This window comes from Xylocopa sonorina, chromosome 1 (assembly GCF_050948175.1).
Source record: "Xylocopa sonorina isolate GNS202 chromosome 1, iyXylSono1_principal, whole genome shotgun sequence".
Taxonomy (NCBI): domain Eukaryota; kingdom Metazoa; phylum Arthropoda; class Insecta; order Hymenoptera; family Apidae; genus Xylocopa; species Xylocopa sonorina.
In genome coordinates this window covers 7,426,528-7,498,425 of record NC_135193.1, presented here as the reverse complement: position 1 = coordinate 7,498,425, position 71,898 = coordinate 7,426,528, and the positions used below count along the sequence as shown (strand labels likewise).

Here is a 71,898-nt window from a genome sequence, read left to right as displayed (position 1 = left end):
AGATCAAAAATTCCAACGGCATTTTAAAGAGCGTTCCAAGGCGCATCTTTTAGCATAGAAATTAGAGAAAAAAAAATTCCCAAATTTTTCCGAAAATCACCAAATACCCCCCCATTGGGGTGTTTTTGAAACTTCAAACTTAAAAAAAAGTAACTTCCCGTGCAGCTAGATCAAAAATTCCAACGGCATTTTAAAGAGCGTTCCAAGGCGCATATTTTAGCACAGAAATTAGAGAAAAAAAAATTCCCAAATTTTTCCGAAAATCACCCAATACCCCCCCATTGGGGTGTTTTTGAAACTTCAAACTTAAAAAAAAGTATCTTCCCGTGCAGCTAGATCAAAAACTCCAACGGCATTTTAAAGAGCGTTCCAAGGCGCATCTTTTAGCATAGAAATTAGAGAAAAAAAAATTCCCAAATTTTTCCGAAAGTCACCAAATACCCCCCCATTGGGGTGTTTTTGAAACTTCAAACTTAAAAAAAAGTAACTTCCCGTGCAGCTAGATCAAAAATTCCAACGGCATTTTAAAGAGCGTTCCAAGGCGCATCTTTTAGCATAGAAATTAGAGAAAAAAAAATTCCCAAATTTTTCCGAAAATCACCAAATACCCCCCCATTGGGGTGTTTTTGAAACTTCAAACTTAAAAAACAATATCTTCCCGTGCAGCTAGATCAAAAATTCCAACGGCATTTTAAAGAGCGTTCCAAGGCGCATCTTTTAGCATAGAAATTAGAGAAAAAAAAATTCCCAAATTTTTCCGAAAATCACCAAATACCCCCCCATTGGGATGTTTTTGAAACTTCAAACTTAAAAAAAAGTAACTTCCCGTGCAGCTAGATCAAAAATTCCAACGGCATTTTAAAGAGCGTTCCAAGGCGCATCTTTTAGCATAGAAATTAGAGAAAAAAAAATTCGCAAATTTTTCCGAAAATCACCCAATACCCCCCCATTGGGGTGTTTTTGAAACTTCAAACTTAAAAAAAAGTAACTTCCCGTGCAGCTAGATCAAAAATTCCAACGGCATTTTAAAGAGCGTTCCAAGGCGCATCTTTTAGCATAGAAATTAGAGAAAAAAAAATTCCCAAATTTTTCCGAAAATCACCCAATACCCCCCCATTGGGGTGTTTTTGAAACTTCAAACTTAAAAAAAAGTAAATTCCCGTGCAGCTAGATCAAAAATTCCAACGGCATTTTAAAGAGCGTTCCAAGGCGCATCTTTTAGCATAGAAATTAGAGAAAAAAAAATTCCCAAATTTTTCCGAAAATCACCCAATACCCCCCCATTGGGGTGTTTTTGAAACTTCAAACTTAAAAAAAAGTATCTTCCCGTGCAGCTAGATCAAAAACTCCAACGGCATTTTAAAGAGCGTTCCAAGGCGCATCTTTTAGCATAGAAATTAGAGAAAAAAAAATTCCCAAATTTTTCCGAAAATCACCCAATACCCCCCCATTGGGGTGTTTTTGAAACTTCAAACTTAAAAAAAAGTATCTTCCCGTGCAGCTAGATCAAAAACTCCAACGGCATTTTAAAGAGCGTTCCAAGGCGCATCTTTTAGCATAGAAATTAGAGAAAAAAAAATTCCCAAATTTTTCCGAAAATCACCCAATACCCCCCCATTGGGGTGTTTTTGAAACTTCAAACTTAAAAAAAAGTAACTTCCCGTGCAGCTAGATCAAAAATTCCAACGGCATTTTAAAGAGCGTTCCAAGGCGCATCTTTTAGCATAGAAATTAGAGAAAAAAAAATTCCCAAATTTTTCCGAAAATCACCCAATACCCCCCCATTGGGGTGTTTTTGAAACTTCAAACTTAAAAAAAAGTAACTTCCCGTGCAGCTAGATCAAAAATTCCAACGGCATTTTAAAGAGCGTTCCAAGGCGCATCTTTTAGCATAGAAATTAGAGAAAAAAAAATTCCCAAATTTTTCCGAAAATCACCCAATACCCCCCCATTGGGGTGTTTTTGAAACTTCAAACTTAAAAAAAAGTAACTTCCCGTGCAGCTAGATCAAAAATTCCAACGGCATTTTAAAGAGCGCTCCAAGGCGCATCTTTTAGCATAGAAATTAGAGAAAAAAAAATTCCCAAATTTTTCCGAAAATCACCCAATACCCCCCCATTGGGGTGTTTTTGAAACTTCAAACTTAAAAAAAAGTAACTTCCCGTGCAGCTAGATCAAAAATTCCAACGGCATTTTAAAGAGCGCTCCAAGGCGCATCTTTTAGCATAGAAATTAGAGAAAAAAAAATTCCCAAATTTTTCCGAAAATCACCAAATACCCCCCCATTGGGGTGTTTTTGAAACTTCAAACTTAAAAAAAAGTAACTTCCCGTGCAGCTAGATCTAAAATTCCAACGGCATTTTAAAGAGCGTTCCAAGGCGCATCTTTTAGCATAGAAATTAGAGAAAAAAAAATTCCCAAATTTTTCCGAAAATCACCAAATACCCCCCCATTGGGGTGTTTTTGAAACTTCAAACTTAAAAAAATGTAACTTCCCGTGCAGCTAGATCAAAAATTCCAACGGCATTTTAAAGAGCGTTCCAAGGCGCATCTTTTAGCATAGAAATTAGAGAAAAAAAAATTCGCAAATTTTTCCGAAAATCACCAAATACCCCACCATTGGGGTGTTTTTGAATCTTCAAACTTAAAAAAAAGTATCTTCCCGTGCAGCTAGATCAAAAACTCCAACGGCATTTTAAAGAGCGTTCCAAGGCGCATCTTTTAGCATAGAAATTAGAGAAAAAAAAATTCCCAAATTTTTCCGAAAATCACCAAATACCCCACCATTGGGGTGTTTTTGAAACTTCAAACTTAAAAAAAAGTAACTTCCCGTGCAGCTAGATCAAAAATTCCAACGGCATTTTAAAGAGCGTTCCAAGGCGCATCTTTTAGCACAGAAATTAGAGAAAAAAAAATTCCCAAATTTTTCCGAAAATCACCCAATACCCCCCCATTGGGGTGTTTTTGAAACTTCAAACTTAAAAAAAAGTAACTTCCCGTGCAGCTAGATCAAAAATTCCAACGGCATTTTAAAGAGCGTTCCAAGGCGCATCTTTTAGCATAGAAATTAGAGAAAAAAAAATTCCCAAATTTTTCCGAAAATCACCAAATACCCCCCCATTGGGGTGTTTTTGAAACTTCAAACTTAAAAAAAAGTAACTTCCCGTGCAGCTAGATCTAAAATTCCAACGGCATTTTAAAGAGCGTTCCAAGGCGCATCTTTTAGCATAGAAATTAGAGAAAAAAAAATTCCCAAATTTTTCCGAAAATCACCAAATACCCCCCCATTGGGGTGTTTTTGAAACTTCAAACTTAAAAAAAAGTATCTTCCCGTGCAGCTAGATCAAAAACTCCAACGGCATTTTAAAGAGCGTTCCAAGGCGCATCTTTTAGCATAGAAATTAGAGAAAAAAAAATTCCCAAATTTTTCCGAAAATCACCCAATACCCCCCCATTGGGGTGTTTTTGAAACTTCAAACTTAAAAAAAAGTAACTTCCCGTGCAGCTAGATCAAAAATTCCAACGGCATTTTAAAGAGCGTTCCAAGGCGCATCTTTTAGCATAGAAATTAGAGAAAAAAAAATTTGCAAATTTTTCCGAAAATCACCAAATACCCCACCATTGGGGTGTTTTTGAAACTTCAAACTTAAAAAAAAGTAACTTCCCGTGCAGCTAGATCAAAAATTCCAACGGCATTTTAAAGAGCGTTCCAAGGCGCATCTTTTAGCACAGAAATTAGAGAAAAAAAAATTCCCAAATTTTTCCGAAAATCACCCAATACCCCCCCATTGGGGTGTTTTTGAAACTTCAAACTTAAAAAAAAGTATCTTCCCGTGCAGCTAGATCAAAAACTCCAACGGCATTTTAAAGAGCGTTCCAAGGCGCATCTTTTAGCATAGAAATTAGAGAAAAAAAAATTCGCAAATTTTTCCGAAAATCACCAAATACCCCCCCATTGGGGTGTTTTTGAAACTTCAAACTTAAAAAAAAGTAACTTCCCGTGCAGCTAGATCAAAAATTCCAACGGCATTTTAAAGAGCGTTCCAAGGCGCATCTTTTAGCACAGAAATTAGAGAAAAAAAAATTCCCAAATTTTTCCGAAAATCACCCAATACCCCCCCATTGGGGTGTTTTTGAAACTTCAAACTTAAAAAAAAGTAACTTCCCGTGCAGCTAGATCAAAAATTCCAACGGCATTTTAAAGAGCGTTCCAAGGCGCATCTTTTAGCATAGAAATTAGAGAAAAAAAAATTCGCAAATTTTTCCGAAAATCACCCAATACCCCCCCATTGGGGTGTTTTTGAAACTTCAAACTTAAAAAAAAGTAACTTCCCGTGCAGCTAGATCAAAAATTCCAACGGCATTTTAAAGAGCGTTCCAAGGCGCATCTTTTAGCATAGAAATTAGAGAAAAAAAAATTCCCAAATTTTTCCGAAAATCACCCAATACCCCCCCATTGGGGTGTTTTTGAAACTTCAAACTTAAAAAAAAGTAACTTCCCGTGCAGCTAGATCAAAAATTCCAACGGCATTTTAAAGAGCGTTCCAAGGCGCATCTTTTAGCATAGAAATTAGAGAAAAAAAAATTCCCAAATTTTTCCGAAAATCACCCAATACCCCCCCATTGGGGTGTTTTTGAAACTTCAAACTTAAAAAAAAGTATCTTCCCGTGCAGCTAGATCAAAAACTCCAACGGCATTTTAAAGAGCGTTCCAAGGCGCATCTTTTAGCATAGAAATTAGAGAAAAAAAAATTCCCAAATTTTTCCGAAAATCACCCAATACCCCCCCATTGGGGTGTTTTTGAAACTTCAAACTTAAAAAAAAGTAACTTCCCGTGCAGCTAGATCAAAAATTCCAACGGCATTTTAAAGAGCGTTCCAAGGCGCATCTTTTAGCATAGAAATTAGAGAAAAAAAAATTCCCAAATTTTTCCGAAAATCACCCAATACCCCCCCATTGGGGTGTTTTTGAAACTTCAAACTTAAAAAAAAGTATCTTCCCGTGCAGCTAGATCAAAAACTCCAACGGCATTTTAAAGAGCGTTCCAAGGCGCATCTTTTAGCATAGAAATTAGAGAAAAAAAAATTCCCAAATTTTTCCGAAAATCACCCAATACCCCCCCATTGGGGTGTTTTTGAAACTTCAAACTTAAAAAAAAGTAACTTCCCGTGCAGCTAGATCAAAAATTCCAACGGCATTTTAAAGAGCGTTCCAAGGCGCATCTTTTAGCATAGAAATTAGAGAAAAAAAAATTCCCAAATTTTTCCGAAAATCACCCAATACCCCCCCATTGGGGTGTTTTTGAAACTTCAAACTTAAAAAAAAGTAACTTCCCGTGCAGCTAGATCAAAAATTCCAACGGCATTTTAAAGAGCGTTCCAAGGCGCATCTTTTAGCATAGAAATTAGAGAAAAAAAAATTCCCAAATTTTTCCGAAAATCACCCAATACCCCCCCATTGGGGTGTTTTTGAAACTTCAAACTTAAAAAAAAGTATCTTCCCGTGCAGCTAGATCAAAAACTCCAACGGCATTTTAAAGAGCGTTCCAAGGCGCATCTTTTAGCATAGAAATTAGAGAAAAAAAAATTCCCAAATTTTTCCGAAAATCACCCAATACCCCCCCATTGGGGTGTTTTTGAAACTTCAAACTTAAAAAAAAGTAACTTCCCGTGCAGCTAGATCAAAAATTCCAACGGCATTTTAAAGAGCGCTCCAAGGCGCATCCTTTAGCATAGAAATTAGAGAAAAAAAAATTCCCAAATTTTTCCGAAAATCACCCAATACCCCCCCATTGGGGTGTTTTTGAAACTTCAAACTTAAAAAAAAGTAACTTCCCGTGCAGCTAGATCAAAAATTCCAACGGCATTTTAAAGAGCGTTCCAAGGCGCATCTTTTAGCATAGAAATTAGAGAAAAAAAAATTCCCAAATTTTTCCGAAAATCACCAAATACCCCCCCATTGGGGTGTTTTTGAAACTTCAAACTTAAAAAAAAGTAACTTCCCGTGCAGCTAGATCTAAAATTCCAACGGCATTTTAAAGAGCGTTCCAAGGCGCATCTTTTAGCATAGAAATTAGAGAAAAAAAAATTCCCAAATTTTTCCGAAAATCACCAAATACCCCCCCATTGGGGTGTTTTTGAAACTTCAAACTTAAAAAAATGTAACTTCCCGTGCAGCTAGATCAAAAATTCCAACGGCATTTTAAAGAGCGTTCCAAGGCGCATCTTTTAGCATAGAAATTAGAGAAAAAAAAATTCGCAAATTTTTCCGAAAATCACCAAATACCCCACCATTGGGGTGTTTTTGAATCTTCAAACTTAAAAAAAAGTATCTTCCCGTGCAGCTAGATCAAAAACTCCAACGGCATTTTAAAGAGCGTTCCAAGGCGCATCTTTTAGCATAGAAATTAGAGAAAAAAAAATTCCCAAATTTTTCCGAAAATCACCAAATACCCCACCATTGGGGTGTTTTTGAAACTTCAAACTTAAAAAAAAGTAACTTCCCGTGCAGCTAGATCAAAAATTCCAACGGCATTTTAAAGAGCGTTCCAAGGCGCATCTTTTAGCACAGAAATTAGAGAAAAAAAAATTCCCAAATTTTTCCGAAAATCACCCAATACCCCCCCATTGGGGTGTTTTTGAAACTTCAAACTTAAAAAAAAGTAACTTCCCGTGCAGCTAGATCAAAAATTCCAACGGCATTTTAAAGAGCGTTCCAAGGCGCATCTTTTAGCATAGAAATTAGAGAAAAAAAAATTCCCAAATTTTTCCGAAAATCACCAAATACCCCCCCATTGGGGTGTTTTTGAAACTTCAAACTTAAAAAAAAGTAACTTCCCGTGCAGCTAGATCTAAAATTCCAACGGCATTTTAAAGAGCGTTCCAAGGCGCATCTTTTAGCATAGAAATTAGAGAAAAAAAAATTCCCAAATTTTTCCGAAAATCACCAAATACCCCCCCATTGGGGTGTTTTTGAAACTTCAAACTTAAAAAAAAGTATCTTCCCGTGCAGCTAGATCAAAAACTCCAACGGCATTTTAAAGAGCGTTCCAAGGCGCATCTTTTAGCATAGAAATTAGAGAAAAAAAAATTCCCAAATTTTTCCGAAAATCACCCAATACCCCCCCATTGGGGTGTTTTTGAAACTTCAAACTTAAAAAAAAGTAACTTCCCGTGCAGCTAGATCAAAAATTCCAACGGCATTTTAAAGAGCGTTCCAAGGCGCATCTTTTAGCATAGAAATTAGAGAAAAAAAAATTTGCAAATTTTTCCGAAAATCACCAAATACCCCACCATTGGGGTGTTTTTGAAACTTCAAACTTAAAAAAAAGTAACTTCCCGTGCAGCTAGATCAAAAATTCCAACGGCATTTTAAAGAGCGTTCCAAGGCGCATCTTTTAGCACAGAAATTAGAGAAAAAAAAATTCCCAAATTTTTCCGAAAATCACCCAATACCCCCCCATTGGGGTGTTTTTGAAACTTCAAACTTAAAAAAAAGTATCTTCCCGTGCAGCTAGATCAAAAACTCCAACGGCATTTTAAAGAGCGTTCCAAGGCGCATCTTTTAGCATAGAAATTAGAGAAAAAAAAATTCCCAAATTTTTCCGAAAATCACCCAATACCCCCCCATTGGGGTGTTTTTGAAACTTCAAACTTAAAAAAAAGTAACTTCCCGTGCAGCTAGATCAAAAATTCCAACGGCATTTTAAAGAGCGTTCCAAGGCGCATCTTTTAGCATAGAAATTAGAGAAAAAAAAATTCCCAAATTTTTCCGAAAATCACCCAATACCCCCCCATTGGGGTGTTTTTGAAACTTCAAACTTAAAAAAAAGTATCTTCCCGTGCAGCTAGATCAAAAACTCCAACGGCATTTTAAAGAGCGTTCCAAGGCGCATCTTTTAGCATAGAAATTAGAGAAAAAAAAATTCCCAAATTTTTCCGAAAATCACCCAATACCCCCCCATTGGGGTGTTTTTGAAACTTCAAACTTAAAAAAAAGTAACTTCCCGTGCAGCTAGATCAAAAATTCCAACGGCATTTTAAAGAGCGTTCCAAGGCGCATCTTTTAGCATAGAAATTAGAGAAAAAAAAATTCCCAAATTTTTCCGAAAATCACCCAATACCCCCCCATTGGGGTGTTTTTGAAACTTCAAACTTAAAAAAAAGTAACTTCCCGTGCAGCTAGATCAAAAATTCCAACGGCATTTTAAAGAGCGTTCCAAGGCGCATCTTTTAGCATAGAAATTAGAGAAAAAAAAATTCCCAAATTTTTCCGAAAATCACCCAATACCCCCCCATTGGGGTGTTTTTGAAACTTCAAACTTAAAAAAAAGTAACTTCCCGTGCAGCTAGATCAAAAATTCCAACGGCATTTTAAAGAGCGTTCCAAGGCGCATCTTTTAGCATAGAAATTAGAGAAAAAAAAATTCCCAAATTTTTCCGAAAATCACCCAATACCCCCCCATTGGGGTGTTTTTGAAACTTCAAACTTAAAAAAAAGTATCTTCCCGTGCAGCTAGATCAAAAACTCCAACGGCATTTTAAAGAGCGTTCCAAGGCGCATCTTTTAGCATAGAAATTAGAGAAAAAAAAATTCCCAAATTTTTCCGAAAATCACCCAATACCCCCCCATTGGGGTGTTTTTGAAACTTCAAACTTAAAAAAAAGTAACTTCCCGTGCAGCTAGATCAAAAATTCCAACGGCATTTTAAAGAGCGTTCCAAGGCGCATCTTTTAGCATAGAAATTAGAGAAAAAAAAATTCGCAAATTTTTCCGAAAATCACCAAATACCCCACCATTGGGGTGTTTTTGAAACTTCAAACTTAAAAAAAAGTAACTTCCCGTGCAGCTAGATCAAAAATTCCAACGGCATTTTAAAGAGCGTTCCAAGGCGCATCTTTTAGCACAGAAATTAGAGAAAAAAAAATTCCCAAATTTTTCCGAAAATCACCCAATACCCCCCCATTGGGGTGTTTTTGAAACTTCAAACTTAAAAAAAAGTATCTTCCCGTGCAGCTAGATCAAAAACTCCAACGGCATTTTAAAGAGCGTTCCAAGGCGCATCTTTTAGCATAGAAATTAGAGAAAAAAAAATTCCCAAATTTTTCCGAAAATCACCCAATACCCCCCCATTGGGGTGTTTTTGAAACTTCAAACTTAAAAAAAAGTAACTTCCCGTGCAGCTAGATCAAAAATTCCAACGGCATTTTAAAGAGCGTTCCAAGGCGCATCTTTTAGCATAGAAATTAGAGAAAAAAAAATTCCCAAATTTTTCCGAAAATCACCAAATACCCCACCATTGGGGTGTTTTTGAAACTTCAAACTTAAAAAAAAGTATCTTCCCGTGCAGCTAGATCAAAAACTCCAACGGCATTTTAAAGAGCGTTCCAAGGCGCATCTTTTAGCATAGAAATTAGAGAAAAAAAAATTCCCAAATTTTTCCGAAAATCACCCAATACCCCCCCATTGGGGTGTTTTTGAAACTTCAAACTTAAAAAAAAGTAACTTCCCGTGCAGCTAGATCAAAAATTCCAACGGCATTTTAAAGAGCGTTCCAAGGCGCATCTTTTAGCATAGAAATTAGAGAAAAAAAAATTCCCAAATTTTTCCGAAAATCACCAAATACCCCACCATTGGGGTGTTTTTGAAACTTCAAACTTAAAAAAAAGTATCTTCCCGTGCAGCTAGATCAAAAACTCCAAGGGCATTTTAAAGAGCGTTCCAAGGCGCATCCTTTAGCATAGAAATTAGAGAAAAAAAAATTCCCAAATTTTTCCGAAAATCACCCAATACCCCCCCATTGGGGTGTTTTTGAAACTTCAAACTTAAAAAAAAGTAACTTCCCGTGCAGCTAGATCAAAAATTCCAACGGCATTTTAAAGAGCGTTCCAAGGCGCATCTTTTAGCATAGAAATTAGAGAAAAAAAAATTTGCAAATTTTTCCGAAAATCACCAAATACCCCACCATTGGGGTGTTTTTGAAACTTCAAACTTAAAAAAAAGTAACTTCCCGTGCAGCTAGATCAAAAATTCCAACGGCATTTTAAAGAGCGTTCCAAGGCGCATCTTTTAGCATAGAAATTAGAGAAAAAAAAATTCCCAAATTTTTCCGAAAATCACCCAATACCCCCCCATTGGGGTGTTTTTGAAACTTCAAACTTAAAAAAAAGTATCTTCCCGTGCAGCTAGATCAAAAACTCCAACGGCATTTTAAAGAGCGTTCCAAGGCGCATCTTTTAGCATAGAAATTAGAGAAAAAAAAATTCCCAAATTTTTCCGAAAATCACCCAATACCCCCCCATTGGGGTGTTTTTGAAACTTCAAACTTAAAAAAAAGTAACTTCCCGTGCAGCTAGATCAAAAATTCCAACGGCATTTTAAAGAGCGTTCCAAGGCGCATCTTTTAGCATAGAAATTAGAGAAAAAAAAATTCCCAAATTTTTCCGAAAATCACCCAATACCCCCCCATTGGGGTGTTTTTGAAACTTCAAACTTAAAAAAAAGTAACTTCCCGTGCAGCTAGATCAAAAATTCCAACGGCATTTTAAAGAGCGTTCCAAGGCGCATCTTTTAGCATAGAAATTAGAGAAAAAAAAATTCCCAAATTTTTCCGAAAATCACCCAATACCCCCCCATTGGGGTGTTTTTGAAACTTCAAACTTAAAAAAAAGTATCTTCCCGTGCAGCTAGATCAAAAACTCCAACGGCATTTTAAAGAGCGTTCCAAGGCGCATCTTTTAGCATAGAAATTAGAGAAAAAAAAATTCCCAAATTTTTCCGAAAATCACCCAATACCCCCCCATTGGGGTGTTTTTGAAACTTCAAACTTAAAAAAAAGTAACTTCCCGTGCAGCTAGATCAAAAATTCCAACGGCATTTTAAAGAGCGTTCCAAGGCGCATCTTTTAGCATAGAAATTAGAGAAAAAAAAATTCGCAAATTTTTCCGAAAATCACCAAATACCCCACCATTGGGGTGTTTTTGAAACTTCAAACTTAAAAAAAAGTAACTTCCCGTGCAGCTAGATCAAAAATTCCAACGGCATTTTAAAGAGCGTTCCAAGGCGCATCTTTTAGCACAGAAATTAGAGAAAAAAAAATTCCCAAATTTTTCCGAAAATCACCCAATACCCCCCCATTGGGGTGTTTTTGAAACTTCAAACTTAAAAAAAAGTATCTTCCCGTGCAGCTAGATCAAAAACTCCAACGGCATTTTAAAGAGCGTTCCAAGGCGCATCTTTTAGCATAGAAATTAGAGAAAAAAAAATTCCCAAATTTTTCCGAAAATCACCCAATACCCCCCCATTGGGGTGTTTTTGAAACTTCAAACTTAAAAAAAAGTAACTTCCCGTGCAGCTAGATCAAAAATTCCAACGGCATTTTAAAGAGCGTTCCAAGGCGCATCTTTTAGCATAGAAATTAGAGAAAAAAAAATTTGCAAATTTTTCCGAAAATCACCAAATACCCCACCATTGGGGTGTTTTTGAAACTTCAAACTTAAAAAAAAGTATCTTCCCGTGCAGCTAGATCAAAAACTCCAACGGCATTTTAAAGAGCGTTCCAAGGCGCATCTTTTAGCATAGAAATTAGAGAAAAAAAAATTCCCAAATTTTTCCGAAAATCACCCAATACCCCCCCATTGGGGTGTTTTTGAAACTTCAAACTTAAAAAAAAGTAACTTCCCGTGCAGCTAGATCAAAAATTCCAACGGCATTTTAAAGAGCGTTCCAAGGCGCATCTTTTAGCATAGAAATTAGAGAAAAAAAAATTCCCAAATTTTTCCGAAAATCACCAAATACCCCACCATTGGGGTGTTTTTGAAACTTCAAACTTAAAAAAAAGTATCTTCCCGTGCAGCTAGATCAAAAACTCCAAGGGCATTTTAAAGAGCGTTCCAAGGCGCATCTTTTAGCATAGAAATTAGAGAAAAAAAAATTCCCAAATTTTTCCGAAAATCACCCAATACCCCCCCATTGGGGTGTTTTTGAAACTTCAAACTTAAAAAAAAGTAACTTCCCGTGCAGCTAGATCAAAAATTCCAACGGCATTTTAAAGAGCGTTCCAAGGCGCATCTTTTAGCATAGAAATTAGAGAAAAAAAAATTTGCAAATTTTTCCGAAAATCACCAAATACCCCACCATTGGGGTGTTTTTGAAACTTCAAACTTAAAAAAAAGTAACTTCCCGTGCAGCTAGATCAAAAATTCCAACGGCATTTTAAAGAGCGTTCCAAGGCGCATCTTTTAGCACAGAAATTAGAGAAAAAAAAATTCCCAAATTTTTCCGAAAATCACCCAATACCCCCCCATTGGGGTGTTTTTGAAACTTCAAACTTAAAAAAAAGTATCTTCCCGTGCAGCTAGATCAAAAACTCCAACGGCATTTTAAAGAGCGTTCCAAGGCGCATCTTTTAGCATAGAAATTAGAGAAAAAAAAATTCCCAAATTTTTCCGAAAATCACCCAATACCCCCCCATTGGGGTGTTTTTGAAACTTCAAACTTAAAAAAAAGTAACTTCCCGTGCAGCTAGATCAAAAATTCCAACGGCATTTTAAAGAGCGTTCCAAGGCGCATCTTTTAGCATAGAAATTAGAGAAAAAAAAATTCCCAAATTTTTCCGAAAATCACCAAATACCCCACCATTGGGGTGTTTTTGAAACTTCAAACTTAAAAAAAAGTAACTTCCCGTGCAGCTAGATCAAAAATTCCAACGGCATTTTAAAGAGCGTTCCAAGGCGCATCTTTTAGCACAGAAATTAGAGAAAAAAAAATTCCCAAATTTTTCCGAAAATCACCCAATACCCCCCCATTGGGGTGTTTTTGAAACTTCAAACTTAAAAAAAAGTATCTTCCCGTGCAGCTAGATCAAAAACTCCAACGGCATTTTAAAGAGCGTTCCAAGGCGCATCTTTTAGCATAGAAATTAGAGAAAAAAAAATTCCCAAATTTTTCCGAAAATCACCCAATACCCCCCCATTGGGGTGTTTTTGAAACTTCAAACTTAAAAAAAAGTAACTTCCCGTGCAGCTAGATCAAAAATTCCAACGGCATTTTAAAGAGCGTTCCAAGGCGCATCTTTTAGCATAGAAATTAGAGAAAAAAAAATTCCCAAATTTTTCCGAAAATCACCCAATACCCCCCCATTGGGGTGTTTTTGAAACTTCAAACTTAAAAAAAAGTAACTTCCCGTGCAGCTAGATCAAAAATTCCAACGGCATTTTAAAGAGCGTTCCAAGGCGCATCTTTTAGCATAGAAATTAGAGAAAAAAAAATTCCCAAATTTTTCCGAAAATCACCCAATACCCCCCCATTGGGGTGTTTTTGAAACTTCAAACTTAAAAAAAAGTATCTTCCCGTGCAGCTAGATCAAAAACTCCAACGGCATTTTAAAGAGCGTTCCAAGGCGCATCTTTTAGCATAGAAATTAGTGAAAAAAAAATTCGCAAATTTTTCCGAAAATCACCAAATACCCCACCATTGGGGTGTTTTTGAAACTTCAAACTTAAAAAAAAGTAACTTCCCGTGCAGCTAGATCAAAAATTCCAACGGCATTTTAAAGAGCGTTCCAAGGCGCATCTTTTAGCACAGAAATTAGAGAAAAAAAAATTCCCAAATTTTTCCGAAAATCACCCAATACCCCCCCATTGGGGTGTTTTTGAAACTTCAAACTTAAAAAAAAGTATCTTCCCGTGCAGCTAGATCAAAAACTCCAACGGCATTTTAAAGAGCGTTCCAAGGCGCATCTTTTAGCATAGAAATTAGAGAAAAAAAAATTCGCAAATTTTTCCGAAAATCACCAAATACCCCACCATTGGGGTGTTTTTGAAACTTCAAACTTAAAAAAAAGTAACTTCCCGTGCAGCTAGATCAAAAATTCCAACGGCATTTTAAAGAGCGTTCCAAGGCGCATCTTTTAGCACAGAAATTAGAGAAAAAAAAATTCCCAAATTTTTCCGAAAATCACCCAATACCCCCCCATTGGGGTGTTTTTGAAACTTCAAACTTAAAAAAAAGTATCTTCCCGTGCAGCTAGATCAAAAACTCCAACGGCATTTTAAAGAGCGTTCCAAGGCGCATCTTTTAGCATAGAAATTAGAGAAAAAAAAATTCCCAAATTTTTCCGAAAATCACCAAATACCCCACCATTGGGGTGTTTTTGAAACTTCAAACTTAAAAAAAAGTATCTTCCCGTGCAGCTAGATCAAAAACTCCAACGGCATTTTAAAGAGCGTTCCAAGGCGCATCTTTTAGCATAGAAATTAGAGAAAAAAAAATTCCCAAATTTTTCCGAAAATCACCCAATACCCCCCCATTGGGGTGTTTTTGAAACTTCAAACTTAAAAAAAAGTAACTTCCCGTGCAGCTAGATCAAAAATTCCAACGGCATTTTAAAGAGCGTTCCAAGGCGCATCTTTTAGCATAGAAATTAGAGAAAAAAAAATTCGCAAATTTTTCCGAAAATCACCAAATACCCCCCCATTGGGGTGTTTTTGAAACTTCAAACTTAAAAAAAAGTAACTTCCCGTGCAGCTAGATCAAAAATTCCAACGGCATTTTAAAGAGCGTTCCAAGGCGCATCTTTTAGCATAGAAATTAGAGAAAAAAAAATTCCCAAATTTTTCCGAAAATCACCCAATACCCCCCCATTGGGGTGTTTTTGAAACTTCAAACTTAAAAAAAAGTAACTTCCCGTGCAGCTAGATCAAAAATTCCAACGGCATTTTAAAGAGCGTTCCAAGGCGCATCTTTTAGCATAGAAATTAGAGAAAAAAAAATTCGCAAATTTTTCCGAAAATCACCAAATACCCCACCATTGGGGTGTTTTTGAAACTTCAAACTTAAAAAAAAGTAACTTCCCGTGCAGCTAGATCAAAAATTCCAACGGCATTTTAAAGAGCGTTCCAAGGCGCATCTTTTAGCACAGAAATTAGAGAAAAAAAAATTCCCAAATTTTTCCGAAAATCACCCAATACCCCCCCATTGGGGTGTTTTTGAAACTTCAAACTTAAAAAAAAGTATCTTCCCGTGCAGCTAGATCAAAAACTCCAACGGCATTTTAAAGAGCGTTCCAAGGCGCATCTTTTAGCATAGAAATTAGAGAAAAAAAAATTCCCAAATTTTTCCGAAAATCACCCAATACCCCCCCATTGGGGTGTTTTTGAAACTTCAAACTTAAAAAAAAGTAACTTCCCGTGCAGCTAGATCAAAAATTCCAACGGCATTTTAAAGAGCGTTCCAAGGCGCATCTTTTAGCATAGAAATTAGAGAAAAAAAAATTTGCAAATTTTTCCGAAAATCACCAAATACCCCACCATTGGGGTGTTTTTGAAACTTCAAACTTAAAAAAAAGTAACTTCCCGTGCAGCTAGATCAAAAATTCCAACGGCATTTTAAAGAGCGTTCCAAGGCGCATCTTTTAGCACAGAAATTAGAGAAAAAAAAATTCCCAAATTTTTCCGAAAATCACCCAATACCCCCCCATTGGGGTGTTTTTGAAACTTCAAACTTAAAAAAAAGTATCTTCCCGTGCAGCTAGATCAAAAACTCCAACGGCATTTTAAAGAGCGTTCCAAGGCGCATCTTTTAGCATAGAAATTAGAGAAAAAAAAATTCCCAAATTTTTCCGAAAATCACCCAATACCCCCCCATTGGGGTGTTTTTGAAACTTCAAACTTAAAAAAAAGTATCTTCCCGTGCAGCTAGATCAAAAACTCCAACGGCATTTTAAAGAGCGTTCCAAGGCGCATCTTTTAGCATAGAAATTAGAGAAAAAAAAATTCCCAAATTTTTCCGAAAATCACCCAATACCCCCCCATTGGGGTGTTTTTGAAACTTCAAACTTAAAAAAAAGTAACTTCCCGTGCAGCTAGATCAAAAATTCCAACGGCATTTTAAAGAGCGTTCCAAGGCGCATCTTTTAGCATAGAAATTAGAGAAAAAAAAATTTGCAAATTTTTCCGAAAATCACCAAATACCCCACCATTGGGGTGTTTTTGAAACTTCAAACTTAAAAAAAAGTAACTTCCCGTGCAGCTAGATCAAAAATTCCAACGGCATTTTAAAGAGCGTTCCAAGGCGCATCTTTTAGCACAGAAATTAGAGAAAAAAAAATTCCCAAATTTTTCCGAAAATCACCCAATACCCCCCCATTGGGGTGTTTTTGAAACTTCAAACTTAAAAAAAAGTATCTTCCCGTGCAGCTAGATCAAAAACTCCAACGGCATTTTAAAGAGCGTTCCAAGGCGCATCTTTTAGCATAGAAATTAGAGAAAAAAAAATTCCCAAATTTTTCCGAAAATCACCCAATACCCCCCCATTGGGGTGTTTTTGAAACTTCAAACTTAAAAAAAAGTATCTTCCCGTGCAGCTAGATCAAAAACTCCAACGGCATTTTAAAGAGCGTTCCAAGGCGCATCTTTTAGCATAGAAATTAGAGAAAAAAAAATTCCCAAATTTTTCCGAAAATCACCCAATACCCCCCCATTGGGGTGTTTTTGAAACTTCAAACTTAAAAAAAAGTAACTTCCCGTGCAGCTAGATCAAAAATTCCAACGGCATTTTAAAGAGCGTTCCAAGGCGCATCTTTTAGCATAGAAATTAGAGAAAAAAAAATTCGCAAATTTTTCCGAAAATCACCAAATACCCCACCATTGGGGTGTTTTTGAAACTTCAAACTTAAAAAAAAGTAACTTCCCGTGCAGCTAGATCAAAAATTCCAACGGCATTTTAAAGAGCGTTCCAAGGCGCATCTTTTAGCACAGAAATTAGAGAAAAAAAAATTCCCAAATTTTTCCGAAAATCACCCAATACCCCCCCATTGGGGTGTTTTTGAAACTTCAAACTTAAAAAAAAGTATCTTCCCGTGCAGCTAGATCAAAAACTCCAACGGCATTTTAAAGAGCGTTCCAAGGCGCATCTTTTAGCATAGAAATTAGAGAAAAAAAAATTTGCAAATTTTTCCGAAAATCACCAAATACCCCACCATTGGGGTGTTTTTGAAACTTCAAACTTAAAAAAAAGTATCTTCCCGTGCAGCTAGATCAAAAACTCCAACGGCATTTTAAAGAGCGTTCCAAGGCGCATCTTTTAGCATAGAAATTAGAGAAAAAAAAATTCCCAAATTTTTCCGAAAATCACCCAATACCCCCCCATTGGGGTGTTTTTGAAACTTCAAACTTAAAAAAAAGTAACTTCCCGTGCAGCTAGATCAAAAATTCCAACGGCATTTTAAAGAGCGTTCCAAGGCGCATCTTTTAGCATAGAAATTAGAGAAAAAAAAATTTGCAAATTTTTCCGAAAATCACCAAATACCCCACCATTGGGGTGTTTTTGAAACTTCAAACTTAAAAAAAAGTAACTTCCCGTGCAGCTAGATCAAAAATTCCAACGGCATTTTAAAGAGCGTTCCAAGGCGCATCTTTTAGCACAGAAATTAGAGAAAAAAAAATTCCCAAATTTTTCCGAAAATCACCCAATACCCCCCCATTGGGGTGTTTTTGAAACTTCAAACTTAAAAAAAAGTATCTTCCCGTGCAGCTAGATCAAAAACTCCAACGGCATTTTAAAGAGCGTTCCAAGGCGCATCTTTTAGCATAGAAATTAGAGAAAAAAAAATTCCCAAATTTTTCCGAAAATCACCCAATACCCCCCCATTGGGGTGTTTTTGAAACTTCAAACTTAAAAAAAAGTATCTTCCCGTGCAGCTAGATCAAAAACTCCAACGGCATTTTAAAGAGCGTTCCAAGGCGCATCTTTTAGCATAGAAATTAGAGAAAAAAAAATTCCCAAATTTTTCCGAAAATCACCCAATACCCCCCCATTGGGGTGTTTTTGAAACTTCAAACTTAAAAAAAAGTAACTTCCCGTGCAGCTAGATCAAAAATTCCAACGGCATTTTAAAGAGCGTTCCAAGGCGCATCTTTTAGCATAGAAATTAGAGAAAAAAAAATTCGCAAATTTTTCCGAAAATCACCAAATACCCCACCATTGGGGTGTTTTTGAAACTTCAAACTTAAAAAAAAGTAACTTCCCGTGCAGCTAGATCAAAAATTCCAACGGCATTTTAAAGAGCGTTCCAAGGCGCATCTTTTAGCACAGAAATTAGAGAAAAAAAAATTCCCAAATTTTTCCGAAAATCACCAAATACCCCACCATTGGGGTGTTTTTGAAACTTCAAACTTAAAAAAAAGTATCTTCCCGTGCAGCTAGATCAAAAACTCCAACGGCATTTTAAAGAGCGTTCCAAGGCGCATCTTTTAGCATAGACATTAGAGAAAAAAAAATTCCCAAATTTTTCCGAAAATCACCCAATACCCCCCCATTGGGGTGTTTTTGAAACTTCAAACTTAAAAAAAAGTAACTTCCCGTGCAGCTAGATCAAAAATTCCAACGGCATTTTAAAGAGCGTTCCAAGGCGCATCTTTTAGCATAGAAATTAGAGAAAAAAAAATTCCCAAATTTTTCCGAAAATCACCCAATACCCCCCCATTGGGGTGTTTTTGAAACTTCAAACTTAAAAAAAAGTAACTTCCCGTGCAGCTAGATCAAAAATTCCAACGGCATTTTAAAGAGCGTTCCAAGGCGCATCTTTTAGCATAGAAATTAGAGAAAAAAAAATTCCCAAATTTTTCCGAAAATCACCCAATACCCCCCCATTGGGGTGTTTTTGAAACTTCAAACTTAAAAAAAAGTATCTTCCCGTGCAGCTAGATCAAAAACTCCAACGGCATTTTAAAGAGCGTTCCAAGGCGCATCTTTTAGCACAGAAATTAGAGAAAAAAAAATTCCCAAATTTTTCCGAAAATCACCCAATACCCCCCCATTGGGGTGTTTTTGAAACTTCAAACTTAAAAAAAAGTAACTTCCCGTGCAGCTAGATCAAAAATTCCAACGGCATTTTAAAGAGCGTTCCAAGGCGCATCTTTTAGCATAGAAATTAGAGAAAAAAAAATTCCCAAATTTTTCCGAAAATCACCCAATACCCCCCCATTGGGGTGTTTTTGAAACTTCAAACTTAAAAAAAAGTAACTTCCCGTGCAGCTAGATCAAAAATTCCAACGGCATTTTAAAGAGCGTTCCAAGGCGCATCTTTTAGCATAGAAATTAGAGAAAAAAAAATTCCCAAATTTTTCCGAAAATCACCCAATACCCCCCCATTGGGGTGTTTTTGAAACTTCAAACTTAAAAAAAAGTAACTTCCCGTGCAGCTAGATCAAAAATTCCAACGGCATTTTAAAGAGCGTTCCAAGGCGCATCTTTTAGCATAGAAATTAGAGAAAAAAAAATTCCCAAATTTTTCCGAAAATCACCAAATACCCCCCCATTGGGGTGTTTTTGAAACTTCAAACTTAAAAAAAAGTAACTTCCCGTGCAGCTAGATCAAAAATTCCAACGGCATTTTAAAGAGCGTTCCAAGGCGCATCTTTTAGCACAGAAATTAGAGAAAAAAAAATTCCCAAATTTTTCCGAAAATCACCCAATACCCCCCCATTGGGGTGTTTTTGAAACTTCAAACTTAAAAAAAAGTATCTTCCCGTGCAGCTAGATCAAAAACTCCAACGGCATTTTAAAGAGCGTTCCAAGGCGCATCTTTTAGCATAGAAATTAGAGAAAAAAAAATTCCCAAATTTTTCCGAAAATCACCCAATACCCCCCCATTGGGGTGTTTTTGAAACTTCAAACTTAAAAAAAAGTAACTTCCCGTGCAGCTAGATCAAAAATTCCAACGGCATTTTAAAGAGCGTTCCAAGGCGCATCTTTTAGCATAGAAATTAGAGAAAAAAAAATTTGCAAATTTTTCCGAAAATCACCAAATACCCCACCATTGGGGTGTTTTTGAAACTTCAAACTTAAAAAAAAGTATCTTCCCGTGCAGCTAGATCAAAAACTCCAACGGCATTTTAAAGAGCGTTCCAAGGCGCATCTTTTAGCATAGAAATTAGAGAAAAAAAAATTCCCAAATTTTTCCGAAAATCACCCAATACCCCCCCATTGGGGTGTTTTTGAAACTTCAAACTTAAAAAAAAGTAACTTCCCGTGCAGCTAGATCAAAAATTCCAACGGCATTTTAAAGAGCGTTCCAAGGCGCATCTTTTAGCATAGAAATTAGAGAAAAAAAAATTCCCAAATTTTTCCGAAAATCACCAAATACCCCACCATTGGGGTGTTTTTGAAACTTCAAACTTAAAAAAAAGTATCTTCCCGTGCAGCTAGATCAAAAACTCCAAGGGCATTTTAAAGAGCGTTCCAAGGCGCATCTTTTAGCATAGAAATTAGAGAAAAAAAAATTCCCAAATTTTTCCGAAAATCACCCAATACCCCCCCATTGGGGTGTTTTTGAAACTTCAAACTTAAAAAAAAGTAACTTCCCGTGCAGCTAGATCAAAAATTCCAACGGCATTTTAAAGAGCGTTCCAAGGCGCATCTTTTAGCATAGAAATTAGAGAAAAAAAAATTTGCAAATTTTTCCGAAAATCACCAAATACCCCACCATTGGGGTGTTTTTGAAACTTCAAACTTAAAAAAAAGTAACTTCCCGTGCAGCTAGATCAAAAATTCCAACGGCATTTTAAAGAGCGTTCCAAGGCGCATCTTTTAGCACAGAAATTAGAGAAAAAAAAATTCCCAAATTTTTCCGAAAATCACCCAATACCCCCCCCCATTGGGGTGTTTTTGAAACTTCAAACTTAAAAAAAAGTATCTTCCCGTGCAGCTAGATCAAAAACTCCAACGGCATTTTAAAGAGCGTTCCAAGGCGCATCTTTTAGCATAGAAATTAGAGAAAAAAAAATTCCCAAATTTTTCCGAAAATCACCCAATACCCCCCCATTGGGGTGTTTTTGAAACTTCAAACTTAAAAAAAAGTAACTTCCCGTGCAGCTAGATCAAAAATTCCAACGGCATTTTAAAGAGCGTTCCAAGGCGCATCTTTTAGCATAGAAATTAGAGAAAAAAAAATTCCCAAATTTTTCCGAAAATCACCAAATACCCCACCATTGGGGTGTTTTTGAAACTTCAAACTTAAAAAAAAGTAACTTCCCGTGCAGCTAGATCAAAAATTCCAACGGCATTTTAAAGAGCGTTCCAAGGCGCATCTTTTAGCACAGAAATTAGAGAAAAAAAAATTCCCAAATTTTTCCGAAAATCACCCAATACCCCCCCATTGGGGTGTTTTTGAAACTTCAAACTTAAAAAAAAGTATCTTCCCGTGCAGCTAGATCAAAAACTCCAACGGCATTTTAAAGAGCGTTCCAAGGCGCATCTTTTAGCATAGAAATTAGAGAAAAAAAAATTCCCAAATTTTTCCGAAAATCACCCAATACCCCCCCATTGGGGTGTTTTTGAAACTTCAAACTTAAAAAAAAGTAACTTCCCGTGCAGCTAGATCAAAAATTCCAACGGCATTTTAAAGAGCGTTCCAAGGCGCATCTTTTAGCATAGAAATTAGAGAAAAAAAAATTCCCAAATTTTTCCGAAAATCACCCAATACCCCCCCATTGGGGTGTTTTTGAAACTTCAAACTTAAAAAAAAGTAACTTCCCGTGCAGCTAGATCAAAAATTCCAACGGCATTTTAAAGAGCGTTCCAAGGCGCATCTTTTAGCATAGAAATTAGAGAAAAAAAAATTCCCAAATTTTTCCGAAAATCACCCAATACCCCCCCATTGGGGTGTTTTTGAAACTTCAAACTTAAAAAAAAGTATCTTCCCGTGCAGCTAGATCAAAAACTCCAACGGCATTTTAAAGAGCGTTCCAAGGCGCATCTTTTAGCATAGAAATTAGTGAAAAAAAAATTCGCAAATTTTTCCGAAAATCACCAAATACCCCACCATTGGGGTGTTTTTGAAACTTCAAACTTAAAAAAAAGTAACTTCCCGTGCAGCTAGATCAAAAATTCCAACGGCATTTTAAAGAGCGTTCCAAGGCGCATCTTTTAGCACAGAAATTAGAGAAAAAAAAATTCCCAAATTTTTCCGAAAATCACCCAATACCCCCCCATTGGGGTGTTTTTGAAACTTCAAACTTAAAAAAAAGTATCTTCCCGTGCAGCTAGATCAAAAACTCCAACGGCATTTTAAAGAGCGTTCCAAGGCGCATCTTTTAGCATAGAAATTAGAGAAAAAAAAATTCGCAAATTTTTCCGAAAATCACCAAATACCCCACCATTGGGGTGTTTTTGAAACTTCAAACTTAAAAAAAAGTAACTTCCCGTGCAGCTAGATCAAAAATTCCAACGGCATTTTAAAGAGCGTTCCAAGGCGCATCTTTTAGCACAGAAATTAGAGAAAAAAAAATTCCCAAATTTTTCCGAAAATCACCCAATACCCCCCCATTGGGGTGTTTTTGAAACTTCAAACTTAAAAAAAAGTATCTTCCCGTGCAGCTAGATCAAAAACTCCAACGGCATTTTAAAGAGCGTTCCAAGGCGCATCTTTTAGCATAGAAATTAGAGAAAAAAAAATTCCCAAATTTTTCCGAAAATCACCAAATACCCCACCATTGGGGTGTTTTTGAAACTTCAAACTTAAAAAAAAGTATCTTCCCGTGCAGCTAGATCAAAAACTCCAACGGCATTTTAAAGAGCGTTCCAAGGCGCATCTTTTAGCATAGAAATTAGAGAAAAAAAAATTCCCAAATTTTTCCGAAAATCACCCAATACCCCCCCATTGGGGTGTTTTTGAAACTTCAAACTTAAAAAAAAGTAACTTCCCGTGCAGCTAGATCAAAAATTCCAACGGCATTTTAAAGAGCGTTCCAAGGCGCATCTTTTAGCATAGAAATTAGAGAAAAAAAAATTCGCAAATTTTTCCGAAAATCACCAAATACCCCCCCATTGGGGTGTTTTTGAAACTTCAAACTTAAAAAAAAGTAACTTCCCGTGCAGCTAGATCAAAAATTCCAACGGCATTTTAAAGAGCGTTCCAAGGCGCATCTTTTAGCATAGAAATTAGAGAAAAAAAAATTCCCAAATTTTTCCGAAAATCACCCAATACCCCCCCATTGGGGTGTTTTTGAAACTTCAAACTTAAAAAAAAGTAACTTCCCGTGCAGCTAGATCAAAAATTCCAACGGCATTTTAAAGAGCGTTCCAAGGCGCATCTTTTAGCATAGAAATTAGAGAAAAAAAAATTCGCAAATTTTTCCGAAAATCACCAAATACCCCACCATTGGGGTGTTTTTGAAACTTCAAACTTAAAAAAAAGTAACTTCCCGTGCAGCTAGATCAAAAATTCCAACGGCATTTTAAAGAGCGTTCCAAGGCGCATCTTTTAGCACAGAAATTAGAGAAAAAAAAATTCCCAAATTTTTCCGAAAATCACCCAATACCCCCCCATTGGGGTGTTTTTGAAACTTCAAACTTAAAAAAAAGTATCTTCCCGTGCAGCTAGATCAAAAACTCCAACGGCATTTTAAAGAGCGTTCCAAGGCGCATCTTTTAGCATAGAAATTAGAGAAAAAAAAATTCCCAAATTTTTCCGAAAATCACCCAATACCCCCCCATTGGGGTGTTTTTGAAACTTCAAACTTAAAAAAAAGTAACTTCCCGTGCAGCTAGATCAAAAATTCCAACGGCATTTTAAAGAGCGTTCCAAGGCGCATCTTTTAGCATAGAAATTAGAGAAAAAAAAATTTGCAAATTTTTCCGAAAATCACCAAATACCCCACCATTGGGGTGTTTTTGAAACTTCAAACTTAAAAAAAAGTAACTTCCCGTGCAGCTAGATCAAAAATTCCAACGGCATTTTAAAGAGCGTTCCAAGGCGCATCTTTTAGCACAGAAATTAGAGAAAAAAAAATTCCCAAATTTTTCCGAAAATCACCCAATACCCCCCCATTGGGGTGTTTTTGAAACTTCAAACTTAAAAAAAAGTATCTTCCCGTGCAGCTAGATCAAAAACTCCAACGGCATTTTAAAGAGCGTTCCAAGGCGCATCTTTTAGCATAGAAATTAGAGAAAAAAAAATTCCCAAATTTTTCCGAAAATCACCCAATACCCCCCCATTGGGGTGTTTTTGAAACTTCAAACTTAAAAAAAAGTATCTTCCCGTGCAGCTAGATCAAAAACTCCAACGGCATTTTAAAGAGCGTTCCAAGGCGCATCTTTTAGCATAGAAATTAGAGAAAAAAAAATTCCCAAATTTTTCCGAAAATCACCCAATACCCCCCCATTGGGGTGTTTTTGAAACTTCAAACTTAAAAAAAAGTAACTTCCCGTGCAGCTAGATCAAAAATTCCAACGGCATTTTAAAGAGCGTTCCAAGGCGCATCTTTTAGCATAGAAATTAGAGAAAAAAAAATTCGCAAATTTTTCCGAAAATCACCAAATACCCCACCATTGGGGTGTTTTTGAAACTTCAAACTTAAAAAAAAGTAACTTCCCGTGCAGCTAGATCAAAAATTCCAACGGCATTTTAAAGAGCGTTCCAAGGCGCATCTTTTAGCACAGAAATTAGAGAAAAAAAAATTCCCAAATTTTTCCGAAAATCACCCAATACCCCCCCATTGGGGTGTTTTTGAAACTTCAAACTTAAAAAAAAGTATCTTCCCGTGCAGCTAGATCAAAAACTCCAACGGCATTTTAAAGAGCGTTCCAAGGCGCATCTTTTAGCATAGAAATTAGAGAAAAAAAAATTCCCAAATTTTTCCGAAAATCACCCAATACCCCCCCATTGGGGTGTTTTTGAAACTTCAAACTTAAAAAAAAGTAACTTCCCGTGCAGCTAGATCAAAAATTCCAACGGCATTTTAAAGAGCGTTCCAAGGCGCATCTTTTAGCATAGAAATTAGAGAAAAAAAAATTTGCAAATTTTTCCGAAAATCACCAAATACCCCACCATTGGGGTGTTTTTGAAACTTCAAACTTAAAAAAAAGTAACTTCCCGTGCAGCTAGATCAAAAATTCCAACGGCATTTTAAAGAGCGTTCCAAGGCGCATCTTTTAGCACAGAAATTAGAGAAAAAAAAATTCCCAAATTTTTCCGAAAATCACCCAATACCCCCCCATTGGGGTGTTTTTGAAACTTCAAACTTAAAAAAAAGTATCTTCCCGTGCAGCTAGATCAAAAACTCCAACGGCATTTTAAAGAGCGTTCCAAGGCGCATCTTTTAGCATAGAAATTAGAGAAAAAAAAATTCCCAAATTTTTCCGAAAATCACCCAATACCCCCCCATTGGGGTGTTTTTGAAACTTCAAACTTAAAAAAAAGTATCTTCCCGTGCAGCTAGATCAAAAACTCCAACGGCATTTTAAAGAGCGTTCCAAGGCGCATCTTTTAGCATAGAAATTAGAGAAAAAAAAATTCCCAAATTTTTCCGAAAATCACCCAATACCCCCCCATTGGGGTGTTTTTGAAACTTCAAACTTAAAAAAAAGTAACTTCCCGTGCAGCTAGATCAAAAATTCCAACGGCATTTTAAAGAGCGTTCCAAGGCGCATCTTTTAGCATAGAAATTAGAGAAAAAAAAATTCGCAAATTTTTCCGAAAATCACCAAATACCCCACCATTGGGGTGTTTTTGAAACTTCAAACTTAAAAAAAAGTAACTTCCCGTGCAGCTAGATCAAAAATTCCAACGGCATTTTAAAGAGCGTTCCAAGGCGCATCTTTTAGCACAGAAATTAGAGAAAAAAAAATTCCCAAATTTTTCCGAAAATCACCCAATACCCCCCCATTGGGGTGTTTTTGAAACTTCAAACTTAAAAAAAAGTATCTTCCCGTGCAGCTAGATCAAAAACTCCAACGGCATTTTAAAGAGCGTTCCAAGGCGCATCTTTTAGCATAGAAATTAGAGAAAAAAAAATTTGCAAATTTTTCCGAAAATCACCAAATACCCCACCATTGGGGTGTTTTTGAAACTTCAAACTTAAAAAAAAGTATCTTCCCGTGCAGCTAGATCAAAAACTCCAACGGCATTTTAAAGAGCGTTCCAAGGCGCATCTTTTAGCATAGAAATTAGAGAAAAAAAAATTCCCAAATTTTTCCGAAAATCACCCAATACCCCCCCATTGGGGTGTTTTTGAAACTTCAAACTTAAAAAAAAGTAACTTCCCGTGCAGCTAGATCAAAAATTCCAACGGCATTTTAAAGAGCGTTCCAAGGCGCATCTTTTAGCATAGAAATTAGAGAAAAAAAAATTTGCAAATTTTTCCGAAAATCACCAAATACCCCACCATTGGGGTGTTTTTGAAACTTCAAACTTAAAAAAAAGTAACTTCCCGTGCAGCTAGATCAAAAATTCCAACGGCATTTTAAAGAGCGTTCCAAGGCGCATCTTTTAGCACAGAAATTAGAGAAAAAAAAATTCCCAAATTTTTCCGAAAATCACCCAATACCCCCCCATTGGGGTGTTTTTGAAACTTCAAACTTAAAAAAAAGTATCTTCCCGTGCAGCTAGATCAAAAACTCCAACGGCATTTTAAAGAGCGTTCCAAGGCGCATCTTTTAGCATAGAAATTAGAGAAAAAAAAATTCCCAAATTTTTCCGAAAATCACCCAATACCCCCCCATTGGGGTGTTTTTGAAACTTCAAACTTAAAAAAAAGTATCTTCCCGTGCAGCTAGATCAAAAACTCCAACGGCATTTTAAAGAGCGTTCCAAGGCGCATCTTTTAGCATAGAAATTAGAGAAAAAAAAATTCCCAAATTTTTCCGAAAATCACCCAATACCCCCCCATTGGGGTGTTTTTGAAACTTCAAACTTAAAAAAAAGTAACTTCCCGTGCAGCTAGATCAAAAATTCCAACGGCATTTTAAAGAGCGTTCCAAGGCGCATCTTTTAGCATAGAAATTAGAGAAAAAAAAATTCGCAAATTTTTCCGAAAATCACCAAATACCCCACCATTGGGGTGTTTTTGAAACTTCAAACTTAAAAAAAAGTAACTTCCCGTGCAGCTAGATCAAAAATTCCAACGGCATTTTAAAGAGCGTTCCAAGGCGCATCTTTTAGCACAGAAATTAGAGAAAAAAAAATTCCCAAATTTTTCCGAAAATCACCAAATACCCCACCATTGGGGTGTTTTTGAAACTTCAAACTTAAAAAAAAGTATCTTCCCGTGCAGCTAGATCAAAAACTCCAACGGCATTTTAAAGAGCGTTCCAAGGCGCATCTTTTAGCATAGACATTAGAGAAAAAAAAATTCCCAAATTTTTCCGAAAATCACCCAATACCCCCCCATTGGGGTGTTTTTGAAACTTCAAACTTAAAAAAAAGTAACTTCCCGTGCAGCTAGATCAAAAATTCCAACGGCATTTTAAAGAGCGTTCCAAGGCGCATCTTTTAGCATAGAAATTAGAGAAAAAAAAATTCCCAAATTTTTCCGAAAATCACCCAATACCCCCCCATTGGGGTGTTTTTGAAACTTCAAACTTAAAAAAAAGTAACTTCCCGTGCAGCTAGATCAAAAATTCCAACGGCATTTTAAAGAGCGTTCCAAGGCGCATCTTTTAGCATAGAAATTAGAGAAAAAAAAATTCCCAAATTTTTCCGAAAATCACCCAATACCCCCCCATTGGGGTGTTTTTGAAACTTCAAACTTAAAAAAAAGTATCTTCCCGTGCAGCTAGATCAAAAACTCCAACGGCATTTTAAAGAGCGTTCCAAGGCGCATCTTTTAGCACAGAAATTAGAGAAAAAAAAATTCCCAAATTTTTCCGAAAATCACCCAATACCCCCCCATTGGGGTGTTTTTGAAACTTCAAACTTAAAAAAAAGTAACTTCCCGTGCAGCTAGATCAAAAATTCCAACGGCATTTTAAAGAGCGTTCCAAGGCGCATCTTTTAGCATAGAAATTAGAGAAAAAAAAATTCCCAAATTTTTCCGAAAATCACCCAATACCCCCCCATTGGGGTGTTTTTGAAACTTCAAACTTAAAAAAAAGTAACTTCCCGTGCAGCTAGATCAAAAATTCCAACGGCATTTTAAAGAGCGTTCCAAGGCGCATCTTTTAGCATAGAAATTAGAGAAAAAAAAATTCCCAAATTTTTCCGAAAATCACCCAATACCCCCCCATTGGGGTGTTTTTGAAACTTCAAACTTAAAAAAAAGTAACTTCCCGTGCAGCTAGATCAAAAATTCCAACGGCATTTTAAAGAGCGTTCCAAGGCGCATCTTTTAGCATAGAAATTAGAGAAAAAAAAATTCCCAAATTTTTCCGAAAATCACCAAATACCCCCCCATTGGGGTGTTTTTGAAACTTCAAACTTAAAAAAAAGTATCTTCCCGTGCAGCTAGATCAAATATTCCAACGGCATTTTAAAGAGCGTTCCAAGGCGCATCTTTTAGCATAGAAATTAGAGAAAAAAAAATTCGCAAATTTTTCCGAAAATCACCAAATACCCCCCCATTGGGGTGTTTTTGAAACTTCAAACTTAAAAAAAAGTAACTTCCCGTGCAGCTAGATCAAAAATTCCAACGGCATTTTAAAGAGCGTTCCAAGGCGCATCTTTTAGCATAGAAATTAGAGAAAAAAAAATTCCCAAATTTTTCCGAAAATCACCCAATACCCCCCCATTGGGGTGTTTTTGAAACTTCAAACTTAAAAAAAAGTATCTTCCCGTGCAGCTAGATCAAAAACTCCAACGGCATTTTAAAGAGCGTTCCAAGGCGCATCTTTTAGCATAGAAATTAGAGAAAAAAAAATTCCCAAATTTTTCCGAAAATCACCCAATACCCCCCCATTGGGGTGTTTTTGAAACTTCAAACTTAAAAAAAAGTAACTTCCCGTGCAGCTAGATCAAAAATTCCAACGGCATTTTAAAGAGCGTTCCAAGGCGCATCTTTTAGCATAGAAATTAGAGAAAAAAAAATTCGCAAATTTTTCCGAAAATCACCAAATACCCCACCATTGGGGTGTTTTTGAAACTTCAAACTTAAAAAAAAGTAACTTCCCGTGCAGCTAGATCAAGAATTCCAACGGCATTTTAAAGAGCGTTCCAAGGCGCATCTTTTAGCACAGAAATTAGAGAAAAAAAAATTCCCAAATTTTTCCGAAAATCACCCAATACCCCCCCATTGGGGTGTTTTTGAAACTTCAAACTTAAAAAAAAGTATCTTCCCGTGCAGCTAGATCAAAAACTCCAACGGCATTTTAAAGAGCGTTCCAAGGCGCATCTTTTAGCACAGAAATTAGAGAAAAAAAAATTCCCAAATTTTTCCGAAAATCACCCAATACCCCCCCATTGGGGTGTTTTTGAAACTTCAAACTTAAAAAAAAGTAACTTCCCGTGCAGCTAGATCAAAAATTCCAACGGCATTTTAAAGAGCGTTCCAAGGCGCATCTTTTAGCATAGAAATTAGAGAAAAAAAAATTCCCAAATTTTTCCGAAAATCACCCAATACCCCCCCATTGGGGTGTTTTTGAAACTTCAAACTTAAAAAAAAGTAACTTCCCGTGCAGCTAGATCAAAAATTCCAACGGCATTTTAAAGAGCGTTCCAAGGCGCATCTTTTAGCATAGAAATTAGAGAAAAAAAAATTCCCAAATTTTTCCGAAAATCACCCAATACCCCCCCATTGGGGTGTTTTTGAAACTTCAAACTTAAAAAAAAGTAACTTCCCGTGCAGCTAGATCAAAAATTCCAACGGCATTTTAAAGAGCGTTCCAAGGCGCATCTTTTAGCATAGAAATTAGAGAAAAAAAAATTCCCAAATTTTTCCGAAAATCACCAAATACCCCCCCATTGGGGTGTTTTTGAAACTTCAAACTTAAAAAAAAGTATCTTCCCGTGCAGCTAGATCAAATATTCCAACGGCATTTTAAAGAGCGTTCCAAGGCGCATCTTTTAGCATAGAAATTAGAGAAAAAAAAATTCGCAAATTTTTCCGAAAATCACCAAATACCCCCCCATTGGGGTGTTTTTGAAACTTCAAACTTAAAAAAAAGTAACTTCCCGTGCAGCTAGATCAAAAATTCCAACGGCATTTTAAAGAGCGTTCCAAGGCGCATCTTTTAGCATAGAAATTAGAGAAAAAAAAATTCCCAAATTTTTCCGAAAATCACCCAATACCCCCCCATTGGGGTGTTTTTGAAACTTCAAACTTAAAAAAAAGTATCTTCCCGTGCAGCTAGATCAAAAACTCCAACGGCATTTTAAAGAGCGTTCCAAGGCGCATCTTTTAGCATAGAAATTAGAGAAAAAAAAATTCCCAAATTTTTCCGAAAATCACCCAATACCCCCCCATTGGGGTGTTTTTGAAACTTCAAACTTAAAAAAAAGTAACTTCCCGTGCAGCTAGATCAAAAATTCCAACGGCATTTTAAAGAGCGTTCCAAGGTGCATCTTTTAGCATAGAAATTAGAGAAAAAAAAATTCGCAAATTTTTCCGAAAATCACCAAATACCCCCCCATTGGGGTGTTTTTGAAACTTCAAACTTAAAAAAAAGTAACTTCCCGTGCAGCTAGATCAAAAATTCCAACGGCATTTTAAAGAGCGTTCCAAGGCGCATCTTTTAGCACAGAAATTAGAGAAAAAAAAATTCCCAAATTTTTCCGAAAATCACCCAATACCCCCCCATTGGGGTGTTTTTGAAACTTCAAACTTAAAAAAAAGTATCTTCCCGTGCAGCTAGATCAAAAACTCCAACGGCATTTTAAAGAGCGTTCCAAGGCGCATCTTTTAGCATAGAAATTAGAGAAAAAAAAATTCCCAAATTTTTCCGAAAATCACCCAATACCCCCCCATTGGGGTGTTTTTGAAACTTCAAACTTAAAAAAAAGTAACTTCCCGTGCAGCTAGATCAAAAATTCCAACGGCATTTTAAAGAGCGTTCCAAGGCGCATCTTTTAGCATAGAAATTAGAGAAAAAAAAATTCCCAAATTTTTCCGAAAATCACCCAATACCCCCCCATTGGGGTGTTTTTGAAACTTCAAACTTAAAAAAAAGTAACTTCCCGTGCAGCTAGATCAAAAATTCCAACGGCATTTTAAAGAGCGTTCCAAGGCGCATCTTTTAGCATAGAAATTAGAGAAAAAAAAATTCCCAAATTTTTCCGAAAATCACCCAATACCCCCCCATTGGGGTGTTTTTGAAACTTCAAACTTAAAAAAAAGTATCTTCCCGTGCAGCTAGATCAAAAACTCCAACGGCATTTTAAAGAGCGTTCCAAGGCGCATCTTTTAGCATAGAAATTAGAGAAAAAAAAATTCCCAAATTTTTCCGAAAATCACCCAATACCCCCCCATTGGGGTGTTTTTGAAACTTCAAACTTAAAAAAAAGTAACTTCCCGTGCAGCTAGATCAAAAATTCCAACGGCATTTTAAAGAGCGTTCCAAGGCGCATCTTTTAGCATAGAAATTAGAGAAAAAAAAATTCCCAAATTTTTCCGAAAATCACCAAATACCCCCCCATTGGGGTGTTTTTGAAACTTCAAACTTAAAAAAAAGTATCTTCCCGTGCAGCTAGATCAAATATTCCAACGGCATTTTAAAGAGCGTTCCAAGGCGCATCTTTTAGCATAGAAATTAGAGAAAAAAAAATTCCCAAATTTTTCCGAAAATCACCCAATACCCCCCCATTGGGGTGTTTTTGAAACTTCAAACTTAAAAAAAAGTATCTTCCCGTGCAGCTAGATCAAAAACTCCAACGGCATTTTAAAGAGCGTTCCAAGGCGCATCTTTTAGCATAGAAATTAGAGAAAAAAAAATTCCAAAATTTTTCCGAAAATCACCCAATACCCCCCCATTGGGGTGTTTTTGAAACTTCAAACTTAAAAAAAAGTAACTTCCCGTGCAGCTAGATCAAAAATTCCAACGGCATTTTAAAGAGCGTTCCAAGGCGCATCTTTTAGCATAGAAATTAGAGAAAAAAAAATTCCCAAGTTTTTCCGAAAATCACCCAATACCCCCCCATTGGGGTGTTTTTGAAACTTCAAACTTAAAAAAAAGTAACTTCCCGTGCAGCTAGATCAAAAATTCCAACGGCATTTTAAAGAGCGTTCCAAGGCGCATCTTTTAGCATAGAAATTAGAGAAAAAAAAATTCCCAAATTTTTCCGAAAATCACCCAATACCCCCCCATTGGGGTGTTTTTGAAACTTCAAACTTAAAAAAAAGTAACTTCCCGTGCAGCTAGATCAAAAATTCCAACGGCATTTTAAAGAGCGTTCCAAGGCGCATCTTTTAGCATAGAAATTAGAGAAAAAAAAATTCCCAAATTTTTCCGAAAATCACCCAATACCCCCCCATTGGGGTGTTTTTGAAACTTCAAACTTAAAAAAAAGTAACTTCCCGTGCAGCTAGATCAAAAATTCCAACGGCATTTTAAAGAGCGTTCCAAGGCGCATCTTTTAGCATAGAAATTAGAGAAAAAAAAATTCCCAAATTTTTCCGAAAATCACCCAATACCCCCCCATTGGGGTGTTTTTGAAACTTCAAACTTAAAAAAAAGTAACTTCCCGTGCAGCTAGATCAAAAATTCCAACGGCATTTTAAAGAGCGTTCCAAGGCGCATCTTTTAGCATAGAAATTAGAGAAAAAAAAATTCCCAAATTTTTCCGAAAATCACCAAATACCCCCCCATTGGGGTGTTTTTGAAACTTCAAACTTAAAAAAAAGTATCTTCCCGTGCAGCTAGATCAAATATTCCAACGGCATTTTAAAGAGCGTTCCAAGGCGCATCTTTTAGCATAGAAATTAGAGAAAAAAAAATTCGCAAATTTTTCCGAAAATCACCAAATACCCCCCCATTGGGGTGTTTTTGAAACTTCAAACTTAAAAAAAAGTAACTTCCCGTGCAGCTAGATCAAAAATTCCAACGGCATTTTAAAGAGCGTTCCAAGGCGCATCTTTTAGCATAGAAATTAGAGAAAAAAAAATTCCCAAATTTTTCCGAAAATCACCCAATACCCCCCCATTGGGGTGTTTTTGAAACTTCAAACTTAAAAAAAAGTATCTTCCCGTGCAGCTAGATCAAAAACTCCAACGGCATTTTAAAGAGCGTTCCAAGGCGCATCTTTTAGCATAGAAATTAGAGAAAAAAAAATTCCCAAATTTTTCCGAAAATCACCCAATACCCCCCCATTGGGGTGTTTTTGAAACTTCAAACTTAAAAAAAAGTAACTTCCCGTGCAGCTAGATCAAAAATTCCAACGGCATTTTAAAGAGCGTTCCAAGGCGCATCTTTTAGCATAGAAATTAGAGAAAAAAAAATTCGCAAATTTTTCCGAAAATCACCAAATACCCCCCCATTGGGGTGTTTTTGAAACTTCAAACTTAAAAAAAAGTAACTTCCCGTGCAGCTAGATCAAAAATTCCAACGGCATTTTAAAGAGCGTTCCAAGGCGCATCTTTTAGCACAGAAATTAGAGAAAAAAAATTCCCAAATTTTTCCGAAAATCACCCAATACCCCCCCATTGGGGTGTTTTTGAAACTTCAAACTTAAAAAAAAGTATCTTCCCGTGCAGCTAGATCAAAAACTCCAACGGCATTTTAAAGAGCGTTCCAAGGCGCATCTTTTAGCATAGAAATTAGAGAAAAAAAAATTCCCAAATTTTTCCGAAAATCACCCAATACCCCCCCATTGGGGTGTTTTTGAAACTTCAAACTTAAAAAAAAGTAACTTCCCGTGCAGCTAGATCAAAAATTCCAACGGCATTTTAAAGAGCGTTCCAAGGCGCATCTTTTAGCATAGAAATTAGAGAAAAAAAAATTCCCAAATTTTTCCGAAAATCACCCAATACCCCCCCATTGGGGTGTTTTTGAAACTTCAAACTTAAAAAAAAGTAACTTCCCGTGCAGCTAGATCAAAAATTCCAACGGCATTTTAAAGAGCGTTCCAAGGCGCATCTTTTAGCATAGAAATTAGAGAAAAAAAAATTCCCAAATTTTTCCGAAAATCACCCAATACCCCCCCATTGGGGTGTTTTTGAAACTTCAAACTTAAAAAAAAGTATCTTCCCGTGCAGCTAGATCAAAAACTCCAACGGCATTTTAAAGAGCGTTCCAAGGCGCATCTTTTAGCATAGAAATTAGAGAAAAAAAAATTCCCAAATTTTTCCGAAAATCACCCAATACCCCCCCATTGGGGTGTTTTTGAAACTTCAAACTTAAAAAAAAGTAACTTCCCGTGCAGCTAGATCAAAAATTCCAACGGCATTTTAAAGAGCGTTCCAAGGCGCATCTTTTAGCATAGAAATTAGAGAAAAAAAAATTCGCAAATTTTTCCGAAAATCACCAAATACCCCACCATTGGGGTGTTTTTGAAACTTCAAACTTAAAAAAAAGTAACTTCCCGTGCAGCTAGATCAAGAATTCCAACGGCATTTTAAAGAGCGTTCCAAGGCGCATCTTTTAGCACAGAAATTAGAGAAAAAAAAATTCCCAAATTTTTCCGAAAATCACCCAATACCCCCCCATTGGGGTGTTTTTGAAACTTCAAACTTAAAAAAAAGTATCTTCCCGTGCAGCTAGATCAAAAACTCCAACGGCATTTTAAAGAGCGTTCCAAGGCGCATCTTTTAGCATAGAAATTAGAGAAAAAAAAATTCCCAAATTTTTCCGAAAATCACCCAATACCCCCCCATTGGGGTGTTTTTGAAACTTCAAACTTAAAAAAAAGTAACTTCCCGTGCAGCTAGATCAAAAATTCCAACGGCATTTTAAAGAGCGTTCCAAGGCGCATCTTTTAGCATAGAAATTAGAGAAAAAAAAATTCGCAAATTTTTCCGAAAATCACCAAATACCCCACCATTGGGGTGTTTTTGAAACTTCAAACTTAAAAAAAAGTAACTTCCCGTGCAGCTAGATCAAGAATTCCAACGGCATTTTAAAGAGCGTTCCAAGGCGCATCTTTTAGCACAGAAATTAGAGAAAAAAAAATTCCCAAATTTTTCCGAAAATCACCCAATACCCCCCCATTGGGGTGTTTTTGAAACTTCAAACTTAAAAAAAAGTATCTTCCCGTGCAGCTAGATCAAAAACTCCAACGGCATTTTAAAGAGCGTTCCAAGGCGCATCTTTTAGCACAGAAATTAGAGAAAAAAAAATTCCCAAATTTTTCCGAAAATCACCCAATACCCCCCCATTGGGGTGTTTTTGAAACTTCAAACTTAAAAAAAAGTAACTTCCCGTGCAGCTAGATCAAAAATTCCAACGGCATTTTAAAGAGCGTTCCAAGGCGCATCTTTTAGCATAGAAATTAGAGAAAAAAAAATTCCCAAATTTTTCCGAAAATCACCAAATACCCCCCCATTGGGGTGTTTTTGAAACTTCAAACTTAAAAAAAAGTATCTTCCCGTGCAGCTAGATCAAATATTCCAACGGCATTTTAAAGAGCGTTCCAAGGCGCATCTTTTAGCATAGAAATTAGAGAAAAAAAAATTCGCAAATTTTTCCGAAAATCACCAAATACCCCCCCATTGGGGTGTTTTTGAAACTTCAAACTTAAAAAAAAGTAACTTCCCGTGCAGATCAAAAATTCCAACGGCATTTTAAAGAGCGTTCCAAGGCGCATCTTTTAGCATAGAAATTAGAGAAAAAAAAATTCCCAAATTTTTCCGAAAATCACCCAATACCCCCCCATTGGGGTGTTTTTGAAACTTCAAACTTAAAAAAAAGTAACTTCCCGTGCAGCTAGATCAAAAATTCCAACGGCATTTTAAAGAGCGTTCCAAGGCGCATCTTTTAGCATAGAAATTAGAGAAAAAAAAATTCCCAAATTTTTCCGAAAATCACCCAATACCCCCCCATTGGGGTGTTTTTGAAACTTCAAACTTAAAAAAAAGTAACTTCCCGTGCAGCTAGATCAAAAATTCCAACGGCATTTTAAAGAGCGTTCCAAGGCGCATCTTTTAGCATAGAAATTAGAGAAAAAAAAATTCCCAAATTTTTCCGAAAATCACCCAATACCCCCCCATTGGGGTGTTTTTGAAACTTCAAACTTAAAAAAAAGTAACTTCCCGTGCAGCTAGATCAAAAATTCCAACGGCATTTTAAAGAGCGTTCCAAGGCGCATCTTTTAGCATAGAAATTAGAGAAAAAAAAATTCGCAAATTTTTCCGAAAATCACCAAATACCCCCCCATTGGGGTGTTTTTGAAACTTCAAACTTAAAAAAAAGTAACTTCCCGTGCAGCTAGATCAAAAATTCCAACGGCATTTTAAAAAGCGTTCCAAGGCGCATCTTTTAGCACAGAAATTAGAGAAAAAAAAATTCCCAAATTTTTCCGAAAATCACCCAATACCCCCCCATTGGGGTGTTTTTGAAACTTCAAACTTAAAAAAAAGTATCTTCCCGTGCAGCTAGATCAAAAACTCCAACGGCATTTTAAAGAGCGTTCCAAGGCGCATCTTTTAGCATAGAAATTAGAGAAAAAAAAATTCCCAAATTTTTCCGAAAATCACCCAATACCCCCCCATTGGGGTGTTTTTGAAACTTCAAACTTAAAAAAAAGTAACTTCCCGTGCAGCTAGATCAAAAATTCCAACGGCATTTTAAAGAGCGTTCCAAGGCGCATCTTTTAGCATAGAAATTAGAGAAAAAAAAATTCCCAAATTTTTCCGAAAATCACCCAATACCCCCCCATTGGGGTGTTTTTGAAACTTCAAACTTAAAAAAAAGTAACTTCCCGTGCAGCTAGATCAAAAATTCCAACGGCATTTTAAAGAGCGTTCCAAGGCGCATCTTTTAGCATAGAAATTAGAGAAAAAAAAATTCCCAAATTTTTCCGAAAATCACCCAATACCCCCCCATTGGGGTGTTTTTGAAACTTCAAACTTAAAAAAAAGTATCTTCCCGTGCAGCTAGATCAAAAACTCCAACGGCATTTTAAAGAGCGTTCCAAGGCGCATCTTTTAGCATAGAAATTAGAGAAAAAAAAATTCCCAAATTTTTCCGAAAATCACCCAATACCCCCCCATTGGGGTGTTTTTGAAACTTCAAACTTAAAAAAAAGTAACTTCCCGTGCAGCTAGATCAAAAATTCCAACGGCATTTTAAAGAGCGTTCCAAGGCGCATCTTTTAGCATAGAAATTAGAGAAAAAAAAATTCGCAAATTTTTCCGAAAATCACCAAATACCCCACCATTGGGGTGTTTTTGAAACTTCAAACTTAAAAAAAAGTAACTTCCCGTGCAGCTAGATCAAGAATTCCAACGGCATTTTAAAGAGCGTTCCAAGGCGCATCTTTTAGCACAGAAATTAGAGAAAAAAAAATTCCCAAATTTTTCCGAAAATCACCCAATACCCCCCCATTGGGGTGTTTTTGAAACTTCAAACTTAAAAAAAAGTATCTTCCCGTGCAGCTAGATCAAAAACTCCAACGGCATTTTAAAGAGCGTTCCAAGGCGCATCTTTTAGCACAGAAATTAGAGAAAAAAAAATTCCCAAATTTTTCCGAAAATCACCCAATACCCCCCCATTGGGGTGTTTTTGAAACTTCAAACTTAAAAAAAAGTAACTTCCCGTGCAGCTAGATCAAAAATTCCAACGGCATTTTAAAGAGCGTTCCAAGGCGCATCTTTTAGCATAGAAATTAGAGAAAAAAAAATTCCCAAATTTTTCCGAAAATCACCCAATACCCCCCCATTGGGGTGTTTTTGAAACTTCAAACTTAAAAAAAAGTAACTTCCCGTGCAGCTAGATCAAAAATTCCAACGGCATTTTAAAGAGCGTTCCAAGGCGCATCTTTTAGCATAGAAATTAGAGAAAAAAAAATTCCCAAATTTTTCCGAAAATCACCCAATACCCCCCCATTGGGGTGTTTTTGAAACTTCAAACTTAAAAAAAAGTAACTTCCCGTGCAGCTAGATCAAAAATTCCAACGGCATTTTAAAGAGCGTTCCAAGGCGCATCTTTTAGCATAGAAATTAGAGAAAAAAAAATTCCCAAATTTTTCCGAAAATCACCAAATACCCCCCCATTGGGGTGTTTTTGAAACTTCAAACTTAAAAAAAAGTATCTTCCCGTGCAGCTAGATCAAATATTCCAACGGCATTTTAAAGAGCGTTCCAAGGCGCATCTTTTAGCATAGAAATTAGAGAAAAAAAAATTCGCAAATTTTTCCGGAAATCACCAAATACCCCCCCATTGGGGTGTTTTTGAAACTTCAAACTTAAAAAAAAGTAACTTCCCGTGCAGCTAGATCAAAAATTCCAACGGCATTTTAAAGAGCGTTCCAAGGCGCATCTTTTAGCATAGAAATTAGAGAAAAAAAAATTCCCAAATTTTTCCGAAAATCACCCAATACCCCCCCATTGGGGTGTTTTTGAAACTTCAAACTTAAAAAAAAGTAACTTCCCGTGCAGCTAGATCAAAAATTCCAACGGCATTTTAAAGAGCGTTCCAAGGCGCATCTTTTAGCATAGAAATTAGAGAAAAAAAAATTCCCAAATTTTTCCGAAAATCACCCAATACCCCCCCATTGGGGTGTTTTTGAAACTTCAAACTTAAAAAAAAGTATCTTCCCGTGCAGCTAGATCAAAAACTCCAACGGCATTTTAAAGAGCGTTCCAAGGCGCATCTTTTAGCATAGAAATTAGAGAAAAAAAAATTCCCAAATTTTTCCGAAAATCACCCAATACCCCCCCATTGGGGTGTTTTTGAAACTTCAAACTTAAAAAAAAGTAACTTCCCGTGCAGCTAGATCAAAAATTCCAACGGCATTTTAAAGAGCGTTCCAAGGCGCATCTTTTAGCATAGAAATTAGAGAAAAAAAAATTCGCAAATTTTTCCGAAAATCACCAAATACCCCCCCATTGGGGTGTTTTTGAAACTTCAAACTTAAAAAAAAGTAACTTCCCGTGCAGCTAGATCAAAAATTCCAACGGCATTTTAAAGAGCGTTCCAAGGCGCATCTTTTAGCATAGAAATTAGAGAAAAAAAAATTCCCAAATTTTTCCGAAAATCACCCAATACCCCCCCATTGGGGTGTTTTTGAAACTTCAAACTTAAAAAAAAGTATCTTCCCGTGCAGCTAGATCAAAAACTCCAACGGCATTTTAAAGAGCGTTCCAAGGCGCATCTTTTAGCATAGAAATTAGAGAAAAAAAAATTCCCAAATTTTTCCGAAAATCACCCAATACCCCCCCATTGGGGTGTTTTTGAAACTTCAAACTTAAAAAAAAGTAACTTCCCGTGCAGCTAGATCAAAAATTCCAACGGCATTTTAAAGAGCGTTCCAAGGCGCATCTTTTAGCATAGAAATTAGAGAAAAAAAAATTCGCAAATTTTTCCGAAAATCACCAAATACCCCCCCATTGGGGTGTTTTTGAAACTTCAAACTTAAAAAAAAGTAACTTCCCGTGCAGCTAGATCAAAAATTCCAACGGCATTTTAAAGAGCGTTCCAAGGCGCATCTTTTAGCACAGAAATTAGAGAAAAAAAAATTCCCAAATTTTTCCGAAAATCACCCAATACCCCCCCATTGGGGTGTTTTTGAAACTTCAAACTTAAAAAAAAGTATCTTCCCGTGCAGCTAGATCAAAAACTCCAACGGCATTTTAAAGAGCGTTCCAAGGCGCATCTTTTAGCACAGAAATTAGAGAAAAAAAAATTCCCAAATTTTTCCGAAAATCACCCAATACCCCCCCATTGGGGTGTTTTTGAAACTTCAAACTTAAAAAAAAGTAACTTCCCGTGCAGCTAGATCAAAAATTCCAACGGCATTTTAAAGAGCGTTCCAAGGCGCATCTTTTAGCATAGAAATTAGAGAAAAAAAAATTCCCAAATTTTTCCGAAAATCACCCAATACCCCCCCATTGGGGTGTTTTTGAAACTTCAAACTTAAAAAAAAGTAACTTCCCGTGCAGCTAGATCAAAAATTCCAACGGCATTTTAAAGAGCGTTCCAAGGCGCATCTTTTAGCATAGAAATTAGAGAAAAAAAAATTCCCAAATTTTTCCGAAAATCACCCAATACCCCCCCATTGGGGTGTTTTTGAAACTTCAAACTTAAAAAAAAGTATCTTCCCGTGCAGCTAGATCAAAAACTCCAACGGCATTTTAAAGAGCGTTCCAAGGCGCATCTTTTAGCATAGAAATTAGAGAAAAAAAAATTCCCAAATTTTTCCGAAAATCACCCAATACCCCCCCATTGGGGTGTTTTTGAAACTTCAAACTTAAAAAAAAGTAACTTCCCGTGCAGCTAGATCAAAAATTCCAACGGCATTTTAAAGAGCGCTCCAAGGCGCATCTTTTAGCATAGAAATTAGAGAAAAAAAAATTCCCAAATTTTTCCGAAAATCACCCAATACCCCCCCATTGGGGTGTTTTTGAAACTTCAAACTTAAAAAAAAGTAACTTCCCGTGCAGCTAGATCAAAAATTCCAACGGCATTTTAAAGAGCGTTCCAAGGCGCATCTTTTAGCATAGAAATTAGAGAAAAAAAAATTCCCAAATTTTTCCGAAAATCACCCAATACCCCCCCATTGGGGTGTTTTTGAAACTTCAAACTTAAAAAAAAGTATCTTCCCGTGCAGCTAGATCAAAAACTCCAACGGCATTTTAAAGAGCGTTCCAAGGCGCATCTTTTAGCATAGAAATTAGAGAAAAAAAAATTCCCAAATTTTTCCGAAAATCACCCAATACCCCCCCATTGGGGTGTTTTTGAAACTTCAAACTTAAAAAAAAGTAACTTCCCGTGCAGCTAGATCAAAAATTCCAACGGCATTTTAAAGAGCGCTCCAAGGCGCATCTTTTAGCATAGAAATTAGAGAAAAAAAAATTCCCAAATTTTTCCGAAAATCACCCAATACCCCCCCATTGGGGTGTTTTTGAAACTTCAAACTTAAAAAAAAGTAACTTCCCGTGCAGCTAGATCAAAAATTCCAACGGCATTTTAAAGAGCGCTCCAAGGCGCATCTTTTAGCATAGAAATTAGAGAAAAAAAAATTCCCAAATTTTTCCGAAAATCACCCAATACCCCCCCATTGGGGTGTTTTTGAAACTTCAAACTTAAAAAAAAGTAACTTCCCGTGCAGCTAGATCAAAAATTCCAACGGCATTTTAAAGAGCGTTCCAAGGCGCATCTTTTAGCATAGAAATTAGAGAAAAAAAAATTCCCAAATTTTTCCGAAAATCACCCAATACCCCCCCATTGGGGTGTTTTTGAAACTTCAAACTTAAAAAAAAGTAACTTCCCGTGCAGCTAGATCAAAAATTCCAACGGCATTTTAAAGAGCGTTCCAAGGCGCATCTTTTGCGCCTTTGAAAAATTAAAGAGCAAGTGAGGCAGAAGTTCAGATGGCACTGCGATTCAGTGCCCTGTTTCGCGCATGCGCATTAAATTTTGTAACACATAAAATCGGGCAAGTTGCGCTACTGTATACTGTGACGCAACACTACACCTGATGGCAGCCATTCTGTGAGAACGATTCGACGACGCGCCCTCTAGCGGGGAATATGGATACCAAACGGAGCGTGGCTTTCAATTTCAAACTTCTACATTTCAACTTGCAGGTAACTAGTTTTCACTAGTTCTCACGCGAAATCAATTGTGGTTCCCCGAAATTGATTTATCATTAATTTTATTGTGCAATAAAATGTACATTCCATCGCAGAATTGTGTACACTTAGTACGATATCAGAGAAATCTTTGGGTATCGAATTTCTGTTACAGGGGAATCATGTATTTAAGTCAATTCCGAATATTGTCCCTATTAACAAAATTTAACATATCCATACGAATGCAAATATCGTTCTCTATTCGATTACTATCTGTTCTACATCGCTAGAAATTCTACAAACTTTCTTAAGGAATTCGTGTGTAGAATTCGCAATAGAGATTGTACAGCAGTAATTTTATTAAAAATTTCGGAAATCCTATTCGATACTTTAGGAGCCGCAAATAGCGCTACAAATGTTTAACTGTTATAAACTTCAACGATGTTCCCATTAGACTAAAGATTTGAAAACATTCTTTTCGCTGTTGAATTCACATGAACAAGAAATCAGATGAAATATCTACATGATTCTAATTTTGGCAAAAAGATTGAATTAGAGGGTAACATATAATATTCCTCTTGATTATATAAAACAATTATTATACGTGTATATGGATATATATGTATATATTAACTCTGTTTTACATGAATATAGAAATGAGGAATCGCAAACTCGTACTCGTTTTGTACATGTTTTCCGTTTCAGATTCTCAAAAAACAAAGTAACATTCTTGTACAAGTAAAGAGACAAGATAAAATTTATACAGACCATCTTAAATATTTCCAGTTGATCGTGTATCAACGTCTAAAAAGAAAATCGAACAAATAAATAGAGGAAGGCGTAAAAGAATGTTTAGTAATATGAATTCAAGCTTCGATGTTATTAACAAAAAGAAAAAACACTCCGTTACGTGATCATTTGTGAAAATGTTTCACTGATTCCCTTCTAACGTTTCTCACATTTATGTTTGTTAATTCTGAAGATGTTACAAGCGTAATTATCCAGTAAGAAAAATAGTTCAGTGCTGTGCTAATAATGTTAACAGCAATTTGTATATATTTATATAACATAAATAATAGCGAGCAATATTTATATATATATATATATAATTGTAATGATACTAATGAAGATAATTAAGTACAATATTTAAATACGATTTGTAAAAGCATTCTTACACAAGACTGTAATAAGTTCTTTTCCTTTTTTCTATATGTATATATGCATATATATTATAAATCAATGTTTTTTTTTCTTTCTTGTTCAATAACACAGCGAGACAATGTTTCGCAGAGAACAATTTCCATTTAAATGACTTCAACGTCATACAAGTGCTTAACAATTTATGTACAATACATATACACACGGCTCTCTTCTCTCTCTCTCTCTCTCTCTCTCTCTCTCTCGCTCTCTTTCTCTCCCTCTCTCTCAATCTACTTCATTATAAATTAGTGAAAAAATAATGCTGCTTTGGCCATGGTCTGCGTATTCGGTAATTATTATTTACCTAGAACTTCGTTGCTAAATACCTACACACGTTCGGATGCAGTTCCTCTGATAATCCTCAAAATGGTCAAAAAACACGAAATGTATATTTATTACAATCTCGACTCGAATATCGTTATTGAATGTTTCATCACGACATTTAACATCCTCCCTAAAATTTCGTTTATATTATATAAACACCGATGAATTAGTATTAATACTTTGATTCTTATCACTGCGTTCAACATGAATTTCTTTTCAAAGTAAACAAATTCCCTCTCGTCTCGGTTTACTTTCAAAACTCTATTCAATTTCGTTTCTCTTTTTTTCTATCTTCTTATTTTTGTTATTATCATTACGCGGGAATAACACAGTTTTGACACGGTATTTAAAATACTTCTATTTTACGTATCGTAAAGCACCAAGTACTTGTAACTTTGGTATAACAAAAAGACTGTTCTCTAATTAATTTTTCATTCTATACAATGTACATCTCAACTAAAACGATCCTCTCGTATTTGTGTATGCGTGCATACGTACGCGTATGTGTGTGTATGTGTGTGTATGTGACATGGTTTCAAGAAGAGTTCCGATCATAGAATTCTATTGTATCAGACGAAAAAAAAATGGAATGCTTTTATCGAAAAAAGTGCAACTCAAATGACGTATAATGAATAGGATATGGAAAAGATAATCCCTATGGAATGTAATATACATGTTCTTATGGCGTGAATAGATTTTCTTCTTTTAAGAGATTGCGCTAGATTACTATTACTTGGCAATTTAAACATATGAAACTAAAGTCAGACTGATGAAGTACAACTTATTACAGTATCTAAGAGATGTGACGTTGATTCTTAAAACTTTGTTTGTTAAAAATAACATTTGATTCTCATTCAACACTCACATAGCCGCATTCTTGCGGTTATATGATAAACATGTTTCTTTCTTTTTATCACGTTACTACATTACAAGAAATAAAAATTATTTTCTTTTTATATGAAGGCATGTTATATGTATATATATATATATATATATCGTCGAGGAGCTCGTTATCTTCGACATAAATAAAGATAGAAGCTTTTAGTCGACATTAATTATTTAAGCTTACCTACTTCAAGTACAAGGGTACAACTGATCTTAAGAAAGTACTGTACAATGAAAATAGCTGTCGTGTGACCACTAATCAATGTATATAACAAATACCTAAGTTGCTATTGTATTATCTATGATCCGTTTAAATCCTCTCGTATATTTACGTTTCAATAAATTAATATTCACGTTGCAACAAATAAACAACGATCTGTACATTTAATATAAAAATTAAACCTAAGGACGGAAAACAGAAAACGCTAAGACTAATCCAGATGTCCTCGACGCCCACTGTTAAGAATTCTCCTTTTTCTTCGTTTAAAGATGGTAAGTGTCATCTGAACCGATCGTTGCATCTCTTTTATTCATCTACTACGTTTTAACGCACAGAAAACAGTGGGCAATCTTTTTATGACCGCTTTCAGAGACACGCGAGTGCCCTTGTTTAGTCAGAATCACGAATAAACAACCTCGAATTATTTAACCTTATAGTAGCTTTCTGTATGAAGCAGGCATCCGCGACCGGCACGAGTGCCGTATTTGAGAAATATTATTTTGAATTATCGATTATTCTTGTAAAGTATCTAGGTGATAAACAATTCTGGAACAGGTCGTCTACCCGATTAAACTATTTAAACTTTTCGACTGTCTCTAGATACTCGTAACATGAATTCCTTTCCTAACTGAGCAGAAAAAGGAAAGACACGCTCGTTTGCAACGACTTTGCTTGCCTGCACCAAACCTTATGTTGCAAATCATTAGGTTCCAGATACTCGAGCTCTTCAAGTAGTCTAACCGCGTATAGCCGTTAATATACTTAACGTTGATATGATACAGCCATACAAGAAACGCTAAATGCAACACGGATGCTCGCATCAAACTGAAAACAATTCGTACGTGATCATTCATGTTGTGACGCTACACGCTTGCCCGCGTTGACAGTCGCACCGCCCTGATAACGGTCTTGTATGTTATTGTAACGCATCGTAGCATCTTAAAGAATCCTTAAATTACAAAGTCTAGGATATGCCCAAACAACCTCTTGTGCAAAAAATGTTCTTTTCTTTATGGTACTGGTACAAAACTTCTTATTTATATCTTGGACTGTCGGGAGGCGTTGGTTGAGTGCTCGCTCTTTGCTTCGGTCCAGTTTTGAACGACATCTTCTTCACTGGTCTGGGAGATATTCCATGAAGCGCTGTACTGTCCGGCGTGTCATTACTGAACCATACTCTGCTCCCATCAGAAACTGAAAGCAGGACCACCAAATCTTATTTTATGCGAGTAGCAGGGTTTTGATAAGGAGCCATGTAGGGGAGATACATATATCATAGTTGAACATATGCAAATATATATGAACAGTAATAATCAACGTGCAGTTTACTGAACTAAAATAGTAAGGGGTATTTGAATATCTCTTCTACCCTTTCTCTCTCTCTCTCTCTCTCTCTCTCTCTCTCTCTCTCTCTCTCAATCTCTTCTCTCTCTCTCTCTCTCTCTCTCTCTCTCTCTCTCTCTCTCTCTCTCTCTCTCTCTCTCTTTCACTCTCTTTCTCTTTCTCTTTCTCTCTCTCTCTCTCTCTCTCTCTCTCTCTCTCTCTTTCTCTTTCTCTCTCTCTCTCTCTCCAAAATTAATATAAAATTACACAAAGGAACTCTACACTTATTTTTTTTTTGTATAGAAAAAATGTATAACTTTGTAAATTGAAACAAGCAAGCTAGAAAAATTGATGTGTGGTATTACTCGCGCCAATTCTTATATAAAATCAATGTGAAATATTTTTATACATTTAGTTTTTTGTAATGATGTCGTGAATGGAGACATGAATGCCCATGTTAATCAATAGGCACATTTGTTTACAGTCGTATGAGTTGCAGAAAGCTACTTGCAATGCACAATGCTATACATATATTATCTTAGAAGACTGTCTTCAGTTGTAGATGTTATTATTTTCTCCCAAACTTGTATCCAATAATTTTCAAACTGTAATATGAGAAAATTTGGGAAAAACTCACCACTTACAATATCTTCTAAGATGGTATATATATATATATGTATACATATGGTACTGCACACTCTATTTTAGGCTATAAAGCAACATTAACAGAATGCCATATATGTATTATGACATGAATGTAAAAAAGTATGTCTTGATCTATGTCTAATATGCATGTAAAAAGGAAATTTTACCTCTGAATAGGTTGTGTAAGACTGTTGAACAAAAATATAATTAAGAGACATGTGAATAGTAAATAAAAATTAGAAGTGAATATATTTATCCTTAGACTTGTTCTTCCTTTTCAATATATATCAATATATGTATACAAATATCTTATGCGAACATGTGAATTAACATTGGTGGACATTTTGTAAATCCTTTTTAAAAATGTGTAATATAGCTTTAAACGACAAAAGTGTATAGTCAATTATACATTTCTTTTTCTAATTCAATTAAGTTGGAGTTCATTGGATGAAACTTAAAAATGGTGTATAACTTAGCATAATAATCACTAACATATATAATAACATATATGTATATGTGTGTACACACACATACACACACACACATATATATATATAAATATATATTAGCCCTGCTGGCATGCTCGAGTACCCGTATCGAATCGGTTACTCGAGCTGTGTGTATTGCAGCTCGTTCTTCCAAATACTCGATTACCTCTAATATATATATATACACATATATATGACCACTACCAGAGATAATCTATTAGAAAAAAATTTAAAAAAACAGGATACACTTTATAGATAGACGAAAGAACGTTTTGGAGAAACAGCAAAGAAAAAAAAAATAAATAAATTATAATACTACCTTGTGTCGGGTGGTGTTACAAGGTGGATGGGGGTTAGTGGACTGAATTAGTCACCTCTATTCGCGCGATTATCACTGCTCGCCGCCGAAGAACTTCGTAGACCGGATCGGCCCTGATGAGAATCTATAAGGGCTGCTGCGAGGTTTGACGATGCTGTGGATTGCACGCTTGTTGTAGATCCTGATAGTGTGATATTGATAATAACAATAATGACTGACATCTAAACTCATGCAAAAACTAACAAAAAATAAAACTGTTCAGCTGTAACTTAACTGTAACTTATTCACAGTTGCTACGAAAAAAAGGACTTTAAAAAGACCTATTTTATAATTAGATCTAACTAATAAAATAGCTAAATTTTGTATGGAATTCAATTGTGAATAATGAACACAATTTGCATTTTACTACACGGCTATTGTTAAGTCGAAAAATATCTAGAAATGTATTTAAAATTGTTTTCTTCTATTACTAGATGCGAACTAACCAGACACAGAAGAAGCCCCGCTAAATGGGCTTGGTGGTTGTACTGGGGAGTATACATTAGCTGTAAATTCCTCAAACGTGGTAGATTCTTTATGGTTTCTCATCACAGTATCGATAGACCTTGCCCTTTCCTCATAACTGTAAAGATTTTTTATTATGAAAAAAATAATAAAAATAAATTATAATTATTATTATAGTATCTTTATAATTACTATTATTATATAGTATCTTTAATATTCTAATTTGCATTATTTTCAAATTATTGATGTTTAAAAAACTATATAATCATTCAAATAGATTAAATTAAATATTAAAAAAAAAAAAAAAGAAAACGCGAATTTTGTACATTTTATAAACATCATTAAATATATAAAGTATAAATAACATAAATGCCTATAAAATATTTGTTAAGGAAGATAACATTCTTTAAATGAATAAACTTTACTTCAAAACTGTAAAAGACGAGAATGGAGTTATTTCATTTAAACCAACCAAATGATAAAATGTCATAAATACCTTACAGAAAGCCCGATAAAATGTTCAAAACCCATGTTTTTCTTCAAAATATTTGAAACTTTTAGACATACGTGGAGTTTTGTAACTATTTGTCTAAAGAGTATTGTACTCACTAATGTTGATACAGCGTAAGTGTAGAACGTTTTGCCCTACTTGCTGCGAGTGCCGTTGTTCTCACCAATCCAGGTAAAACTTTATCCTCAACTATGCATTCATCGAACAGTGGTCCAAAAAATGGAATTTCTGGCTTCCGAGAAATTTGAATTCTGTACAATTTATTATGCAACGGATAAATCACTATTAAAACATCACAAAATTCCGTTGGTATAATATCCCGGCGGTAATCTCTCCAGTGTTCCGACCAAACTATGTGAATCTCATCGTTACCGAGATGTCGAGTCTGGAATAATATTACTTCAGATATCCCATGCTAATATACTTGTTTCTCAGATCTATAAAACTATCGCAACGTAACAAAGGAACAAATCGCCGTTTCTTTCCGTTAAATGACATGTACTTTCGTTAATAGAACTTACTTTCTGCAATAAACTTTCAGGACTATCGGAAGGCATTCTTGTAGCTACATGAAAAAGGATTTCAGTGAAAGACGTTGCAAAATACGGTGCTGTTACACCAGATGCCTTTCCAGGTACGAGACCACCGAGAAAACCTGTGTGCGATTCAAGTTCGACTTCCCAAGCCAATCTCGCGATAAAGTTTTCGTACTCTTTGCTAGCAGTGACGTTACTTAATATAGAGTTCTTATCTTCCTGTCCTTGACTGACATAGATCACTGCTATTTTATGCGTTTCTCTGGATCGCTGGCTGTCAAGATTTCGTAGTTCCCTTAAAAGCTTCTCGTTTTTTGATAATAAATGCAATTTTCTACGTTGTTCCCAACCGGATAAGCCCAAGTGCGAAAATAAAAGGCGGCAGTGATGAAACGGTGCTGGAGGTGGACGACACGGAGGTGGACTTATTGCTGTCGCGCACATGCTGTAACAATTAGAATTACGTGTAAACAAATCCTCAGATTGTAGGTAGAAATATCGCGGAAATAAAACGAAAGAAAGAACGGAAGAAATAATAACTATGCACCATGTGCTGGAAATAGAATAGTATATACCTAATGTGCTGGCTCCAATTATTGATATGCTCTTGTTCGGCGTTCCTCTGGCTAAGAATCGTTGCGATAGTTTCACTTTCTAAATAATGACCTTGTGGCGGATTAGCAGGCGCATTAAGTGCTACTTCTGGATTTGTTAATACTTCTGGACTCGTATGTCCTATATATTGCAAAAGCTGAGAATGCAAATATTACGTTAGGATAAAATAATTACTATTAATGTACAAAATATTAACACTTTAAAATTTCCGAGCTTACATCATCTAAATTGTCCATATCGCTCGCAGCATTTGCAAATGTAGGCAATATATGAGGCTCACGATGCCTTATGGTGTGCCGAGGTGTGCAAGTTTGAGATGTTGTAACACTGCTTAAATCGTCTCCGTGCATTTTTGCTTTCCATTCAACTACAAACGTTGATAAATTTTGTAACAAACTAAAACTGTTTTATATACAACGGAATTGAAATATAGTATATCATTTAAGTACTCGAACATTTCCTATGAGTCCGTACATGGAAGACTCTATAATATTAATTAACGAATATTTTCATTACCATGTTTTGTAAATGCGATTGGTACATCGTCTTCGACAAATGGTTGACTATATAAAATAGAACTATCCCACGATGCTTTCCCAGCTAAATCTCGCAGTAACACTCTAACCAATGATGGTGCAGTTGTTAATCCAGCTGTAACACCTCCCCCAGGTGCGTCCAGCGCTGCCAGTTCAACAAGTGATATTATTACAGAATTTGATAACATTAACAGTTGTATGTTTGGTGCGTGAAAAATAGCAGAAGACAATTCGTCTCCATCTATTCCTGGTACATCGTCTAATTCGACAACTAACGATGACAATCGCGCAGCTCCAATGCCCATTGGAAAGTGTCCCAAATGGTTTATTAAATGCATCATTACCTACAGAACAAATATTAATTTAACTTGATGTTCCTTAGAAAAGATGTGTAAATATCAATCATGCCTTACCATTTTCGCTGCTAATTGAACAGATTGGATATTGCCACGACGTGGTGATTTTGTGCCAACTTCGTCAGCTAAATTGTCCAAGCTAATATCAGGATCGAAATCATCATCTTCGTCTTCATGATTTTTTGTGGACTGCGATACGTCTTTGCCGATTTTTTCTTGCACTATGTCATCCAAAACCTATACGTATTCGTATATTTTTTTTATTCAAATTTTAAATGTTTAAACGTGAATTTACAATATTTAAATTTGTATAACATTCTCCGTCGCACTACTGACCGAAAACAAAGTCATCAAAAGAGGTTTTCCTTGGAATACTCGCAATAAAACGGATGGACCGAGATGCATAGCCCATTCACCCAAACAGAACAGCATTGATACCGTTAAAGGACCGCGTTTATCTCGAGTACTCATATATCCAAGTGTTTCTGATAAAATCTAAAATATGCGAATGGAATAACGTTGAATTATATTATTTTAAAGTCCATTTAATATTATACCTTAAATCTGAAAATATATTTTTTATGAGACTTACTTGAATTATTTTACATGGCACATTTGGATACAGCTCCAATAGAGTATCTGCTTTATCGCATAACAACAAAAGTGAGTCGCATGCCACTTGAGCAACAATGGCATGATTAGCCTATAGAATAAAAAATGAAAACCATTAGCTAGAAATTTAATTTTCTTTTCGCGTGATTCAGTCCTAATTAGTACTATACAGGAAATATGTTAACAATTAATGGAGTAGTTTTCTTATTTTATGATTTTGAATTTCATTTGTCACATTCTCTCCATCAAAATTCTTCTAATTCATAAAACAAATCTAGTTGAAAGATTATAGATTTTTATATAAATCGTATTTTATCAGAAAGAATTCTGGGAGAGTGAAAGGTAAGTTAAAACAAATTTCCATTATCTATGTCTAAGAACAATTATTAAAAGACATCCAAATATCATTAGACATTTTACACATACAACCGTGCAAATACACCATGCAACATCGGTGACATCCTTAAACAGACACGAAGACATCGGTCAATAGGTAAATACTGTAACAACATATAATGAGGATTTGACACAAGTTAGTTGATCGATGATAAACTACCTGATCCATTAGTGGAAAACAGAAACCAGCTCTGCGACGCCCTTCCCTTTGTATCTGCTGTCGAACCAAACTCAATAGAAAATACACTGAATTTCACTACTATTATTACATATTATCTTTAACAATATAAACTACATAGTGCTCACTACTTAACACATTGGCTGTTATAGTCGACGTTGAGATGTAACGCTTATATATAGATATAATAAAAACACTAACAATTAATATTGCGGTGATAAGAACAATCAACCAGTGCTGATTTTTCAATACCAGAAGCTAAAGTTATTCTTATATTTTATGTATTATACAAGTATAAATTTCTTTCAAATTATTTTTACGTTCCATGAAAAATGATATTTATTAATTTAAAGAGTGCAGAAACTGTATCAAAGATGCGTAATAAATAAAAAATTCAAGAAACATAATGTTGTTACCCAGTAAGTTGTAGTCCAAACAAGTGATTAAAGACGATCGATCGTCAAATCGATAACAGCAAATGTGTTAACTATTAACTATAACCCAGGTACAAAATATTAAACAGTTGTAAAATAGTTACGTACATATTTTAAAACATGCAAAATACCTTATAAAAACCAGAGAAAATCGACACAGAATTTATCCTCGATCTAAAACCATCTAACTACGTCTCAGATATCAAGGACTTACTTTAAGCGCTAAAAGAAGAACAGTAACGGCTTCTGGAATTCTGGGATGTTGATTTTTGTAGCACAATTCCCTGTATACAAATATAGCGATACTCGAAAGAGCCACGCATCTTGCAATACCAGTTGGTTCTCGCCTACAACTTCTTAAAAGAATCGTAATTATATGCTCCTGGAATAACACGATTTGCATCAACATATTTTCAGTGAACGTATTTTAAGTAAATGAGTGTAGCATTCTGATACCTTCGCCTCTGGACACGTGATAGTAACGATATCTGTCGCATTCGGCTGTAATACGGGAAATTTGACTGTAGTGACGGGTAATGACAATAATGATCCAATTATGGAAACTGCTTCGGTTCTTGGTGCCTGCAACAATAATTATTTGTACGTAATAATTTAATTCCTTGGTTTTTCTTTTTTCACTTAAACATGCAATTCTTAATTGTTTAAATTGTTATAAAACTTTTGCAATACCTCGATATGCTGACTGCTCAATATTACATTGGCGGCGTGGATATAATCCAGAATCAAAAGGCTACTACCAGGCAGATTCAAACTGAACAATCTAGGACCCGTGTATTTGACCAGTACATGTAACACTTTGTTATCGTTACTAACAATACCATTATGGACCGCGCGATAAAAAAGTGTCAAATGTTGTCTTGGTAAATGGATATCCTGTGGTTGAATCGTCAAAAGACAGATCAAACGATACGCTGCCAATTTACCAACTTCGTATTGGCTAGGAAGTTGTATCGCCTAGAAGTAAAGTTACAAATTCTAAATTTAATATCAATTGAAGTAAAGTCCTGTAGAAGTATAGACCAATGCGATCACGCGGGCGCGTAACTTGCTGTCTCTTCTCTTTTCTCGAAAAAGGAATGCATTCCCACATGACTGCATTAGTATAAGAGCATATTTTAAAACTTATACTTTAACAATATTAATATATTATAATACAGAAAGTAATGAACCTTGAAACACCATGGGGCAATGACTGTCAGTGGAGGTATAAGTTCTGGTGCTGGAGGTGTTGCCTGATTATCACCAGATACACCTTGATTTAGGCGAATCTAAATAATATAAAATAATATTCATAGAATAAACATTTATGTGAAACATATAAACGTATAATTTCGAGTATAGCATGAAATATGAGACGTTATACTTTTATGAGTGTCTGTGTAAGTTGAACTAGGTAATTCATAACTTGTCCATGAAGGGTAGGATCTTGAATATTATTTACATCCCCTAAGGCTGACAGCATACGACGCCACAACACTACCGCTACATCAGGTAACCATCCGCGAACACCACCACCTGCCATAACAGATCTTCTTTCTGATGCATCATTCGTGTCTGCAAATGAACAATACTAATTATAAAAATACTAAAAAGAGGAAAATACAATTTTTAAATATTAAAAGAAGTTTGTTAATAAAATCAAAATACTTTCGACACACTTTCTGATCGGTCCAAATTCGACTCAAATGCAAAGAAAATATGCAAAAGATTTACTTTGAAAATAGTTTCAATAGTATCAAACTCGGTATAAACGGAGAAAGTTTTCCGTAAAAAGTTTCGTTAATTTACAAAAATATAAGCAAAGCATATCGGCCGAAACAATGCATATTATTATCATTATTATTATTATCATTATTATTGTTATTACTCGATTAATAAAATTGCACTGTTAGTCTTATATTTGTAAATTTATGTGCAGAGCAGAAATAAAGATAGAAAGAAACAAACATAAAAGATATTTTTAAAACCATAAAACAGAGTTCACACGTTGTTATGCAATTAAAAATGATGTTCTTGCAGTAACTATAAAAAGTACTGGCACGTACCCACATTTACAAACGAAGTGCTTTGTAATTTGATTGTGCATTTACTATTCACAATAGCAAATTGTTATAGTCACATGAAATACTATTAAATAATAGAAAAATTGATACAATTAGATCCTCCTTTCTAATTAATTAATACATGATTGTTAAGACAAATGTAACAGTATGCCAATACCTCTCATGGTCACCATATGTTGTCAATGAGGATGTTAAACAGCGGCGAACGATAATACTTACCGATACTACTGCCGTCAATGTTCTCTATTTGAATGGGGCTGTCTTTGTTGCTGTCAACCCCACTGCTCGGCGTTGGAGAAGGACAACGCGGCGATGGTGGTTCACTGTCAACTATAACAATGCTGTCCAAAGACTTAGCGCGCCTGTTTGGTAACATTTTCCGACCAGCTGCCACGGACGACGTTGCAGAACCATTTGACAGTAGTCGCGCCATGTCTTGTTCTATTGATAGTGGAAGTACTGCGCGTGTGGAAATTTGTTTACACTTAATTACACAAATAAGCCACAATCACTGCGATGGGAACGTTTAGTATAACGGGTCAATTTTGAAACGACGCTTTGATCTTCTCTAAAATTAGGGGAAAGTATGAATGCAAGGGGCGACGTTTGCGAATGAGAGATGTAACAAACGCATAAAAAGAGATGTATGAAGTGAGACAAGTGTGTCTGGCTGATGCCAGACTGGTTATTTTTGAACCAGTGTCAGCGTCAAAGCAAAAAAGTAAGAGACAGAGTTATAAATAAATTGCACGCGCTATCAGCAACATAGATAGCACTACTCACCAAAAACTGTAGTATAGTAAGGAAAAATTGAATTCAAATATTTCAATAAATTATTCTTACCGGGAATACCGCTATGTACGGTATGCGCACGATTTCTCTGAACTTTCGTGCGTGCTTTTCCATTATAGATCGTATTATCGCTTGCACTGCGAGGAAGAGGTCGTACCTTCCTTAAGTCTCGCATAGGATGATCTGATAATAATTAAGTGCAATTTCTTTTAAGAACAACGAATCAAAAGTTTGAGGTAAAAAATGATTGATGTCTTTTACCCGTAGCATTTTCTTTAGATACAGCATTATTATCTTGATCAACGCTTCCTTTGCGCGGTGGTTGAACACTTCCGGTGGAAGCAGCTCGACTTCCAACACCACGGCGCTTTTTAGTCTTCTGCTCGCTCAGTCTGTCCAATGGTAAATCGTTTAAATCCAAGTTATACACGTGCCTGGCAAGTACCCTTGTTAAAGTGTCTAACGTTTTCTGTAAAGTAATAAAGGTTTTATAAGTATGAACTAATGCAATTAATGTCGGGGGACACCATAATATTGGGAGACTCACCGCCCATTCCCGAATTAATTCTTCCCATTGGGTTAAAGACGTCAACACTTCCAGGAACTGATCCCACAATTGTGTAGAAATAACAACATTTAAATTAGCTTTAATCCACGTGACAATTAAAGTCTGAAATATGGCAGGGGCAAGTTTTCCGCCTATGCTTTCTTGAACCTTATGGCGAGAAGATTTTTCGTTTAAAACAAGCGATGTTATCTGTAACAATACCCTGAAAAATAAACAACAAGATTATAAATTTACTTAACACTTTATTTATTTCTAAATTTCCAAAATATCTACCTAAGCAACTGTTCCCAAGTACCCGGTTCTAATCTAGAATTCATTACAACATATCGATATACATTTAGGACTCGTTTGCAACTATCCGTCTGTTCCTCAAGTAATGACGCATTTGATCCAGAATTGTCTAAGAAGAAAACATTCGAAGCTTGCGTAATAAACACTTGTAGGACATTTTGTAATCCCGCTCTTATAAATAAATTTTCTCTGTGTATAGCACCGAGGTAAGAATCATTTCTCAATCTTATTTGACGATAACTTTCAGAAGGACTTTTATCGATATCATTTGCATCTTTTTTTGAATTCTCTTCTGGATCTCTTTCCTTGTGACTATCCAATGGTTCCAACATAAATGGTGGAAGTTCCTAACGAAGAAGCGTAACAAATTTATAATATTACTAATCGTATTTCTCTTTCGTATAACGTAAATTGGAAGCTTACATTCATCTGAATCCAATCTTTATAAACAGCAATAGCCTTTCTTATAGCACCAGCATGATTAAAGTCCAGTAGAAATGCTTGCCTGTACAACTCGTGTACAAAGTTCAAGTTATCCCTATTACTATACAAAACGTCTCTAACGAGAGTAATAGCAGAAACCGTACTATCTTCTTGATTTTGATTCTCTTGCTGAGATGCGGTTGCTTCGGGCGATAGTAAAGTCGACTCAGAAGCGTTTTGAGTAACTGAAACTCGACGAAGTTCTTCTGTATTTTCTTCATTTGGAGTTGTGCTGAAATGAAAGTTCTGTATCATAAATTATTTAAAAAGATATTGTAACACAGCTATAACATTAAGAACAATACCTATGTGAAAGATGTGCGACACGAGTATCCTTTCTAGCGAAATAAGTAAAGCTAGCGATCCACTTAATCAAAGCAACTTTACACAACACATAATTATCCAGGCTCTGATTCGTTGGTTTACGCATCGTAGGCAATTCTAAATTCGGTTTATACAACGAGAAATTATCGTCGAAATCGGGACAAATGTGACGAAGGTACGTAGTTTTAAAACGTTCTAATAAAAATTGAAAAGTCTTGTGCTGTCGCGAAGATTTATCTCTCCATTCTATCTTCACAACCTGTAAATAAATTAAATTTAAAATTTTGTGATCTATCTCTTAGTAACATTAAGTTGCATCATTTCAAAACATTTAGATGTACCTGAGTAACCATTACTTCAAGTAACACTTCTAGAAATCGAACAGTCTCGTTATCAAGAGGTTTTTCTCCACTTTGCGGAGGTAAAATAGGTCCATTGTCAACGGGAGTGACAGGACATTGATTTGAACCATTATCATGAAAAGTACTTTGTGACAATTGTGTATCATAAAATTCCTTCTTATCTTTATCATCACAACCAACAGCTTTTACAAGTTTATCCTTTTTTCCATCTAACTTTCGTTCAGACTTATATGGGGATGGTTGCTGGGGTGGAAACCCTGGCACCAAACTCGCGAACATCTGATGTATATGTTCAGGCGCATTTTCACCAAGTGCTTGGTACCACAAAATAAAATACCTGTAAATTTAATTTAGAATATATTATATAAAGATGCTAATGTAAAGGAATATATTTCATGTAACAATTTATCACTAAATGTATGTATATACATATATAAGTGTATAAAGAAAATCTTGTCTGTAAAACCAAGGCAAGGTGATTCACTACTTATGTGACAAGTTTTTACAGCTGATACTACACCTCAAAAGCAACAAAAAAGTTCATATAAACCTAGATCCAATTTGCAAAAATGGCAGAGAAAAGACTAGAGGTTTGGAAGATACAATCAATAATATGAGTGAATCTGCTATTTCTCTGAAAAAGACAAAAATCCCAATTTTCTCTGCCATTTTTGCAAATTGAACCTAGGTTTATATGAACATTGTTTGTTGCTTTGGAGGTGTAGTATCAGCTGTAAAAATTTGTCACATAAGTAGTGAATCACCCTGTACAGATACTATCATTACGTACTATTTTTCTATTGTTAATTTATTGTATTAATATTAGACTGTGGATGTTTACATATTTGTGGAAAACTTAAATACGCAAAAAGAAGTAAAGTACAATTAATATGCAAAGATGAAAACTTCATTTAGGACCTTTAAAAATGTCTGACGTACAAGTATTTGTGTATTCAAGAGACAAAAAAAGTTATTATCACTTTGCTGCAAAATAATGTGGAACTTGTCAAAAAGAAGTGTAAACATGTAAACATTTATCTAAATATTACATAATACTGTTTCTTCTTCAGATGTTGAGCCATCTTTAAAATACTTGATGGAAAATTCAGCAGATAAATCAGCTGAAGATTGAATCAAACGAAGTACCATATAATTATTACTAAAAGGAAAAAATAACTAATACATCTTTTACATATAAATCTACAATCTAATTACTATTATATGAATATACTATTTTATATTTTCTAAACCTACTAAGCGCTCAAAATAGATTCAATAGATTTTCCTTGTACACCTATGATATATACATATACATATACATATATACCTTATAGCTTCTTTCCGAAGTTTCCAACTATTACCAGGGTGTAAAAGTTTCTGCAAAATCCTTGCCAGACTATGACATTGCCATCTTCTATTAAGAAGCTCAGGGAGAAGCGTTAAAACTTTCTCTAAGAGTTGTAATACCTGTTCCAATTCCTCCCTATGTGCTTTATGCACTACAAATGAAATATTTGTTATGTATATACGTGTAACATTTAGCCTTATGGTTTTAAATATGTTATGAATGAATGAAAAAAAAAAAAAGAAAGGAAAAAAGCATTGACTTTATAGATCTTTTATGTACATACTAGTTAGAATGATATTATACTTGTATGATCAGATTAATGGAGCTCAGACTGCGACATGCAAGGGACATATACTCAGCTGTCTGTCTGTTACTCACCAATGTGGAAGGAAAGTTCTGGCAGCAAAATAGAAAGAAAACAAGCAAATAGTAAAGTAATGATAATATCAGGATATTTTGCAAATATTATACATAATTATAATGTTAACACATTTAACATAGTTATAGTTCTATAAATAAAATAGTGTTTGGTTACATCGAGAGAAATTGTGGTCACATCTATGCTTTTATGCGATGCAGTTACAATATATATTATTAAAGTATGAAAAATAGTTTTACCTCGTTGCCGCAGATTTGCTTCAGCTGACACAAAACAATCATACAGAATAAAATAGACATGACTGAAGTTGCCTTCAAAAAACCCCTTTGCTTCATCAATGTCCACATTTTCTACAAAAATAATATAATACAGATTTAGAAGTTTATTAAGAGGCACTTTTGGTATAATTTCTACTTCAATATGATAACAATTTAGAGATGCGAGATATAATTCGTATTCAATAACAGTGGTACTGCTAAAGGGCCATTATTCTACACTATATGTTAATAAATATTTATTTTAGTTAAGTGGAATTACTGAACCCCTATTACATCACCATTATTGTTATATACCTGTACTTATACATTAGAACTTATTTCCTTTCATTAATTCTCGTACAACCACTGTAAATGTTATACTTTCAAGATAATGTAATTCTGCTTATTCAACTTTCCATAAAAGTTGACACACGCAATTCATAAACAACAATGGAAGGTACTAATTCTTTCTTTCAATTACTGCAAATAATAGTTTTAAAACAATATAATTTTGAACATGAAAAATTTAGATATATCATTAAAGAGAAAATAATATTTATGTTATATACGTAGTAAATGTTACAAATTATAAATTTCCCTTTACTAATCATTTATATCCTCGATAAGATCCTAAGTTATAAACAAGCTGCAAGATTTTTATTGGTTAAATGATTAATACATTTAAGCGTATATTAGTATCAGTGTGTAATAATAATGTAACATTAGCTGAAATTGGAGGCCATGGTAGGTTGGTTACTGTGGTCATGCGGTTTGGTGATTAGATATTACTACTCGAAGCTGTACTAAAACATTATAATTGCACGTAAGCAAATTATTCTCTTAATAAAATTCCGAAATAACCGTTTAATATTTACAAAACTGATTGTTTTCCTTGGAAAAGAACATTGTATAAGAATATTTTCTGGTACTATACAAAGCGAAAAGTTATAAATCAATATTTAATTTTGTTTCACAATTATACCCTTGATTTTCGTTTTAATTGTGTTTAGAATTGCAGAAAAACAGCGGAGGAATAATATTCGTTAAAAAGATATCGAAAGATCACAGCAGTTGATTGGAAAAACGAAACAAATACGATAAGGGAAACGAATAACCATCTGGCCGTATTTTTAGGGAAGAATTCCAGAAGTTGTACGACAGCAGTAAAACCGTCTCGGTGGTGATGTGTAGGCGGCAAATGCTAACAAAATTGCCGCCCCTCTACTTCAGCTATCGTCGTGTTCGTTAACTGGCACCGTGGAACTGTTCGTTCGCGATTAATTTTCACGACGAATTAACGCCAGCTAGACTCGCGGGTACGACAAGGATCGCCAAGAGGGAAGAGAAACGTGGGCTCACCTAATACGATTTTAAGATGCTTGAAACGAGTCGCGCTATCCTTTTTAACATCCTGAATCTTCAGTGTTGACTTTTTGACGTCTACATGAAGCTTTTTGCTGAACATGGTTCAATGCGAGCCGCCGGCGGCCGCGACGGCAAAAACTATCATCGAGGATGTAGAGAGTGGTGCTCATGGATACAGGCCGACTAACTCCGCACTGTCACCATGTCAGGGACTCGAAAAAGGCAGCCCCTTTTATCACAGTTCGGCGTCAAATTTCGCGAGCGCACACACCTCCGATCAGATGTACGTGGCAGCCATCTTGACATCCTCGGCGCGTACTGCTCATAACCTATCGGGGCAATGACATCATCGCCTCTACGGTTAATTTATTTTTCCATTTCCCTTCATTTTCAACCCACGCGAAACCGCGCCCACGCGATCGACCCTGTCTCCTCGAAACTCGGCCAGTTATCACCCTTCCCTCCAATTAACCTCCCTTTAATTCGCTTTCTCTAATGCTTGTTTCTACTCGCTGAATGTCGAAACTGAATTCTTTTAAAATCTACCGCTCTTCCTCTGTTTTACCGACGCATGATAACGTCGCATACTCTCGTTTGTGATCTTCCTTATGTACATGGTAATTCATTTTTCTTCTCAAACAAATGTCTGTCGCAAAATAATAAATTTATGGATTTGATGTTCGGAAGATGCTCGAGTTGAATAATTGTATAATTTATGTTATCGACTCGGTTGTAAGCTTGACGCTAAATATCACTAGATGCCCCATTCACATGTCCTCGATTTAGTGATATTTTGACTCGGAAGTGACGTCTTCTTTCATACTTCAAATAAGCAGCTCAGTTAAACAAGATGGCAAGAAACGATAAAATTTGTCTGCAATTGGAATTCAATAAAAGCATCAGTTACAGTCAAAGAATTAAGGTGAGAGATTTCTGGAAATATTTGGAAGATACAAAGCCTCTTGAACCTTATCAAGTAAAATTAGGTACGATTGTCTTTATTGTTTTAGAAACAAATTTTCACGATACAAATTCCACCAAACAATAAAATGAAATTAAAACCCTCGGATCTTTAAGATGTACTTAACCAAATTGATGAAAATTTTCAGACAAAGAAATAAGAAAAGAAACGCCAAAACTTCCAATATGCAAAAGAAAGTGGTACCGTCAATTAAAAATCTTTCAAGAGAATGGCTTAGACGAGGCAGCCCTCGCAATGGGTGAAAAATGCAAACTTTGTTACGATCACTCTAAACACACGTAAGTACAAACGACGAAGGATTAACTAAAATGACAACTTATCATCTCAATCGACTTAAATAGGTGTTCAGAATTCCCTGATACAGTGGAGGAATCGTACGATAAGTTATTAATTGATATGAAGGCTTTTGATAAAAAATTAGACGATAAGACAAAACGATTAACCAGTGCGTAGAAGAAATCTTCTATATCGTACATCGATCATCGAACATAACATTGATAACCATTTTAACTAAATTGTATATGTATTTATATTCGTTCCGTTTAAATGTTACTTTTAACATTTACATTTTGAATTACAAGAAGAACTAGGCTGTCGATGAATTCTGCCATTTCCAAATTTAGTATCTTATATTCCAACGTGCAAACGCATAAATTGCAGAGAGGTCTTTATCGAAGATATCGACAATGATCCGTGATGGTCGTTATTGGTTTCCGACTGTTCGATTGAATTGAAAATTGGAACAAGGTAGAAATATAGATGAGCAAGATATTACACACGGACCGAGGTTCGGAGCAGTATCGAATTTCTGTGGCGCAGGAGGTCGACGCTGTTCGGTTCGAGTAAGGTGCTCTGCTACAGGAGCCATGAATGGGCCTAAGGATGCTGAATCCTTGCACAACATCTGGCTCCTTCGAGTCTCTCGCATTACCTTTTTATTGTCAGTTCATCGCACATTAGAAAATCTGTATTCGGATGACCGAGCGTAGTTAAGCTGATAAAGACGTACGAGAAGAAATGCATAACATCCGTATTAAAATGTACTCGTTTACACAGACCATACTTATATATAGTTAAGTGATACGATTTCTTAAATTTAGAATATTAAATTTAGAAAAATTTAGAATAATTGTTCATAATAATCGAATTTAAAGATATTCTATTATGACATTTTCATCGTCATATTGTTAATCAAATCCTATCCGTAATTAATTTATATTTATACGATTCAATTTATCTGGATATTGTCTTGTTTCTGCACAAGATAAAATCATTTAACCCAGTTCTGTTAATCGAATATAATACGCGTGTTGTAGCGCCATAGCTTATTCGATTGAGTAACGTGGATCACTCGATTCTAACTAGTATCAGTCTGATTCATCTGATCGATTAATTTTACGATGAAACGGCTCGTCGTTCTTCAATAAACGGTAACCACTGGCGATCATTCACCCTCCTGCTGTTTCTCGGCTTTTATCGATCTTCTTTCGCTGTTTACACCTACACTTCGTTACATCTAACCGATCCATGTATCTCTTAGAAATTCATACTTTTCAAATGTTAGAGGCAGTCAACGGGAGGCAGTTGAAGTAACTTCACAGACAATTTTTAACCTTATAAATTCTTCACCACCTACGCATGAGAGATAAGTAATTCAGCAAAGTTGATATTCACTTTTTAGTGGTTGTGAAAAAAATGTCTGCCTTCGAAAATTTACCCTTTAGCTTACTTAGAAATCCGCTACTGTTGATACTTAATTTCCAAAATTTCTCTTCGCTTCTGTTTCCTCTACAAATAAACGTTCATAGTAATAAAGTAAGTAACTAAGCGATAAAAGAAAGAAACGAAAAAACAGAAAAAGTCGAACGGGAAGAGACCCTTAAAGAAACCCTTACAGACGACGAAGGAAAACAACAAGACATAGCTGGAAAGATACTAAAAGGAAGAACGCTAGCGGTCCCCGTCGCATCATCTGGGGCATCGGCGTGCGTTATTTTCATCGAGCGCACACGGAGGAGACAATGAGGGTAAAAATAGAGGAGAACGTGGTAGAACTCGCGCTCAGGAGACAAAAGAGAGTGGCATCGTGAGGCCCCCTGAGTAACAGAGACACGCGTGTGGAGGGGGGCCCGTTGACGGAGATTCGACGAAGCAGAGATGTTTAATCGGTGTTGGCCCGCATCAGGTTGATCGCGGACCCCCCAGCCAGGCTGTTCGGCGGCGACGACGACGAGGACGACGACGATGAGGACGAGGACGACGACGAGGGCCTTCGATCACCGAGTGAAGGGAGGCATGCACGCGCAGGGAGTGAGAGACGGGAAGGGGGATGGAATAGGGGACCGTAAGCGGAACCAGGGTGGGTAGCAGGGCAGAGAGAGGCTGCGCCGTGCCGATGAAGCGAACAATGGAGGCGGGATGCTCATTTGTCTGCGGGCATTGTTGTTCACCCGGCCGGAAACACGAGCTTCGTGCTCTCCTTTCTCTCTCCCTCTCCAGTCGATCCCCTACTCCTCCCCTTCGTCTCTCCTTCTCTCGACCCGTTTCGTTCTACGTCTCCCTCCCTCCCTCCTTCACCCTCCTGACCCTTAACGATAGACAGATTTTCCGATCGTTGTTGGGTGGAACGATGCTACCAATCATACGCGCGTATGTACCTGAGACTCCGACGTTGAACGCGATGCGGGTATTATTGAAGGTTCGCTGAGATTGTTTTCGACCGATTGATAAAGAGTTGAAATTACAAAAGAGAAGAACATTTGGAGGGACTGTTAGGCTGGAGAACGCGTGGATGAAGTCGAGCCATCGAAGGGTAAGTTAAAATTGATTATCGCGAAATTCTTTCGTTCCCCAATAGATATGTATCTGGAAAGTGCATTCTTCCAATAATCAGAAAATAGATAAACGCATGGAAATATTTTACAGTCACCGTTTTTATTCAGAAGTTTGTCCACCCTCGCCCAAAACGAAACGCATACAAGAAAGAACCATATAGCAAATGTTAAAAAAAGACTCGGACACCCCGAGATAGTGGTCATTAAATCTAAAAAATTTCTTTTTTCCCTTATCTACCGTTTCTCATTCAAACATTCTCCCTCCTATCGACTTCCTCCGTAGCCTATCGATCAAAATCTGCCTCGACCTCCCTTCAAATCTTCCTTGATATACGAATCGCAGTGATACTCGGTCAATCACTTTCCGTGGCGTCCGGTAAATCGGTATTCACCTACGTCCTTCTGAAAGGCAAGCGTGGCAAGTTCGGAGGAACCGAAAAACCGGTGACTCGATCGAGTGGTCGAGAGGACCGCTTGTAGTTTACATCCGCTGCCCACCGATGCGAGGACGGTAGCCATTTTGAAAGCAGAGGGGCTCAGTTTTAGTGGCTTCCTCTCTCGTATACGCGTATTGAGACGTATATACGCGCGTACGTGCACGTATGTATATATAACCGGTGGGCGAGCAACGTATGGTGGAACGGCCCGAAAAGAGGAGACACGAACGGTGAACGCGAAACAAGGCTAACGCAGGGTGGCTTCTGGCTCATTGGGCAGGCGTACAAATTCGTCGCGACGTATCCGTGGATTACGTGAGGGCCCCAGCACACTCGTTGGTCCCCGAACTTCGGTACCACTTCTCCGGGAGAATGCCACGCACAGAGGGACACGTCCCCGGTCTTATCTTCGACATCGGCCCGGAGCTTCCTTCTTAACGGCTGACCGGACACGAGCTACGCGCGCGTACGCGACGCGCCTTGTCGAACCGCTCTTCTTCTTCTTCTTCTTCTTCTTCTTCTTCTTCTTCTGCTGCTTCTTCTTCTTTTTCTCTTCCTAGCCACGCACGGCTTTGTGCACGTGGATAATATCGTCCATTATCCGCGCTGCGTTACGAGATGGAGTCTGTGCATTTGCAATTGATTTTGGCAATGTGGAACAACGTTATCCCTGGGCAAAACGGCTTAATAGCGCCTTGTCGAACAGCTCTTCTTCTTCTTCTTCTTTTCTTTCTAGCCGCGCACGGCTTTATGCACGTGGATGATACTGTTCACAACCCGTGCTGTGTTGCGAGATAGAGTTTCCGTATTTTGAATATTAAATCCCATTTAATATTGTACCGATACTAGCAGTTTTATCCTGTAACAGGAGAATATTATAATAGTTATCATTTCGTATTTTCCGACTATACACGTTTGCAGTTATGCAATGCCAAATCGATATGTAAAGATTAAATTAACCAATTAACGATTGTATTTGACCCGTTATTGTTGTACCATTAATATCATCCTTAAACTTAATCTGAACGATCGACAATCCACTCTGTATCGGGTGTCTTCAATTAACACCGAAAATACGCCGATTAATCACGCAATACTTATCATTTGTTGGGGAAATTCATCGAACAGCCGGAATGGGACTCGAGCGGCCCGTAGATATCAAGCGAATTAATTAAACGTGTGCATGCATTGCAGCGTGGAACTCGATGCTCGCCGCATCCACGTATAATGTTGCAATATGCAACCAACGAATAGAGTACAACACTGTATATCCATGCATGTCTATCCCAGGCTGCAAAGTGTCGACCAGTGATCGATCGTGTTGTATCGAATACCCCTGTACACCTTGGAACAGCAACTAGAAAATGAGAATAAAACTGACCAACTACGGGAAACTGTTTATCAGCTTGTCGATGACTATTCAACTGCAACGATCGAAGTCGCGAACTTTAAAGTAGTACAAATTCACGAATCAATATTTAGAAAAAGAAAAAACCAGTCTATATTCTATAATATTCTAGCAGCTGCCGCAATTTTAGCTTCGCGTTATATAGAAACAGTATTATAAGAGTATCACGTTATAGCAGGGTTGATTGTATCGAAACTGGACTGACTATTTTATCCCAATAAGACAAATCATACCTTATCATAAATTTTCTTTCAATTGTTCAATGTTTGTTCACAAACAAAGCAACAGACCAGACTCCACTGTGTTTCTGCATACTCATTATATATATATCTTCAATGTTACGCGGTTAGATAATCAGCTTCTTTGCAGAAGGACTAGTGAAACTGTAAGTCTGCAGTAAAAAAATTAATGACATCGCAGCAACAAGTATATACATTTATACAATAAAATAAGGAACGATGTTCGTACAATTACTTGACCATCTTGAGACAACGAAACGATCGGTGCAAAGGCTACTTTGTGCCAGGGCCGGCTCCTGAAAAACCGAGTCGTTGGCGTGTAATTTGATGGACGGATAATGCGATGTTAATAGAATGGAATATTGGCCAGCCGTCTCCATAAATCATGGTTAATTTGGCACAGCCATTCGTTCTAGCAAGCTCCCACCGCCCCCTCTTCTTTCCTCCTTTATCGTCATTGACTTCCTTCTTTTTTTTAATCTTCGGATCCTTCGTGTGGCTCCTGTCGGTTGAACGAAGATCGTAAAACCTTTTGGAGCCCTCTTCGATGACCCTGGCACCGGTGCCCGCTCCAAATACTTCCATTCCCGTTCCATTCTCGCCACTTGCGAAATCATCTTCTTACTACCCTTCTCGTTGCCATTACGCTTGTAGCTGGGAACATTTAAGAATGGTATTCTCGAGTCATTCGTGAGTTGTCGATAATTACGGAAAAATTCATGGGAGGTGCAACACTGGTATATATTTCTGTGAATTAATTTTATAATCATTTTTCGTAATTCTTCAGAAGGCTTCATTTAGTTTCGCAGTTTTTCTCGTATTGATTCTCTTTTGATCTTTAGATCAGTGGTGGCGAATCTATGGCCCACAGGTCAGACACTGACCCACGCCAGATTAACAATTTTTCGTCGTCCACCTTCATTTTTTGTTCTTCATTTGCAAAAACTGTAAAGCAAGAAGGAAATATATTGTTGCATATTTACCTAATACATTTCTTGTGGTTCTAACTGTCTTCACTTCGTTACACAATGCCCATCGTGTCTAATTAAATGTGTAGACGTTACGGATAGTTCTTCGTCGAAACTATTAGTTCCGCTGCCAGGTTCGAACTGCGTTCTCATCGAACACGACAGGTGGACAGGCTCCATTGACTCATAATCGATCGTTAGCAAAGTAATAGTAGCTGCGATCAATTTGAACGTTGAATTTAATCTTCAAAATTCTCATTGTTCGTAACTTTCTTCCTAGACGATAATTAAAGTGTATGTTACAAATTGTCACAAAGTATAAATGAACTAGATTTAATACCACCTACAGTATCGCAAACGCAAGGTTTCTAAACGCCTTTAAGGTCAAAGGATTAATGGATAAATCCTCCATCACGTCGTATGAAGAATCCACGATTCCGTGTCATCAGATCAGCTCATAAAATCCACATTTTAATTCCAACTGCCAAAATGAAAGGTGTGAGAAATAGATTTCACGTTGTTCTTGTGAAATCAAATGAGAAATATACAACACGAATTGTTTTCTAAATATCAGTAGACCTCAGATTACCAAACAAACGAGGGAGACGGGTCACGACGAATTCGATTCTCTTGAAACCACCGATACCATCGAGGAGTTCTCATTAACGCTATCACTCTAAAATTACCCCTCGCCACGAATCGGCTCGGTCATTGGTGCTTCGTTTAATTCCATTTTCGTTCCGCCGTAAACAATGATGTCACGTCGCCGGCCACCGGCTCCTAACCGGATGTTGTTCTTCAATTAATGTGTGCCTTATCAACGGGCGCAAGATTCCCATCTCAGGCACTCCGTGGAAAAAAATCTTATTCAGCAATCACGACGATGAAAGGCAACACTTCTCCCGTTCCTCGCCATTTGCATCAGAGACATATCTGCTTTTTCCAAGAATCAATGGTCAAAGCATCGAGCAGTCGATATCTAAAAAGAATGCTCGTTTTCATTCACGACAGCTTGTATACTTCAAATTCCTGTTACGTACTACAATTTGTCCTGTTCCAAATGTACTTTAAGTCAGGAGTGTGTTCTATGTTGGTGAATTGGTTTCGTGTAACTCAAATAAAACGAAATGCAGTGGTACCTCGGTATACGACTTTAATCCTGATGTTTGGACTTATGTATACCGAATCAACGGTACCTGTTGAAACTTCGAAAAATACGTAATTGACTTTCCACTGATTTCGAATCGATTTACCTCTTCCTCGAAATTTAACAGCGCTGCAACGTTTCCGTAAACGCAGCGCGGTGTGTTTGCGCAAACTGAATCCTGCGTTGTTCCGTCGAACAGCAGGAAGAAAACGTTCGGTCCGCTTGTTCGCGCAATTTGCCATGTAAATTCGATCGCGGCATGATTACACGGGCTTCGACGAAACCTGGCCGGTCGTCCGTTCACCGGCTAGCCGTGTAGTAGACGATGTTCCGTCGATCGATCCTGGCCGATCATTATTCGATCGGTATGTAGATACAGATCCTTCGAGATCGTGCCAGATGGCCTATGGCGTATCGAGGCAATTATGGGGCCTGCTCGGGAATTCGTAATGAAATTGGAAATTAAAAGGAAGACCTTCGAGCTCGTCCGAGCTCCTCCGAGTCTTCCTGCTGGATAGCGGACTGACTTTTCCAAGAATGGATGATCAAGATGCCAAGGCGGCACAGTTTTCCAAACTGTGTTCCGCGAACGATCGCTAAGCGTTCCACGAATAATTGTGATAGCGACGTAGAGGACAACGTAACGCTATCATTGGTTTGTCATAATTTTTGCGTATAGCATCACTTTCCTCTTCGCTTTTAAAGTTGTCGGCTCGATACCGTAGAATCTTGATTGGATCAGAAGAAAGTAGATCAGTTGAAGAAACTTGAACCTTCTTTCTGGAACATATGGAACATCTGGATCATCTATATCCGCATTATGCATTGCATAAATTTAAGATTTAAAACTTACACGATGCTGAGTATAACTTTAACTGAAACTGAAGTACGACGTGAATCGAGAATTGACACGCGAATGCGTACCCCTGCTTCGAAAACTCCTGCCTCGGATCTAAATTCTATGAAAATCGAACAAAGTCAGGATCCTCTATATCGAGTCTAATGGATTCGTGCTCAAGACAGCTCAACGAGGCATCGATTATTCCAACAAATGTCCCGGAAATAATATTTGAATAATAATTACTTTTATTTTTTGTCCTCTCAAATATTTAAACCGTGGAAAGGCAGAAGAGGTCAGGGGGCGACGAACCAGCGTTCTTGTGATTGCTTCGATATGCTGAAGATAATATTTATAATTAATACGAATAAAAGCGAAATTGGAGCACGGTTTGTTGCGGAAAAAGAGAGGTACTAGGGCAGGTTTTTTGATCAACCGCGAACGAGGTTCAGTACGATCTAATGACGCAGCCAGACGGAACGAATTATTCTAATTCGTTCTGTATTCGGGCCGGCGCGTCTCTAGGAAACGGCCATTAGGCGTTTAGACGTGCCTAACCGGACCTAGACAATGGCTCAATTAAAGAAGGAGACTGACAACGAGCGCAATCATTCAAATGCGTTTTCGTCTTCCATCTTCTTTCCCTACTTCCAGAACTTCCGATCAATATTCCCGTTTACGGTCATAAACGAACGATCGTTGTTAGTCAACATTGAATTATTGTTCACGTCTCGCGATTAGAAGTTAGATTTTAACAATATCAACGAATGTGTAAATAACGAGGCCTTTGAAAACCATTTTTGTTTCAGTTAATTTAGAAGAGCACGCGTGTACAAATGCAATGGGGCGCATACAAGGCACGGGACGTGCTGATATTTTCTACCCAGTTCCCGAATACGTTCGAACAAAGGTGTAATCACGGTGAAGCGATAATTGCACTGAGATGTCGCGACTCGATTCGAGTATACACAAGAAAGGGTTGAACGAAATGTCTGTTATGATAAAAGAAGAATAGCCTACTACAAGGGCGCCACGCGTGGCTCCAAGTCGGGAGCTTGAATTTCCGATGGCGACTCTTTTCCGTGCCGCGAACTCTGGCGCAACAGAGATCTCACGTTTCGTGAATGGAGCAACGGGAGGAAGAGGAGGAAAAAAAAAAGGGATGCGTACACGATCGTCCGCGATGAACGAAAACGACGCTCTCTCGGCGCTTGGTCGATTCGTCACGGTGCGTCGACGACGACGGAGGAAGTGAACGGGTGGAGGGTTGGGGACAAGTTAAAGTATTAAGTAGCCGTCGCTGCGTCCGCTGTCAGTCTCCGCTCTAATTAATCGTAATTGACGGCCGCGCGAAGCCTCGCACATTGCTCGCAGCATGTACTGCACTATCTCTCTTCTCTCTTCCTCTTGACGATGGGCTCTCTCCTCGTTGCGCGCTGTGTCGCGCTGCATAATCGTTCCGAACCTCTTCTTCCGTTCCTCACTCAAATCTGCCCGCGAACACCGCTGCGTTCCCTGGTCCTTTCGACGTCCGTCTGATTTTTCCAGCATTTATCAACGTTACGTACTGTCAGCGACATTAATATCCGGAGATCGTAGCTATTTTGCATACATAAACGTCGTCTTGTTAGAAAATTGTAGATACAAAAACGTAATTAGCCCTTCGCATTCGGATGTCCTTTCTCGGAGGACTTATGTAATGTACATAATGTAGACGATATGTGATGTTTTTCTTCTGATCGTTGTATATTTCAATTTGAAGCTTGAGATTTTACCAATTTTGGGGCATTTTATAAAATTATGCCCTAAATGTCAACTCGATCAGCTATTCTAATTTTAAAAGTAGGACAAGGTGTGACAAATTAAATTATAGCATGGACAGCATTAAAATCTACCAGCAATCACCATTATTATAGTTATTATTATAAATTGGATGTTTTTGTTCGAGATTCCAGTAGACGGCTGGCTGAAGATAGACCAGAATTATGTAACATTGCGCCCAATTTGCATGATTAGTTCACCCATTTTTCTTCGCTGGTTCACACACGGTCCACGCGCTAGATACTGGATTCTCACGGTACATACGCCAATTGGAGTCAACTCATCTAAATACTCGCACTGCCCACCATTTGACGAAGCGCGAGGAGGCCCATTATGTAACCAACGTGGTCAATTTTGTCCCGCATTCGCCAATTGTTCGTTCCTCGTTTCTCGGGCCCGGCCGTTTCGAAACTATCTCCGTTTATTGATAGATGATCTCGTATCTCATATACGCTTTCCAACATATCACATCCCCCTTAGTTTTATCATTTTTATCCACTGCCGTAACTTGGCGAGAACGATTCTAATTTTGATTCGAATGGTAACTTTTGTTACCATTCTTGGTTTCTTGAATGTTTAAAAGGGAACAATTTCTATTGCCCCCTCTGTTCGCATAGAAACGTGTGTGAACTTTTTTTTTGCAATACGTTTGCTACATAGTGCACGTATAAGGTTTAACGTGCTACAGAGTGTGCTTTATTTAAAAAGTCTGCAACCGGCGAGCACCGCAAAGAAAACCGCGAAATCACATTGTGCAATCGTCGTTCGTGAGCACGAAACGCGGTTTTCGGAGGCAATCGGTGCTTGATAAGTGGTGTAAAAAATGTTCAACCGGTGCAGCATACGGATAATCTTGTTTGGAATACAATTTCAGTGGTCGAGGGTCTTGGAGGCGCCGCGAATGCTTCAAGAATAATTACTAAACATTATACTCACTTTCATAAAACGTATATTAAAATGGAAATCGTAGTAAAATAAATAGGGAAAGCAAGTAACTTTGGAACGGAGGAAAAGTTCTCTCGACTTAACCCTTTGACTACGACAGGCTTTGAGATGCACCGTGCATTTCTGAGAAAGTATATTTAAATAATCAAAACACTGAAATTATCTTATTCATTTCCTTGCATTCTGCATCGTTGCATTGCAATCTTTCCTAGCGCTGTTAGGCGCCTCCGGTAACACAAGCGCAAGTTTTCTAAGCGTCTCTAGGCGCGTACAGTATCACGAGCGCTATTTTTTTCATTCCTTTAGGCATCAGCAATAGCCACATAATTGACAAACGAATCAAGTTAACGCCCAGTAACATCTTGAACTCCTTCCTGGACACAAAAAGTGTGTTCGATAATTGTACGCGTTAACACGCACCTGCGTAACGTATTAACTGGTACGCCTAAAGGTTGATGGTCGAGGGTGTGCTCGCGCGCGCGCGTTTCGTATACGACGAAACGGAGCTTCAGCGTAATGATATGGTTTTCGGTTTCTGTATTGAAACACGATTCTCAGTGGGGTAGGTCAG

At 36.8% G+C, this 71,898-nt stretch overlaps 2 protein-coding genes across 9 annotated transcripts; both read right to left on the bottom strand.

Annotated features, from left to right (window-relative positions):
• Positions 1-44,989: 44,989 nt before the first annotated feature.
• Positions 44,990-60,045, bottom strand: LOC143433410 (putative Rho GTPase-activating protein CG5521). Of its 8 annotated transcripts, none has more exons than XM_076910789.1 (28): positions 59,703-60,045; positions 58,326-58,436; positions 58,086-58,103; positions 57,687-57,858; positions 56,339-56,696; positions 55,979-56,256; positions 55,614-55,905; positions 55,173-55,537; positions 54,879-55,101; positions 54,593-54,800; positions 54,383-54,514; positions 53,759-53,998; positions 52,840-53,030; positions 52,646-52,744; positions 52,146-52,430; positions 51,912-52,037; positions 51,670-51,837; positions 50,428-50,538; positions 50,172-50,330; positions 49,893-50,072; positions 49,460-49,823; positions 49,162-49,310; positions 48,904-49,079; positions 48,314-48,773; positions 47,891-48,177; positions 47,263-47,399; positions 46,778-46,958; positions 44,990-45,196 (listed from the first exon to the last, which is right to left on the bottom strand). In XM_076910789.1, the coding sequence occupies exons 1-27, from the start codon at positions 59,806-59,808 to the stop codon at positions 46,825-46,827; spliced, it is 5,529 nt and encodes a 1,842-aa protein (XP_076766904.1). In that variant the 5' UTR covers positions 59,809-60,045; the 3' UTR covers positions 44,990-45,196; positions 46,778-46,824. The 8 variants fall into 8 exon arrangements, with proteins under 8 accessions (XP_076766904.1, XP_076766884.1, XP_076766912.1 ...); XM_076910769.1 differs by having other exon boundaries at positions 46,833-46,958; XM_076910797.1 differs by having other exon boundaries at positions 46,778-46,931.
• A 5,675-nt stretch (positions 60,046-65,720) lies between these two features.
• Positions 65,721-66,405, bottom strand: LOC143422054 (uncharacterized). The gene is made up of 3 exons (XM_076892453.1): positions 66,318-66,405; positions 65,849-66,225; positions 65,721-65,752 (listed from the first exon to the last, which is right to left on the bottom strand). The coding sequence occupies exons 1-2, from the start codon at positions 66,403-66,405 to the stop codon at positions 65,882-65,884; spliced, it is 432 nt and encodes a 143-aa protein (XP_076748568.1). The 3' UTR covers positions 65,721-65,752; positions 65,849-65,881.
• Positions 66,406-71,898: the final 5,493 nt, after the last annotated feature.

Bases quoted from the DNA above. Each gene is read 5' to 3' on its own strand.
- LOC143422054 (XM_076892453.1), bottom strand. From the start codon at position 66,405: ATGAAGCCTTCTGAAGAATTACGAAAAATGATTATAAAATTAATTCAC. The intron at 66,226-66,317 runs GTAATTATCGAC...GGTAGTAAGAAG, and splicing joins CACCTCCCATGAATTTTTCC to ATGATTTCGCAAGTGGCGAG.
- LOC143433410 (XM_076910769.1), bottom strand. From the start codon at position 59,808: ATGTTCAGCAAAAAGCTTCATGTAGACGTCAAAAAGTCAACACTGAAG. The intron at 49,824-49,892 runs GTAAGGCATGAT...TTTGTTCTGTAG, and splicing joins TTCAATTAGCAGCGAAAATG to GTAATGATGCATTTAATAAA. The intron at 48,178-48,313 runs GTAAGTTCTATT...ATATTATTCCAG, and splicing joins CTGAAAGTTTATTGCAGAAA to ACTCGACATCTCGGTAACGA.